General features: G+C 47.4%; 2 protein-coding genes across 3 annotated transcripts in view; both read left to right on the top strand.

The window, feature by feature from the left end:
• The first annotated feature begins 22,223 nt into the window (after nucleotides 1-22,223).
• On the top strand, nucleotides 22,224-44,212 carry LOC137306753 (hepatocyte nuclear factor 6-like). The gene is made up of 2 exons (XM_067976123.1): nucleotides 22,224-23,308; nucleotides 43,905-44,212. The coding sequence occupies exons 1-2, from the start codon at nucleotides 22,321-22,323 to the stop codon at nucleotides 44,210-44,212; spliced, it is 1,296 nt and encodes a 431-aa protein (XP_067832224.1). The 5' UTR covers nucleotides 22,224-22,320.
• Nucleotides 44,213-60,241: 16,029 nt separating this feature from the next.
• Nucleotides 60,242-71,865, top strand: part of ensab (endosulfine alpha b) — a 19,678-nt gene continuing 8,054 nt past the window's right edge. Inside the window, exon 1 of one of the 2 annotated variants that reach the window (XM_067976002.1) lies at nucleotides 60,242-60,504. In XM_067976002.1, coding sequence (XP_067832103.1) covers nucleotides 60,448-60,504 — 57 coding nt within the window. In that variant the 5' untranslated portion in view covers nucleotides 60,242-60,447. The remainder of the gene's footprint in view (nucleotides 60,505-71,865) is intronic. The other variant, XM_067976003.1, reaches the window with a different exon arrangement.

The following is a 71,865-nucleotide window of genomic DNA, read 5'->3' as shown; positions in this document are numbered from 1 at the left end:
ACCAGAGTGGGAGATGAGGAGAATTTTTTTTAACGCAGCGAGTTGTTCTGATCTGGAATGCGCTGCCTGAAAGGGCGGTGGAAGCAGATTCAATAGTAACTTTCAAATTGGATAAATACTTGAAAAGGAAAAGGTGGCAGCGGCTGTGGGGAACGGGACTAAATGGACAGCTCTTTCACGGAGCCTGCACAGGCACGAAGGGCCGAATGGCCTCGTCCTGTTGCTGTGTGATTCCGTGGCTCTAAATAGAGGGATATCCCCAGAGCGAAAACACGACCACTGTCCCTTTTCTCGCTAATTGAAAGTTGCCTAACTATCCTTTCGAAATTCTGGAAATCAAATTGAACCGTGCTCTTGAGTCTATTTAACATCAAAATCAATAACATCCCAACCAAATTTTGGTTTATTTAAAAAAAGAATCAACACTCGGAATAAAAGCTTCTCGCAAAATAATGTATGGCTTCTCTGCTGTCTTCCGTTTTCTATCTCAACCAAAGTTTTAGATTCTGAAAGTTAATTATCAATTTAAAAACTTACCCCTGATAGCAATTATTTTCATAACTAATTCTATTTTGTAGGCCGATTATTTTCGCCCATGTATCTAACTCCACCTCGGGTATAAATTTGTTTATTTTTTTTATGCTGTATTTTCACACATCTTTATTTCTGACAATGTATCTGTCCGTTTTCGCTGTTTTCCAGAAACGCATTTGAAACCCCCGAAAGAATGCTCTTTAAAAATAAAGTTTTTTTAAAAATTGTAGCATCTTACAGGAGGCCGTTCAGCCCATCGTGCCTGTGCTAGCTCTTTGAAAAGAGCGCTATCCAATTAGCCCCACTCTTTTCCCCCATACAGCAGAAAATGTTGGATAAAATATTTTTCTCTCAGGTGCTGTTTTTTTTTTTGATTTTTTTTTTCTATTTTCATTTCAAATGTCATCGTTTTTTTTTGTGAAATTCTATTTATAATCCCCCCTCTTTCTCAACGTTTAACATGGAAATTGGTCCCCAATAAGCTTGGGTTTTTTTTTCTGCAAGACAGTTCACAGGGAATGGGATACGAAACGACTCATGCCAAAGTCTTGTGCAGGGCTGCTTTGCTTATCGACAAGGTGATGCCTGTGTTTATTAGCTCTTTAGAATTTAATGAGCGTTTGGTGGATTGTCTCTCGAAAATGATTGGGAAAACACCATCGGTTGTTAGCAGCGTCTTTGCTTTCGAGCTGGTGTCTGCATTAATCTGAATCTGGGCAGTTCTGTTGAACGTGTGCGGCCGGCCAGCTCGAACATGCACCGACTTTTTAAAACTTGGCTGGCTGTCAGTGCAATCCCGCCCACTGAACAGGCTCCCCTGGATTTAGTTACTAAACAGCAGCAGATTTAATGTGAATTATTTCTTAGTTCGCCTAGAGTTTTTTTATCCTTTTATCTGTCTGTCTCCATTCATTTCTCAGTCTATCTCTATATCCATCTATCTATCTGTATCTGTATATATCGATCTATCTGTATATATGGATCTAGCCCTCTCTCTCTACCCCCCCTCTCTATCCCTCTCTCTCTATCCCTCTCTCTCTCTATCCCCCTCTCTCTCTACTCCCTCTCTCTCTCTATCCCTCTCTCTCTCTACCCCTCTCTCTCTATCCCTCTCTCTCTCTCCATCCCTCTCTCTCTGCCCCTCTCTCTCTCTACCCCTCTCTCTCTACCCCCTCTCTCTCTATCCCCTCTCTCTACCCCTCTCTCTCTATCCCTCTCTCTGCCCCTCTCTCTCTATCCCCCTCTCTCTCTATCCCCCTCTCTCTCAATCCCCCTCTCTCTCTTTACCCCTCTCTCTCTCTTTACCCCTCTCTCTCTCTTTACCCCTCTCTCTCTCTTTACCCCTCTCTCTCTACACCCCTTTCTCTCTACCCCTCTCTCTCTCTCTCTACCCCTCTCTCTCTATCCCCCTCTCTCTCTATCCCCCCTCTCTCTATCCCCCTCTCTCTATCCCCCTCTCTCTACCCCTCTCTCTCTCTATCCCCCTCTCTCTCTATCCCCCTCTCTCTCTACCCCTCTCTCTATCCCCCTCTCTCTCTACCCCTCTCTCTACCCCTCTCTCTCTACCCCTCTCTCAACCCCTCTCTCTCTATCCCTCTCTCTCTATCCCCCTCTCTTTCTATCCCTCTCTCTCTCTACCCCTCTCTCTCTACCCCTCTCTCTCTCTACCCTTCTCTCTCTCTACCCCCTCTCTCTCTCTACCCCTCTCTCTCTCTACCCTTCTCTCTCTCTACCCCCCTCTCTCTCTACCCCCCTCTCTCTCTACCCCCTCTCTCTCTACCCCCTCTCTCTCTACCTCTCTCTCTACCCCTCTCTCTCTACCTCTCTCTCTCTACCCCTCTCTCTATCCCCCCCTCTCTGTACCCCTCTCTCTCTCTACCTCTCTCTCTCTACCCCTCTCTCTCTCTACCCCCTCTCTCTGTACCCTTCTCTCTCTACCCCTCTCTCTCTCTACCCCTCTCTCTCTCTATCCCCTCTCTCTCGACCCCCTCTCTCTCTCTACCCCTCTCTCTCTCTCTCTATCCCTCTCTCTCTATCGCTCTATCTAATATTGAAATATTACCTCAAACTTTTATTGAAAAAGCATTCCATCACTTCTCATGAATCCATACGAGCACACGCCATTTATAAATATGAAATTGGAAAAATATCGAGAGCCAAATTATAGAGGGACAAGGCGGTTGCCAGGGACCCTGAAACAAGAACAGAGAATCCTGGCAAACGGGGCCGCAGATGATAGAATAAAAATGGTGACTTAGAGTTTCTGGGGATTCTTTCATGAGATTCTTTCTGGGCGTTCCCTTCGAAGACATTAGCCCACAGAAAATGACATTGTTTTCTTTCATTGATACTTTATTGAGGCGATAACGATTTGTTCTATTTAAAGTGACATGTAAGATGTATAATTTGGAACAATTGAGAGAAGGGTTGCGGGAGTTTGAAACTTTGTCATTTTCAAAATGATAAGCATTCAGAAATTGGTATCTGGGTTATGTTCTAACCGGAGAGGGAAGGCACCCTTTATAAATTAAATCAAATTGCATCCTTTCAAGCGTTACATAAATTGATAGTATAATGTAACAAGTAATAATTTATAATAGCTCAGAGAGCTAGGTAAAAATCTGCATCGTGTGTAAACACTGCCTTGAAAGTCTCCTTAATCTAAAATCCACAGGTAAAGTAATATTTAATAACCTGTGCTATAAAGTCATCCTAAATCCAGGAATCGTTTCGGGAGCGTAATTTTACACCAGTGTAAACAGCACCACATTCCCTTTCTGGTGTACCTGTCTGCCAACTTTAAACCCGGAGTTGTTCCAATCGGGAACGCGCTGCCTGAAAGAGCGGTGGAAGCAGATTCAATCGTAACTTTCAAAAGGGGAATGGGATAAATACTTGAAAAGGAAAAAATTTGCAGGGCTACGGGGGAAAGAGCAGAGGAGAGTGGGACTAATTGGCTAGCTCTTTCAAAGAGCTGGCACAGGCACGATGGGCCGAATGGCCTCCTTCTGTTGCAGTGCGATTGTAGGAAAATGGAAATTAAGATATTTTAGCAAAGGGAGTGGGGGAGCAGAACTGTGATTGATTTAAACGTAGCGTGGACACTAGCAGAACACGACAGGAATCGAGTTAATCTATCGCAGACAAGAAATTTGAATTTCAACTACAAGCAATGCTCGAGATTAAAGACTATTAAACATACCCACAGTAATGGGGGGTGCATATATTTTGAAATTGATGTGAATTTTAAAGAATGTGGGAAAGAAAGGAGGCGGGAGAGCTGGATTAGTTCGATTTAGAACAAGGAATAAAAACAACCAGGTTAGATTCAGTGGTTAAATAAAATCATTAATTAGAGCTAGTGAGTTAAAGATCCTTATCTTAAAATAAAACTTCCTTTCTTTAAAAAAAAAATTAATTTGCAAAAGTGACCCATCTTAAAAAGAAGTGCCCGTGAGATTTATATAGAGGTGCGTTTGGTTCCTGCACAGTTTCATTCTGGTTAAGCAGGCTGGAGCTATCGAGTGTCCCCAGTTCTGCCTGGTTACTTGGAGCCCCGGGTCCCTGTGTTTACATAACCCCCTCAGACTAAAACCCTCCCCACCGCGGGGAGGTGGAGTCGGGTTCAGAAGGAGAGCCGCAGGTTGGGGTGTGAGAGTCTAGAGGCACATTTAAGGATGTGCCCGGAAAAGGACACATTATTTCATTTAAACAGGAGACTGTGGGGCAGATGTTAAATGGCCAGTGTATTCGCTGGCTCTCTATTTCTCTCTCCTTTTTCCATTTTTCTATTTTTCTCTCCTCTCTTTTTCCATTTCTCCATTTTTCTCTCCTCTCTCTTTTTCCATTTCTCTTTTTTCTCTCCTCTCTTTCGATTTCTCCATTTTTTTCTCTCTTTCTTTCTATTTTTATCTGTCTCTCTTTCACTCTCTTTTTCTATTTCTCTCTATCTGTCTTCTCTTTTTCTCTGCTCTCTTTTCTCATTTTCTCTCTCCATTTATCTCTTTCACTCTGATTACTTTTTCTATCTCTCTCTCTCTTTATGTTTCTCTCTTTTTCTATCTCTTGCTTTGAATTTCTCGCTTTCTCTCTATTTCCGATTATATTTTTCTCTTCATCTTTAATACAATCCTCTTTGTATCTTTATTTTTCTCTCTCTCTGACTAACTCTTGTCACTTATTTCTCTCTTTCTACATCTCTATGCCTCTCATCACTTTCTTTCTCCCTGCCTCTCTCTTTCTATCTCTACCTCTCTCGAGCTGCACCTATCCAACTGTGTGTCTCTTTCCACCTTTCTGTCAGTCGAAGCAATCTCTCTCTGTATCCCTGACTCTCCCTCACCAATATCTTAGAGTGGGCACTGTGCTATGCTCTGCAGACTCTGATATTCAGTAAGTGAAGTCTCCCAGAGGTGGTCTCTGATACAGATGGGTCCAGGATTATAATATGAAAATTCTTCCTTTCCAGAGTTGAGAATAAACTATTTACCAGTTACTTAAAAGAAAGAAATGCATTTCTATAGCGCCTTTCACATCCTCAAGACGTCCTAAAGCGCTTCACACACAATAAAGTACTTTTGAAGTGTGGTCACTGTTGTAATGTAGGAAATGCGGCAGCCAATTTGCGCACAGCAAGATCCCACAAACAGCAATGTGAAAAATGACCAGATAATCTGTTTTTTTAGTGATATTGGTTGAGGGATAAATAATGTCCGGGGACAACTCCCTGCTTTTCTTCGTATAGTGGCCGTGGGATCTTTTACGACCACCTGAGAGGGCAGACAGGGCCTCGGTTTAATGTCTCATCCGAAAGACGGTGCAGCACTCCCTCAGTACTGCACTGGGTGTGTCGGCCTGGATTATAGGCTCAAGTCTCTGGAGTGGGACTCGAACCTTGCCTTGCAGCCCCTAAGCTAGAGTAGCTAGCTCTCAATCAGTCCCACTGCAGAGACTTCAGCACAAAAATCTAGGCCAATACTCCAGTGCATATATATAACCCCCCGAACCCCTCGATTAGATTCCAGCCTGTAACTCACTCCCGGGTATCTGTTATTCTATATATAAACCCCCCCGAACCCCTCGATTAGATTCCAGCCTGTAACTCACTCCCGGGTATCTGTTATTCTATATATAAACCCCCCCGAACCCCTCGATTAGATTCCAGCCTGTAACTCACTCCCGGGTATCTGTTATTCTATATATAAACCCCCCGAACCCCTCGATTAGATTCCGGTTTGTAACTCACTCCCAGGTGCTGGTTATATTCCATGTGTGTACGAGTTAATGTCAGGTGAGGTTATCGTTTAAGGGGATTATACATTTGAGGAGCATTGATTAAAATGGCATCTTTACTAACAGTTATTGATCGCGAAGTGGTTAAGCTGGTCGTCTGCTTTATTTAGCTTGATGATTAAATGGTCGAGACTGGAATGGAACTGTGGGCTCAGCTGCATCCTGGACTAATATGGACCAAATTCTTTTGGTCTCCCGATCTCTGACAATACCATTTTTTTTTTAATTGTGGAAAAAATGAAAAAGAACTTGCATTTCTATAGCGCCTTTCACATCCTCGGGACGTCCCAAAGCTCCTTACAGCCAATGAAGCACTCTTTGAAGTGGGGTCACTGTTGTAATGTGGGAAACGCGGCAGCCAATTTGCGCACAGCAAGATCCCACAAACAGCAATGTGATAATGAGCAGATAATCTGTTTTTTAGTGATGTTGGCTGAGGGTTGAGGACCCCGGGGAGAACTCCCCCCTGCTCTTCTTCCAATGGCGGCTGTGGGATCTTTTACGTCCAGCTGAGAGGGGCAGACGGGGCCCTCGGTTTAACGTCTCGTCCTTAAGACGGCACCTCCGACAGTGCGGCACTCCCTCGGCACTGGCATGGAAGATCCCGCAGCAGGAGAAATTTCTCGTGGTTATAAAGGGTGGAATTTCCTTCTGTTCCTTCCTCCCTGTACTGACATCAGTCAGTGTGGGCGATCTCTTCCTTACCAACTATGTCTTTATCAAATATCTCATTCAATCAGCAAATTCTCCATCGAGCCTAATTCTTAAATTTACACCCTATTATTCCATGCGTTGCATTGTCGGGATAACCGAATTTGAAATTATTTTCTCGCACAGTCCATCCTAAATGGTTTAACAAGGCACCACTTCCCCAGTTCCAATATCCCCTGCTCCATCCTCCTCTCAAAGAGGGATCAATGAGGAAATGATTTATCTGTTATATATGTTCGCCAGACTCTAATGAGGGAGAAGGACTGAGCAATCCATTCAAAGGGCTGCATTAAGTGCACTAATATGATATTTCTGATGGGCCAATGTTTTGCTTCGCCTTGTCTCACTCCTGAGTGTGCGTAACAAAGAAACAACGGACTTCCCTGCTCAGATCACTTCCCGATGAATATCTTCAAGGAGATGTCGACTGAGCTTTCCCCAAATTCAGTAATTGACAAGTGTCATTCATTAAGGGAGCTTTACTCTGTATCTAACCCTGTACCTGCCCTGGGAGTGTTTGATGGGACAGTGTAGAGGGAGTTTTACTCTGTATCTAACCCTGTACCTGCCCTGGGAGTGTTTGATGGGACAGTGTAGAGGGAGCTTTACTCTGTATCTAACCCTGTACCTGCCCTGGGAGTGTTTGACGGGACAGTGTAGAGGGAGCTTTACTCTGTATCTAACCCGTGCTGTACCTGCCCTGGGATTATATGATGGGACAGTGTAGAGGGAGCTTTACTCTGTATCTAACCAGTGCTGTACCTGCCCTGGGAGTGTTTGATGGGACAGTGTAGAGGGAGCTTTACTCTGTATCTAACCCTGTACCTGCCCTGGGAGTGTTTGACGGGACAGTGTAGAGGGAGCTTTACTCTGTATCTAACCCGTGCTGTACCTGCCCTGGGAGTGTTTGACGGGACAGTGTAGAGGGAGCTTTACTCTGTATCTAACCCTGTACCTGCCCTGGGAGTGGTTGACAGGACAGTGTAGAGGGAGCTTTACTCTGTATCTAACCCTGTACCTGCCCTGGGAGTGTTTGATGGGACAGTGTAGAGGGAGCTTTACTCTGTATCTAACCCTGTACCTGCCCTGGGAGTGTTTGACGGGACAGTGTAGAGGGAGCTTTACTCTGTATCTAACCCTGTACCTGCCCTGGGAGTGTTTGATGGGACAGTGTAGAGGGAGCTTTACTCTGTATCTAACCCTGTACCTGCCCTGGGAGTGTTTGATGGGACAGTGTAGAGGGAGCTTTACTCTGTATCTAACCCGTGCTGTACTCCAGCCAGCATCAGAACCTTCAGAGGAAGGGAAGGGGAGAAACATGGAAGGTGTTCTGAATTGTTGGGGTCTCTCTACGTTACCCCTTCAAGTCCTCCCCAGGCAGCACTGACTCTCCATCCTGTGATATCAATGATTCTGTGCTGCACGAGTCCAAATAGCATATCTCCCTGGTATAATAAAGCCCAGGAGGGCACTATTAGTACTAGGCCAGCTCTTTCCATCCCATCAATTTGCCATCATTGCATTATTGATAGGCCTTGGCATAAACCCAGATCAGGGGCAGTCTTGGGGATGATCAATTGGATGGCGCTGTTGAATGTGCCATGCGATTAATTGCCAATGGGTTGGTGCCTAGCGTTGGCAGAGATGGCGGGGGGGGGGTTGGGGAGATGATGGCGGTTGCTGTCAGTTCTGGTAATGTTGGAGGGGAGGGGGAGGAACAGGCAACAGATTGATTGGAAGGGGCCTGACCCTCGCTGGAAGGAATGGGGCTGGTGCCATCTCCAAAGCACTGAGTCACTCCCTGAGCTCAGTGCCATGAATGACATCTTTGCTCATCACCTCCGCCCGCCTCTAATTGAGCAATAAAAGAGTAAGTGGGAATTGGGATTGAATTATCCATCACCGGTTTTTTTTTTCTTTGAAGCTCAGCATTATAGTTTCAGTGATTGAGTCATAGAGAGTCATAGAGTTATACAGCACGGATAGAGGCCCTTCGGCTCATCGTGTCCGCGCCGGCCATCAGCCCTGTCTACTCTAATCCCATATTCCAGCATTTGGTCCGTAGCCTTGTATGCTATGGCTTCTCCTTTGCTCTCTTGTTCTCATTCGGACCCTCGCGAGGTGTCTACCGCAGCTCAGTGCGTCACAGTGGCTCGCTTCCGAGTCAGAAGGTCGTGGGTTCGAGCCCCCACTCCAGAGACTCGAGCCCATAATCCAGGCCGACGCTCCCAGTGCCAGTACTCAGGGAGTGCCGCACTGCCGGAGGTGCTGTCTTTCGGATGAGACGTTAAACTGAGGGCCCCGTCTGCCCCTCTCAGGTGGACGTAAACGATCCCACGGCCGCTATTGGAGGAAGAGCAGGGGGGAGTTCTCCCCGGTGTCCTGGGGGCCGATATTTATCCCTCAACCAACACCTAAAACAGATGATCTGGTCATTTATCACGTTGCTGTCTGTGGGATCTTGCTGTGCGCAAATTGGCTGCTGTGTTTCCGACATTGACTCCACTTCAAAAAAGTACTTCATTGGCTGTAAAGTGCTTTGGGATGTCGTGACATTTGCCAAATTGCGCACAGCAAGATCCCACAAACAGCAAGGTGATAATGACCAGATAATCTGTTTTTTAGTGATGTTGGATAAATATTGGCCTCAGGACACTGCTCTTCTTCTGATAGTGGCCGTGGGATCCTTTACATCCACCTGCGAGGGGCAGACGGGGCCTCGTTCTAACGCCTCATCTGAAAGGCGGCACCTCCGACAGTGCAGCACTCCCTCAGTACTGGCACTAGGAGCGCTGGCCTGGATTATAATTACTGGAGTGGGGCTCGAACCTGGGACCTTCTGACTCAGAGGCAAGAGTGGTACCCACTGAGCCACGGCTGGCATTTAATGATAAGATCATACTTTGTAGAGCCGCAAAGGTTTATATTTTCGAATTACGCAGGTGCTTTTCCACTGAGCGCATTAAGGGGAATTGTCTGAACGAGAGGCGTTGTTTCCCCCCCCCCAGTGACAGGCGAGAGGGATCTGGCCCGCAGCTGCTGGACGAACATCTGGCCTTGTCCTTCCCCTCTGATTTTCAGTCCTCTTTAACTCGACCGTAATCAATCACAGGCTGAGGTGGGCCTGGACTCCCACTGACCCTCATTCAGATAGCAGAACAATCAGAGCCCGTACCCTTTGCACTGAATGGGCAGTGGGAGTCCAAGCTGGCACCTTTTTGGTTAACCAGCGCACTTTGTCATTATCTCTCACTTTGTGTGTTTTTAAACACGCAAGCCTCTGGGCACACGCTTGTGTAATCAGGTGCCTATGAACGCACTCAGACACACGTGTGTGTGCGTGTGCACGCAGACACTGCTGGACATACGTGCTCGTAAGCAAGCACGCACCCAAACTCACTCAGAAGCACACGTGTGTGGACACAGGGCAGGCATGACTGTACGCATCTGCAGGCTATTAACATGCACATGCATGAACGCAGAGAGGCACCGCACGCGCAGTTGTGTTCACACATGCGAATGTGCCAGCACACACACAAATATTTGTGTATAACACTCTCCAGCCTGTGTATAGCACAACTCAGCCTGTGTGTTATCCTGTATAATACACTTCGGCATGTGTATAGCACAACGCAGCCTGTGTATTAACCTGTAATACATACTCCAGCCTGTGTGTAGCACAACGCAGCCTGTGTTATCCTGTATATTACACAATCCAGCCTGCGTGTTATCCTGTGTATTACACACGCAAGCCTGCGTGTTATCCTGTGTATTACACACGCAAGCCTGTGTGTTATCCTGTGTATTACACACTCCAGTATATGGGTGATCTTGTATGTAAACAGGCAGTCATGTGTACCATTCTGTGTTAAACAGAGGGAAGGGATTGAAGGATATGATGAGAAGGCAGGTTAGGGGTAGGCCTATCGCAAAGGGTTGGATTTTCTGGGCAAATGTCCATTTCCTGTTCCGAAGAAGGGTTCGGGGGGTTTATATATAGAATTACAGATACCCGGGAGTGTGTTACAGGCTGGAATCTAATCGAGGGGTTTGGGGGGTTTATATATAGAATAACGGATACCCGGGAGTGAGTTACAGGCTGGAATCTAATCGAGGGGTTCGGGGGGTTTATATATAGAATTACAGATACCCGGGAGTGAGTTACAGACTGGAATCTAATCGAGGGGTTCGGGGGGTTTATATATAGAATAACAGATACCCGGGAGTGAGTTACAGGCTGGAATCTAATCGAGGGGTTCGGGGGGTTTATATATAGAATTACAGATACCCGGGAGTGAGTTACAGGCTGGAATCTAATTGAGGGGTTCGGGGGGTTTATATATAGAATAACGGATACCCGGGAGTGAGTTACAGGCTGGAATCTAATCGAGGGGTTCGGGGGGTTTATATATAGAATAACAGATACCCGGGAGTGAGTTACAGACTGGAATCTAATCGAGGGGTTCGGGGGGTTTATATATAGAATAACAGATACCCGGGAGTGAGTTACAGGCTGGAATCTAATCGAGGGGTTCGGGGGTTTATATATAGAATAACAGATACCCGGGAGTGAGTTACAAGCTGGAATCTAATGGAGGGGTTCGGGGGGTTTATATATAGAATAACAGATACCCGGGAGTGAGTTACAAGCTGGAATCTAATCGAGGGGTTCGGGGGGTTTATATATAGAATTACAGATACCCGGGAGTGAGTTACAGGCTGGAATCTAATGGAGGGGTTCGGGGGGTTTATATATAGAATAACAGATACCCGGGAGTGAGTTACAGGCTGGAATCTAATCGAGGGGTTCGGGGGGTTTATATATAGAATAACAGATACCCGGGAGTGAGTTACAGGCTGGAATCTAATGGAGGGGTTCGGGAGTTTATATATAGAATAACAGATACCCGGGAATCGTTGGGTTCTAATCGAATGCAGTACTGAGGGAGTGCTGCACTGTTGGAGGTGCCATATTTTGGATGAGACGTTAAACCCAGGCCCCGTCTGCCCCCTCTCAGGTGGACGTAAAAGATCCCACGGCCACTATTGGAAGAAGAGCAGGGGGGAGTTCTCCCCGGTGTCCTGGGGCCGATATTTATCCCTCAACCAACATCACTAAAAAAACAGATTATCTGGGTCATTATCACATTGCTGTTTGTGGGATCTTGCTGTGCGCAAATTGGCTGCCGCGATTCCCACATTACAACAGTGACTACACTTCAAAAAGTGTTTGATTGGTTGCGAAGTGCTTTGGGATATTCTGAGAATGGGAAGTTGCTATATAAATTCAACTTCTGTCTGTCTTAATGGATACTGCTGTATATGGAATCTTATATAAGCTCCCCTAATGAGTGAGTAAGGTACTGTTCAGTTTGGTAGCGAGCAATGCAGGAAGATCCCATGTTAGATCCTCTGTCTGTGCTGATCTCAGCCGCTGCCACGCTGGGGCTCGACAACCCTTGGGCTCGGGATGGGAAAGATTGGCTGAGATTCCACCTCTAGGTCAATACCCAGTGACCCATGCCCGTGTGTGTGGGTGAGGGGAAGATCGAGCTGGGGTGCGACTTCCCACAATATTCTGGAAACACTCGAGGGGGCTGGAATACAAAGGGGGGAGGAGGTGATGCTTCAGTTGTACAGAGTCCTGGTCAGACCCCCCATCTGGAGAGACTGCGTTCAGTTCTGGGCACCGCACCTCGGGAAGGATATATCGGCCTTGGAGGGGGTGCAGTGCAGATTCACCAGAATGATACCGGGGCTAAAAGGGTTAAATTACGAGGACAGGTTGCACAGACTAGGCTTGTATTCCCTCGAGTGTAGAAGATTAAGGGGTGATCTAATCGAGGGGTTTAAGATCATTAAAGGATTTGATAGGGTTGAGAGAGAGAAACTATTTCCTCAGGTGGGGGGAGTCCAGAACAAGGGGGCAGAACCTTAAAATTAGAGCCGGGCCGTTCAGGGGCGATGTCAGGAAGCACTTCCTCACACAAAGGGGGAGTGGGAATCTGGAACTCTCTCCCCCCAAATTCCTATGGATGCTGAGGGTTAATTGGAGCTTTCAAGACTGAGATCTATTTTTGTTTGGGTGAGGGTATCAAAGGCTATGGAGCAAGGGCGGGTAAATGGAGTTGAGGTACAGATCAGTCATGATCTGACAGAATGGCGAAACAGACTGGAGGGGCTGAACGGCCTCCTCCTGTTCCTATGCAACAGGCTGGAGGGGCTGAATGGCCTCCTCCTATTCCTATGCAACAGGCTGGAGGGGCAGAATGGCCTCCTCCTGTGTCCATGTAACACACACTGCGAGGGGGGAGCTTTTTGTAACGTTGGAAGGGTACCCCAGGAGGTGTCAGCAGAGATGAGGGAGAGGGGATAATATTCCCCCCACACCAAAAAAAAAGAAAGCATTGAAACAGCTGCAATGGGGGAGAAATGGACCTGGTACATTTTTGGTTTGGAATTTCACAACTCGAAATCTCTTGGACTGACTTAAATCCCACCTCGCAGCCCATCCTTGGTCGTGAGTCTGGGGAGAGAGGGAAGTGGCATCGAGTCCCCGGGAGTGTGTGGCTCCAAATCAGGGAGATTCCTGAAATTCCTCCCCTCCCTCTCCGGCAAGGGAAGATTAAAAGCCCTCTTTGCAACACAGGAGGTGGCATCGATTGTAATCGATTCGGACCTGGACGAATGCAAGTCGAGAAATGCATTTCTAGGCTGTCTGCTTTCAAAGAATAATTTTTGTTAATAAATATATGTTGGCGTGACCAGTAAATGCATTTTAAAAACGGGCAATTTAATTAAGTTTAATCCCAAACACGCTCTCAGGTTTGTATTTTTACACTGAAATAGCCCCAGAATTAGAATAGATGGAATCCTTTTTTGATAAATTCACCTGCATTATAAAGAATTTCAAGCTTTAGACGGAATTGTTTGCAGCCCTGTAAAGTCCAAAAGCGATGAAAGTGCATTTGGCGGTGGGGTGGAGGGTTAAATATAATTTTGAACTGATTTCCTTAAATTCTCTCGTCACTTTCTGTTCTCGTTCCCTGTCTGGTCGATTTGAGTTAAGAGTTTGAATGGGTTGTTAGTTTGAACTTGCAGTGTAGAGTAACGCGGTTGTAATTAACCATCTAAGTCACTCTCAGTCCCTCACTCGGACCAACGTTTATAATTCGGAATTGATCCCGGATTCGGACTCCAGCCTGCAAACCGCTAGCCGGAAAGGAGTCTCTCGATGTTGAGGGTTTTTTTTTAGCACGATTTGTAAATAAAGAGTTTAGAAATCGAAGTGTTTTCTGTGATCGCCACAAACCAACGAATTTTACTGTAATTACATAAAAAACACAACCCTTTTTACAAAGCATTGCAATTTGAAAAGGTTTGGTGTGATTTAATTGTGTGTATATGTATGTAGTTTATATATGTGTGTTGTTTATATATATTGGATTTTATATAATATATATGTTTTATATATGTGATGCTTTATATATAATGTGTGTGTTATCCTATATACGTGTTATTTGATATGTTTTATATATAGTTTATAAACATATATGTGGTTGTATATATAATATGGTTTATAAACATATGTGTAGTTGTATATATAATATATAGTTTATACACATATATCTGGTTGTATATATTATATCGTTTATAAACGTATATGTGGTTGTATATATAATATATGGTTTATAAACATATGTGTTTCTATATATAATATATAGTTGTTATATATTATATATTGTTATTCTATATATTTATAGTCATATATAATATGTGGTTTTATATATATATAATCAAATAATTATCTCAGTTTTGGTTTTAATATATATAATATATACAGGTGTATGTTTGTGTATATAATATACGTTGTTTTAATATATATCATATATTGCTTTTTTATATATAGTTTTATGTATATTATATATGGTTTATATATATATAAAATCAAATAATGATATCTCAGGTTTGGTTTTTATATATTATATATATATACATGTGTGTGTTTGTATATATAATATATATTGTTTTATATATATTATATATATTATGTTATATATAGTTTTGTATATATATATCATATATGGTTTTATATATACATCGTCAAATAATGATATTTCAGGTTTGGTTTTAATTGTAACACTTCTTAATTATGTTTTAATTTTCTTGCTTTGTATTAAAGTATTTCTTTAGAAAACTTAATAAATTATTCTAAAGACATCAAAATGTTACTTTTTTTTCTCGTTCCTTTGTCTTCTCTTTCGTTTGTTTCCGCTCCCTGTCTCCATATATCATGACAAACACCCGGCACCGTATGGGGCCAGAGACCCAGCGTGTCCTGGACTGCCCTTTTAAATTGTCCATTTAATTCCGAGAGGGTGACATGGACCTGCCGCGCATGGGTATTAGTGTCACCCATCGAGGATATATGAGAAAGGGAGAGAGACAGAGGCAGAGAGGGAATGAGTGAAAGAGACAGAGAGAGGGAGAGAAAGGTAGTGAGAGAGTGAGTCATAGGCAGAGGGAGTGAGTCAGAGAGAAAGAGAGAGAGAAAGAGAGAGAAAAGGAGAAAGAAACAGAGAGAAAGGTAAAGAGAGAGAGACAAAGAGTGAGTCACAGAGAGAAAGACAGAGAGAGAGAAAAGGAGAGAGGTAAAGTGAGTGAGAGAGACAGAGTGAGTCACAGACGAAGGGAGTGAGTCAGAGAGAGAAAAGAAACAGAGAAAGATAAAGAGAGTGAGAGAGAGAGACAATGAGTCACAGATGGAGAGAGTGAGTCAGGGAGAGAGAGAGAAAAGGAGAGAGAGAAAGAAACAGAGAGAAAGGTAAAGAGAGTGAGAGAGACATAGAGTGAGTCACAGAGGGAGGGAATGAGTCAGAGAGAGAAAAGAAAGAGAAAGATAAAGAGAGTGAGAGACAACGAGTCACAGACTGAGAGAGAGGGAGAAAAGGAGAGAGAGAAAGAAACAGAGAGAGAAAGGTAAAGAGAGTGAGAGAGCCAAAGAGTGAGTCATAGACGGAGAGAGTGAGTCAGAGAGAAAGAGAGAGCGAGAAAGACAGGGAGAGAGAGAAAGAGAAAGACAGGGAGAGAGATGGGGTTGGACCAGGGTGGATAACAGAGAACAATCTGGGTCATTTGTTGACATTCTCAGCTGTCATTTGCAGCTTGCAAAACGGGTGCATCAATAATTATATCGACTGTGCTCTCAGCTGGATGGTGAAGGTTTAGACTTCTGACCCTCATCTTGGTGTTTAAATCCCTCCGTGGCCCTCGCCCCCCTCCCTATCTCTGTAACCTCCTCCAGCCCCTACAACCCTCTGAGATCTCTGCGCTCCTCCAATTCTGGCCTCTTGCGCATCCCTGATTTCCATCGCTCCACCATTGGCGGCCGTGCCTTCAGCCGCCCGGGCCCTAAGCCCTGGAATTCCCTCCCTAAACCTCTCCGCCTCTCTCTCCTCCTTTAAGACGCTCCTTAAAACCTCCCTCTTTGACCAAGCTTTTGGTCACCTGTCCTAATATCTCCTCATGTGGCTCGGTGTCAAATTTTGTCTGATTTACGTTCCTGTGAAGCGCCTTGGAGGACGTTTTACTACGTTAAAGGCGCTATATAAATGCAGGTTGTTGTTAACTCTTAATATATTAGAGATATATGTATATAGACACATTGGGATGGATTATACAGCCTGCTCAATAGTCATTCCATTGACTTCGAATCAGGTGGGGTGCCTAATGTCCAATCTGCTCCGCCAGCAAAGGTGAAAAATTTTCCCATTGGGGCTATTCAACTGCAACGGCGGCGCAAAACGGGCGACTGATCGGTTGCTGGTTTTACACCCCACTCGATTTCCCTGTCCCATTCACCCCCCCACCCCCACCCCTTCATTGCCTCTTTCTCTAACAGGGAGGCGTTTACTACAATACGTAGAAGGGGAGAGATTAACTTTCCGAAATGATGCCCTCCACGTCCACTTAGACCCTGGGACGATATCTGCCGAATGTTTCCTTGTGGACGAATATTTTAATACCGAGTTGGATTGCGAGCAGTGGCTTGGTGATTCGTGAAGGCCCAGGTATCAAGGAGCTGAACGCCATTAGGGATTTGGAACACAGTCATTATTATCTCCCTCTGCACCCATTCACTCACTGATCTAACCATTTCAACAACAACCTGCATTTATATAGCGCCTTTAATGTAGCAAAACGTCCCAAGGTGCTTCACAGGAGCGATTATCAAACAAAATTTGACACCGAGCCACATAAGCAGATATAGGACAGGTGATCAAAAGCTCGGTCGAAGAGGTAGGTTTTAAGGAGCGTCTTAAAGGAGGAGAGCGAGAGAGGCGGAGAGGTTTAGGGAGGGAATTCCAGAGCTTAGGGCCTAGACGGCTAAAGGCACGGCTGCCAACAGTGGGAGATGCACAAGAGGCCAGAATTGGAGGAGCGCAGAGATCTCGGAGGGTTGTAGGGGCTGGAGGAGGTTACAGAGATAGGGAGGGGGGTGAGGCCATGGAGGGATTTGAACACGAGGATGAGTATTTTAAATAGACGGACCGGGGAGCCAGTGTAGGTCAGCGAGGGGGTGATGGATGAACGGGACTTGGTACGAGTTGGGATGCGGGGGCAGCAGAGTTTTGGGTGAGCTCAAGTTTATGGGATGGGAGGCAGGCCAGGAGAGCATTGGAATATTCTGTACCCTGTTAAATTTGGTTCCCTCACATCTTATGGCTTGGTAATTTTGCTCAAACTCCCTCGATCTTAAGTTTTGAAACTGGAGTCCGTAAACAATAATGCGCCATGGGAAGATCTGAGAGACTCTGGGAGTGATTGGGTTTCTTTGTGTATAGGGCCAGGCTCTGCACCTTAAGTACAGCATCACCAGAATGCTGCATTGTATTTTTTCGTTGTTTCTGTTACTTTACACAGTGTGTCAGTATTTACAGGGGGTCCCTGCGAGTGTGTCAGTATTTGCAGGGGGTCCCTGCGAGTGTGTCAGTATTTGCAGGGGGTCCCTGCGAGTGTGTCAGTATTTGCAGGGGGTCCCTGCGAGTGTGCCAGTATTTGCAGGGGGTCCCTGCGAGTGTGTCAGTATTTGCAGGGGGTCCCTGCGAGTGTGTCAGTATTTGCAGGGGGTCCCTGTCAGTGTGTCAGTATTTGCAGGGGGTCCCTGCGAGTGCGTCAGTATTTGCAGGGGGTCCCTCTGGCTGTGTCAGTGTCAGGGAGTCTCTGGGAGTGTGTCAGTATTTTCAGGGAGTCCCTGCGAATGTGGCAATATTTACAGGGGTCTCTGGGAGTGGGTCAATATTTGCAGGACTACTGTCCCTTTTGGGCAATTTCTAACTAATTTTTCTCTGCAATCGACTGTTGGAGCTCTGATGACTGGGAGGGGGGAGCTTGCCTTTCGGAGACAAACCAGGATTGGTTCCTGAATGGTCAAATCCACCTGCTCATGTTTCAAAATATTTCTGCTAACTGCGAGGGAAAGGGTTAATGTACAAAGCCTGGGGTGTGCGAGAGTGACACGTGGGGAATTAGTTCCAGTGGCCTAGCACAGAAAAGGAAGGTTAGATCGACTAGATAATTAAGATGATCCAGAGGTCACTGATTATGGGGAGGAGTTTTTCAGTTCCATTGTCCAGATGGTGACTGTTTCCTGAATCTGTGATGGACATACAGTCTCTCTCACACACACTCAGCCTCTCTCTCTCTTACACACACACACACTCAGTATCTTTCTCTCACACTTGCACTGTACACAGATGTGTGTTCGTGCACTGCACACTCCTGCAATTGCACTGTACACGGGTGTGTGTTAGTGCACCGCACTTGCACTGGTCCAGAAACAGCGGGCATCCAGATATTTTAAATCACGCGTAAAACAGTGAACTGATGTTGATGAACATTATTAACCTGTTATATTTTTTTTAAAGTACCGTGCACACACATAGACAGAAAGCTACAGACAGATGTACATATACACTCGGAAACACTCATGGACAGACGCACATGCACACATATACAAATAGTCATACACACATATAGACACATGCATGCACAGATACATAAACAAACACACATCCAAACATGTGCACATACAATATACAAGCATATACCATATGCATATACACACACACACACATGCACAATTACACACATATACACAAAAACATCCATATACATAGCAGGGCTATGGGGAAAGTGCAGGAGAGTGGGACTAATTGGACAGCTCTTTTAAAGAGCCGGCCCAGGCACGATGGGCCGAATGGCCTCCTTCTGTGCTGTAAGATTCTATATAGACACACACTCACATGTGCACGCATATACATAGTTATGTATCTGTTAATTTTCACTCACAGCCCTCGTGACTATATTCTGTTTTGCTGGACATAGAGCCCGTTCAGACTCCCACACGACCTCCCCTGTTCACACCCCCAATCTCTCTCTCCCCCAGACATACTGTGAGATTCTCGCCTCACCCCCACTTTCCCACCAAAATGTGGCGATTAAAACGCTTGGAACACAAAGTGACGGCTGTTTCCCACATTGACCCAAAAACTCTATCTCACATATGAAAAGTGCCAGACAAATTCTGAGTGGGGTTCGAGGCTGTCAGACCCCGGCCAGCTCACCAGAGATCACTCGGGAACCGGTTCAGAATCCAGCCCCAGTTCTTGCTCACTTGCCGGTCTGCAAGATCATTTGATTTACGCGGTCCTGTGATTTGCACGATCATTTGACTGGCCCGTTTCTGTGAGTTGCACGGTCCTATGATTTGCACGGCCCTATGATTTGCATGTTTCTGTGATTTGCACGGTTCTGTGATTTGCACGGCCCTATGATTTGCACAGTTCTATGATTTGCACGGTTCTGTGATTTGCACAGTCCTGTGATTTGCACGGTCCTATGATTTGCACGTTCCTGTGATTTGCACGGTTCTGTGATTTGCACATTCCTGTGATTTGCACGGTTCTGTGATTTGCACGGTCCTATGATTTAAGCGATCATTTGACTAGCCCGTTTCTGTGAGTTGCACGGTCCTATGATTTGCATGTTCCTGTGATTTGCACGGTCCTGTGATTTGCACGTTTCTGTGATTTGCACGATCCTGTGATTTGCACGGTTCTGTGATTTGCACGGTTCTGTGATTTGCACGGTCCTGTGATTTGCACGGTTCTGTGATTTGCACGGTCCTGTGATTTGCATGTTCCTGTGATTTGCACGGTCCTGTGATTTGCACGTTTCTGAGATTTGCACGGTCCTGTGATTTGCACGTTCCTGTGATTTGCACGGTCCTGTGATTTGCACGTTTCTGTGATTTGCACGGTCCTGTGATTTGCACGGTCCTGTGATTTGCACGGTCCTGTGATTTTCTGCCCCTCTTTTCGAATGAAACCCCATGCTTTAAAGTGAAGGCGATGTTACTTAAAAAATAACCATTTACGTTACGATTAAGGAGACAGATGCGACACACAACAAACCGATATATTCTATCTGTCTGCTCATTTCCTTATGTTTACTTGTCTGCCTATCCATCCGTTTATCTATCTATCTGTCTATCCAATTACCTGTATTTACCCTGCATGTACCAAATATTATCTCCAAGTTTTTAAGGTACTATAGTTATGTTTTGCCTTAGAAATCAGAGCCTCCCGTTCAATGTTATCAGAGGCTCGCTCTTGCATTTATCCCTATTATTCTGATAGGCAGGTTTCAGAATAAAACACACACATACCAAAAATGTCTGTATAACGTACAGAGAGAACAGGGATGGGCCCGAGTATAATACGGCCAGTGAGATACTCACAATCCATGTCCAATTGGATACACATAGCGCGTGTATGTTATCGCTCTCTCTCTCTCTCTACATGACAAATGTGCATTAGAGAGAAATAATCTTTTAGTTTAAGTATATTTATATATAAACCCAGTCTCTCTATATATGGAGCCCATCTGATGGTATGCGTGACAGCCAATCTCTCAGTTGTGTGAATATATGTGATTTTACATACATAGGCATTCCATATAGTGCGATATATAGTATGAATCTCAGTGAATATATATATTGAGTCTATGTGAATATATATCAGTCTCTGCAAATATATGTATAAATGTGTCTCTGCAAATGTATATATGAGTCTCTGTGAATATATATTGAGTCCCTGTGAAGATATAGGTATATATGATTCTCTGTGAATGTATATATATTTGTCTTTGTGAATATATATTATGAGACTCTGTGAATATATACATACATTGTATGAATCTCCATGAATTTATATAAGTCTCTGTAAAAAATCTATATTATGAGTCTCTGTGAATATATATTACATAGGGACAAGAAACATGTCTCATAGTCTGTGAAAATTGAAGTGAGTTTAGAGATATTTATAGTATCCTGATATATGTAGTCTGTGAATATGTGTTTGAGTGATATTCTACATTCTATGCAACACTGTGTACATGTATATATTATGAATTATATATAGTCATATCATTAATGTATATGTATGTTTTGTGCATTTGTATCTGTCAGTGTATATATGTGTGTATGCATGTGTGTCTCTGTATTTATGTATCTGTGTATGTGTGTGCCTGTGCCTGTGTGTATGTAACTGTATATGTGTGTGTTTGTGTGTGTCTGTATGTGAATATTTATGCAGCTGCTTATTTGTGTATGCATCTGTTTGTGAGTGTCCCTGTATGCATGTATCTATGTATCGGTGTTTGTGTGTCAGTGTGTATATGCATGTCTGTATGTATGTGTATATGCGTGTGTGTATGTATCCCTGTATGTAACTATGTATCTGTGTTTGTGTGTCAGTGTGTATATGCCTGTCTGTATGTATATGCGTGTGTGTATGTATGTGTGTGTCCCTGTATGTATTTATGTATCTGTGTTTGTGTGTCAGTGTGTATATGCCTGTCTGTATGTATATGCGTGTGTGTATGTATGTGTGTGTCCCTGTATGTATTTATGTATCTGTGTTTGTGTGTCAGTGTGTATATGCATGTCTGTATGTATGTGTATATGCGTGTGTGTATGTATCCCTGTATGTATCTATGTATCTGTGTTTGTGTGTCAGTGTGTATATGCGTGTCTGTCTGCATTCAAGAAACATACAATCTGTGAGCGGCGAGTGCGGGGAAGTCTAGGTTGATGTCAGTGGGAACCCGCAGAGACAGCGAGTGAGAAGAGGGAGTCAGGGAAGGAGTGCGAGAGACTGATCTATGTACACTTGTCTGCCCGAGAGATATTATCGATCCGCATAACATTACATGGAATCTCCCGAATAAAAAACACACTATAACCGGTTGGCTCTTTAACCAGTCGCAGGACTAACTCCTTGGACTTAAATCCTCCAGAATGTAAGGGGGGTTCTGCAGATATATTTATTGCTTTGGGTCCCCTGGTTTTCATGGCATTGAATTATTGGCATCAGGGCACTTTGTGCAGCTTAAGTGATTGGGCGCATATGCTCCTGAGTGAGTGCAGTGTGTTAATCAGGTTGATCAGAAATCTTTCTGTTGGTTCATCTCCAAATCTGTCAGATTTTATTTTTTGGGGGATGGCTGACGTGTGGAAACCCGGAAGCTAACCTCACAGCGGCTGCAAAAAAAGTCGATGTTAGTGTTCAGAATCGTGCGCAGGCTCCAGAGAGAGAGAGAGAGAGAGGAGGGAGAGAGAGTCCAGAGAGAGAGAGAGGATGAGACAGAAGGGTTGAAACCATGAGAGAGGTACTTACTTGGGTGCAATGCTGAGCTGTTCTCCTGCAGGCATGGCGTTGGATGATTAGAATCGAGATGAACTCGGGGTTGGACAGTGTTGGAGAGCTGGCAAGCCATGAACTATTGCATGCGAGGGACCTGATGGCCAGCCAGGGTCGGCGCCTGGTTCACCGGGATCTCGCCTCGTCTCACCGGCAGTCTCTGGTGTCCAGCATGGCTTCGGTGCTGGACGGCTGCGAGTACCGCCCTGAGCTGCCCATGCTCCCCGGGGTAGGGGTGGGATGCGAGTCGCCGAGCGGTGCCTTTGCTACTTTAACTCCGCTCCAGCCACTGAGCGACAAGTACCATCACCATCACCACCACCACCAACGCCTGGCTCCCAGCAGCGTGATCGGGAGCTTCGCCTTCATGAGGGACGACCGGGGCATGCCCCCTCTGAACAATTTCTACAACCCCTACCACAAGGATCTGGGAATGGGGCAAGACCTGCCTCCCATGGCCAGCCAAAGCCTGGCCATCCACAGCACCCGGCAGAGCCTGGCGTCTTATGGACACTGCGCCACCCATTTGACCAGCGAGAAGGTCCTACCTCAGAGCTCATACGATGGCCACCCATCCATGTTCCTCCGAGGAGATCAGCACTTGGCCGGAGGTCTCCCCCCTCCTCCTCCTCCTCCTCCTCCTCCCTCCCTGCCCACCAGCCAGCCTCACAACCATGGACCCATCCAAGGAACCCAACTGCCTTGCAACCGGGCTCAGCCCCGCTGCCCCCCGTTGGGACTCCATCAGGGTCAAAGCCCCGGGCAGATGGAGGAGATCAACACCAAGGAGGTGGCCCAGCGGATCATGACCGAGTTGAAAAGGTACAGCATCCCGCAGGCTATCTTCGCCCAGAGGGTTCTGTGTCGCTCCCAGGGGACTTTGTCGGACCTCTTAAGAAACCCGAAGCCCTGGGGCAAACTGAAATCCGGACGTGAGACCTTCAGGAGGATGTGGAAGTGGCTCCAAGAGCCTGAATTTCAAAGAATGTCGGCCCTCAGGTTAGAAGGTGGGAATTTCCTGGGTCCAATACCATTCTTTAAAGAACAAACCAAACTCTTGGATAGTCCCAGTGCCTTTTTGTTTCACTTTCTTTTGTCTTTGCTTTAAATGCAGCGTGAACTATTCGCAATAAGTCTCCAGCAGTCTTTTGCATAAGAGTTACATCGAATTTTACAAGGGGGGGGGGGGGAAACAGGCCATTCGGCCCAACTGGCCCGTGCCAGCCCTCCGCTCTGCACCTCAACATATCAGCATGACTGTCATTTAGTAAATGCTGGTTATGAGGGGGGGTGAGGGTAGATATAATTTACAAGGGACTTTATCACATCTTACAGAAACACCCCAAAGCTTGTCACACCCAATGAAGCTATGTGGGGAAACCAAGGCTATAAATCTAACAGATTGCCCACCTGATATATATATATATATATATGAACTCCCCCTTAATCTTGTAAATTCGCTTTGAAGTGAAGTGTTTTATACGAGGTGAGATTATAGGGCTGCGACAGGCCTGCTCCAGGTACCTGGGGAGGGAGATGGGAGAGGAGACACAGAGCGAGGAACCTGGCAGAGAATTGGGCACAGGTTAAAAAGGGGGCTGGGAGCGGGAGTGAGGGACAGTGAGTCAAGTACATTGCGTTTTAATGATCGGGTAGAATGGGATGCTTTGGAGTGTGCGGTGTCACAATTATAATGCCGAATTCACCGAGCAAACCCTCTGCTTTTCTGGTTGTTAATTGGTAATTCTCAACTGCCTGTTGAGAGGGTCCTTCTCCCCTACGATATCAGGAACGGTGTGATCTTACTCTCTCCGTGGGTTTTCAGTCCCCCTCCGAAATTGGGGAGGGGTTTCCACGCTTCAGGGTTTGCTGGAAGAGGTACTAAATATTATTATTGTATTAATAATCCTTGAAGGCTGGAAATGACTTGCCTCTCAATCTTCACTCTGGAATCCCCACAAAGCACGATCAAGGGTTCCACTGGCCGGCCGCTTGGCTGCAGAAAAAGTAAAATCGTCTTAATGCATTGAAACCATTCGGCCCATCGTGCCCGTGCTGGCTCTTCTTTTGAAAGAGCTGTCCACTCCCCTGCTCTTTCCCCCATGGCCCGGTTAATAATTTTTTCCTTTTCAACTATTTATCCAATTCCCTTTTTGAAAGTTACTATTGAATCTGCTTCCACCGTCCTTTCAGGCAGCGCATTCCAGATCACAACAATTCGCTGTGTTAAAAAAATTCTCCCCATCTCCCACTCTGGTACTTTTGCCAATTATCTTAAATCTACTTCATAGGAAAGCCAAGCGACCCCTCATGTACCCTATATATATATGTGTGTGTGTCTGTGCATGTGTGTGTGTGTGTCTGTGCATGTGTGTGTGTGTCTGTGCATGTGTGTGTATGTATGTGAGTGTGTGTGTGTGTGCAGGGGGAAAGTGATGCTGAAAATCTATAGGCGAAGGACTCCCTAAGTGTTCCCAATATTTAAATACAGTACATGAGAGAGGAGCTGATGGTGTGATCAGGGTGCAGTTAGTATTTCTGCGGTGAGTTCTGTACAGTTCGATCGACAACATGGCATCCGGCTGAATTAACTTTTTAATGCCTATGTACTTTTCCATATATTTTATTTATGGTTTAACAGAGATGGCCCGCTCTATACCTTGTAATTTCTCGCGTGTCTTAATTATTGTTTCGATTCCCTTCATCTATTTGCTCGGAATCATTTTTTTAAAAATCTGTTTTATAGAGTAGTTGTTTTTTTCACGAATATATTTTGTTTCCCAGATGTTAAATCCTATCTGAATCAGGTGGAACCAGAATAAATTTAGGCTGCAGCATAAAAATAATTAAACCATACTCCCGAAGTAACTCTTGAAAATGACACTAAAGGGATATAACAGATTAAAAATATTTTTCTACACGTTCGTACAGTATTAATAGGGTTAGATGTACTTTCACGGAGGAAGTTGTTTTATTTCATAAATAGAAAAATATAAATAGTAAAAATGATTATATTTATTAGAACTGTGTAATTTTAGTAAATAGCAATTATATGATGTGATAATAGGAAATATTAAAATCGCATCATTTAAAATGGGAAAGATTTCAATTATTTGATTGACTAGTATAAATGAAATTGTATTGAATGTATAGGAGAATTAATGTATCATTTTAGTAAATTATATTTGAAAAAGAAAATAAAATTGCATTTTTAAAGGCACAATTTTATCATTTCAATAGAAAGAGTTCAAATTGTATCGTTTTAATAAATAGGGACAATTCAAACTGTATTTTAATAAATAGACAATTCAAACTGTATTTCAATAAATAGGAATAATTAAAAGTATATTGTCATAGTAAAAATTAAAATGGTATTTTAAAAACTAGAGATCATCCAATTTGTATCGTTTTAATTTTTAAAAATTAAATGAAAATCCTTGTATTATTTCCCCTTTAAAATAGCCTCTCAACTGACAATTAACAAATAGCCGAAAACTTTATTCCTAAACTGGATTTTTTTTTTTGTCCTTGTAAATTCGTGTTTAATGGGTATTTTTTAAAACATGTTTTGAGGACTAGTTATCGACCAGTTTGTACTGTGGGGACTCGGAGTCACGGCGAAACCATTTTAGCCGCGTTACAGAATGTTTTTTATTGAGTAGAAAAAAGCATTTTGTGTATTTTTAAAAAAAAAATTAAAATAGCCAGACGGGAAGAAGTGAAAAAAAAACACAGGTGACTCCAAACGGCGACGAGGGAAATAAACACTGGATGCATGAAATCAGTATTTTTCGTTTGTGTCCTTTTAAAACAATTCAGTGTTTAAGCAGTGGGCTTATTGAAAGCACAATATTTATATTTTTGCTGATTATTCGAGAGCCGTTTTGATCACTGTGCACTTTCTTTCCACCGATTGTTTACCTCCCCCTTTCGTTTCCAAAACTGCCCAGAATTACACAGTTGCTGATTCCAAATAATAACTATTATTAGTTATTAGATTATCCGTTTGCAATCTGATATAGCTCCAGTGTGTGTTAACACAAGCCTAATGCATTCTACTGACCAACGATACTGATGCGGTTTAATTTTATTTGTAAATATATATTTTAAAATATGCTGTCAGCAGTTTAGCGTCCCACTGGAGATGTATCTTACGATCATGTATCTTGCCTCTGTGCAATTTAAAGTCGATTTAATGTGCGACTCTATCTCACCAACTGAGACTGAATGAGACTACATAATGCTGGAAATTAGATTGTCCGTTTCCAACACACAGTATCCGATTTGTTTTCACCTTTCACATAAAATAATGTTTTGAAAATAAAACAAAAAACGTTTATTTAGAGCGGATCTCCGTTGTGAAATTGTCACTCTTCAACGAGCTAGTCCAGAATGCTAGATCTAAACTTCCCGATAAAATTTTTTTTTTGGTGAATTGGATACACATTTAAAAAGGATTTTCTTTGCAGAGCTGTGGGGGAAAGGAGAGGGGGAAGGGGGCTCTTTCAAAGAGCCAGCACAGACACGACGGGCCGATTGGCCTCCTTCTGTGTGCTGTATGATTCAATGAGTGAGGGAGCTGGAGTGAAGCTAGATTCGAATGCATACACAGGGACCTGGAAATTTAAAAAAAGAAGTATATATATATATAGATAAATCAGGAGAGAGAAATAGAGAGCTTTACAAATTGTTCTCTCTAATCTGATTATTAATTCATTAAAGATAGTTTCTTGCACACTTAGTGTTTGCAGATGATGAGATTGTTTCACTTAACCTGGATTTATTCCTCCCTTTCTGCTGATGTGCGCGTAAAATTTTTTTCTTGTTGTCCTGTGTGCTATTAGTGAGGCTGGGAAGATTGTCACAGCTTATTGTACCGTTACCGTGGACGGTCAGACTTTTGACACCTCGACAGTTGTGTGTGGCAAATAACCAGTTTTGTGCTGGCGTGAAATTTTGAGTGTGCCCCCGTTACAGCAGCTGCTCGGGCTCCCATCAGACTGGGCAGTCAGAAAGCAAGAACAACAAAAAAACAACAAAAAGGGATTGGCATCCGCTGTATTTAGCATTTTGTCCCCCTGCCCTTTCGAAAACACCCCCGAAAACATTTTGCACAAAGTGACTCCCACTGTCAGGCACATGTGGGTAAAACACATCTGATCACAAGTGCCCCAGATGATGGTGAATTTTCATTTTTAAATGCTTGCAATGTCCTGGTAGATTCTCCAACACCAAAAAGCATTAAGCGACTGGCTAGGTGTTTAAAAAACCACGTTTATAAAGCAGCGGCAGTTATACCGTCGTGTGCACCAGGCCGGAACCAGGGGTGGGGGGTGGGTGGGGGAAATCAGGGTCTGCCGCGATGCCTCCTGCAGTCGAATAGCGCGCGCGGTCCAGGCTCACACGGGCGACCAGTGGGGACTTGAGGGTGTGTGCGGCTTCTGTACCCCAGCACCCTGAGGAAGGAGGAAGGGGTGGGGAGAGCAAGAAGGTCATAATGTGACTTTCTTGGTGAAACTGCAAAGACGGTTCGGGATGAGGTCACTTTGTTGGCTTTTAGTGAGTGTCAGATTGGCTCCGCTGCCAGCTCTTAGGCTGGCGTACCAGTCCCACTCCAGGCTTTGAGCTCATGATTTAACTGAGGGAGTGTGGTACTGAGGGGGTGCGGTACTGAGGGAGTGTGGTACTGAGAGGGGGCAGTACTGAGGGAGTGTGGTACTGAGAGGGGGCAGTACTGAGGGAGTGTGGTACTGAGAGGGGGCAGTACTGAGGGAGTGTGGTACTGAGAGGGGGCAGTACTGAGGGAGTGTGGTACTGAGGGGGCCTAGTACTGAGGGAGTCTGGTACTGAGAGGACGTAGTACTGAGGGGGCCTAGTACTGAGGGAGTGTGGTACGGAGAGGAGGCAGTTCTGAGGAAGTGCGATACTGAGGGAATGTGGTACCGAGGGAGTGCGGTACTGAGAGGGTGCAGTACTGAGGGAATGTGTTACTGAGGGGGGGCAGTACTGAGGGGGGGCAGTACTGAGGGGGCGTGGTACTGAGGGAATGTGTTACTGAGGGGGGGCAGTACTGAGGGGGTGCGGTACTGAGGGAATGTGTTACTGAGGGGGGGCAGTACTGAGGGGGTGCATTACTGAGGGGGGCAGTACTGAGGGGGCGTGGTACTGAGGGGGCGTGGTACTGAGGGGGTGCAGTACTGAGGGGGTGTGGTACTGAGGGAATATGGTACTGAGGGGGTGCGGTACTGAGGGGGTGCGGTACTGAGGGGGTGTGGTACTGAGGGGGTGTGGTACTGAGGGGGTGTGGTACTGAGAATGTGGTACTGAGGGGGTGCGGTACTGAGGGGGTGCGGTACTGAGGGGGTGCGGTACTGAGGGGGTGTGGTACTGAGGGGGTGTGGTACTGAGGGGGTGTGGTACTGAGGGGGTGTGGTACTGAGGGGGTGTGGTACTGAGGGGGTGTGGTACTGAGGGGGTGTGGTACTGAGGGGGTGTGGTACTGAGGGGGTGTGGTACTGAGGGGGTGTGGTACTGAGGGGGTGTGGTACTGAGGGGGTGTGGTACTGAGGGGGTGTGGTACTGAGGGGGTGTGGTACTGAGGGGGTGTGGTACTGAGGGGGTGTGGTACTGAGGGGGTGCGGTACTGAGGGGGTGCGGTACTGAGGGGGGAGCGATACTGAGGGAGTACGGTACTGAGGGAATGCGATACTGAAGGAGTGCGGTACTGTTGGAGGAGCTGTCTTTCAGCTGAGATCTTAAACCGAGGCCCAGTTCAGATAAATTTAAAAGATCCCATGGTGCCATTCAAAGAACTCTGTGTGCATGTACCTGTGTAAGTGTGTGCGTGTACCTGTATATGCGTGTGTGTACCTGTATATGTGTGTGCGTGTACCTGTATATGTGTGTGCATGTACCTGTATATGTGTGTGCGTGTACCTGTATATGTGTGTGCGTGTACCTATATATGTGTGTGCGTGTACCTGTATATGTGTGTGCGTGTACCTGTATATGTGTGTGCGTGTACCTGTATAAGTGTGTGCGTGTACCTGTATATGTGTGTGCGTGTACGTATATATGTGTGTGCGTGTACCTGTATATGTGTGTGCATGTACCTATATATGTGTGTGCATGTACCTATATATGTGTGTGCATGTACCTGTATATGTGTGTGCGTGTACCTGTATATGTGTGTGCGTGTACCTATATATGTGTGTGCATGTACCTATATATGTGTGTGCATGTACCTGTATATGTGTGTGCGTGTACCTGTATAAGTGTGTGCGTGTACCTGTATAAGTGTGTGCGTGTACCTGCATATGTGTGTGCGTGTACCTATATATGTGTGTGCATGTACCTGTATATGTGTGTGCGTGTACCTGTATATGTGTGTGCGTGTACCTGTATAAGTGTGTGCGTGTACCTGTATATGTGTGTGTGTGCGTGTACCTGTATATGTGTGTGCATGTACCTGTATATGTGTGTGCGTGTACCTGTATAAGTGTGTGCGTGTACCTGTATATGTGTGTGCGTGTACGTATATATGTGTGTGCGTGTACCTGTATATGTGTGTGCGTGTACCTATATATGTGTGTGCATGTACCTGTATATGTGTGTGCGTGTACCTGTATATGTGTGTGCGTGTACCTGTATAAGTGTGTGCGTGTACCTGTATATGTGTGTGCGTGTACCTATATATGTGTGTGCATGTACCTGTGTAAGTGTGTGCGTGTACCTGTATATGTGTGTGTGTACCTGTATAAGTGTGTGCGTGTACCTGTATATGTGTGTGTGTACCTGTATAAGTGTATGCATGTACCTGTATATGTGTGTGTGTGTACCTGTATAAGTGTGTGCATGTACCTGTATATGTGTGTGTGTGTACCTGTATAAGTGTGTGCGTGTACCTGTATATGTGTGTGCGTGTACCTGTATAAGTGTGTGCGTGTACCTGCATATGTGTGTGCGTGTACCTATATATGTGTGCATGTACCTATATATGTGTGTGCATGTACCTATATATGTGTGTGCATGTACCTGTATATGTGTGTGCGTGTACCTGTATATGTGTGTGCGTGTACCTGTATATGTGTGTGCGTGTACCTGTATATGTGTGCGTATACCTGTATATGTGTGTGCGTGTACCTGTATAAGTGTGTGCGTGTACCTTTATAAGTGTGTGCGTGTACCTGTGTGTGCATGTACCTGTATATGTATTTGTGTGTGCATGTACATGTACATGTGTGTACCTGTATATGTATGTGTATACGTGTGCGTGTAAAACACATTGTTTTATCACTCCAATAATCCTTTCAGTGATCACTAGGACAGGCTCCCTTCTTTAGGGTCCAATATTACGAGGGCTTATCTGATGGGGAAATATCAGACATTGTATTATTTATATTATTGCAATGATAATATTGGTGATTGCTAAAAGTGCTTCAGGAAGGATTATTTTTCAAAAGAGACACTAAGACAAATACACGATAGCTACAAATTACTTGATAGGGGAAATAAAAAGATCAAAAAGTGAATCTCAAGATTTCACCATTCAATCAGGTGGTGTCTTTACTTAGTTACTGAGGTGACAAACAACAACGTGCCTTTATATAGAGCCTTTAACGTAGTAAAACGTCCCCAAGGCGCTTCACAGGAGCGTAAATCAGACAAAATTTGACACCGAGCCACATAAGGAGATATTAGGACAGGTGACCAAAAGCTTGGTCAAAGAGGGAGGTTTTAAGAAGCGTCTTAAAGGAGGAGGGAGAGGCGGAGAGGTTTAGGGAGGGAATTCCAGAGCTTAGGGCCCAGGCGGCTGAAGGCACGGCCGCCAATGGCGGAGCGATGGAAATCGGGGATGGGCAAGATGCCAAAATTGGAGGAGCGCAGAGATCTCGGAGGGTTGTAGGGGCTGGAGGAGGTTACAGAGATGGGGGGGGGGGGGGGAGGAGATGGAGGGGATTTGAAAACGAGGATGAGAATTTTAAAATTGAGGTGTTGCTGGAACCAGTTAAATAGCAGCCAATGTGAGGCCTCTAAATTACTCACTGGTGACATGGATTGCAACATAACTCGAAAACCATCTCCTTTTATAGGGCAGTGATCGCACCAGTGACACTTGAAGGGTATAGATGCAGGATGGGGGGTCCAGAACGAGGGGTCACAGTCTCAGGATACAGGGGTAGGACATTTAGGACTGAGATGAGGAGAAATTTCTTCACTCAGAGGGTGGTGAACCTGTGGAATTCTCTACCACAGAAGGCTGTGGCGGCCAAGTCACTGAATATATTTAAGAAGGAGCTAGATAGATTTCTAGACACAAAAGGCATCAAGGGGTATGGGGAGAGAGCGGGAATATGGTATTGAGATAGAGGATCAGCCATGATCGTATTGAATGGCGGAGCAGGCTCGAAGGGCCGAATGGCCTACTCCTGCTCCTATTTTCTATGTTTCTAAAGTTCAGGTGGTCAACTGTGTCACCTCAACACCCAGGTGTAGTGTGGTCTTATTCAGCCTGTCAACTATTTGAGGCCAGCCTCTCCTTTCACCCAAGCCCCCTCACTTGCGGGTGTCAGCCGTGGCTCAGTGGGTAGCACTCGCACCTCTGAAGTCAGATGGTTGTGGGTTCAAGTCCCATCGCTGCTGTTTGGATGAAGAGCAGGGGGGAGTTCTCCCTGGTGTCCTGGGGCCAATATTTATCCCTCAACCAACATCACTAAAAAAACAGGTTATCTGGTCATTATCACATTGCTGTTTGTGGGATCTTGCTGTGCCCAAATTGGCTGCCATGTTTCCTACATTACAACAATGACCACACTTCAAAAAAAGTACTTCATTGGCTGTAAAATGCTTTGGGCTATTGTGAAAGGTGAGATAGAAATGTAGGTCCTTCTGGGGAGGGGAGAGATGAGGGAGGACTTTTGACTGACTTGCATCAAGTTGTTTTAAGAAACTGGTCCTTCCTGGCTGGAGTAGATCTATGTGGCTGAACTGGAGAATTGGCTTTGCAGCCAGGCAACGCAAACAAGATCACCGTGGCTCAGTGGGCAGCACTCTCGCCTCTGAGTCAGAAGGTCGTGGGTTCGAGCCCCGCTCTAGAGACTTGAGCCCACAATCTAGGCTGACACTCCCGGTGAGGGAGTGCTGCACTGTCAGAAGTGCTGTCTTTTCCAATATATATTAGGCCCCAGTTGGAGTGTTGTGTCCAATTCTGGGCACCACACTTTAGGCAGGATGTCAAGGCCTTGGAGAGGGTGCAGGGGAGATTTACCAGAATGGTACCAGGGATGAGGGACTTCAGTTATGTGGAGAGACTGGAGAAGCTGGGATTGTTCTCCTTAGAGCAGAGAAGGTTAAGGGGGAGGTTTAATCGAGGTATTCAAAATCATGAGGGGTTTTGATAGAGTAAATAAGGAGAAACTGTGCCAGGAGAGTCGGTAACCAGAAGACACAGATTTACGATAATTGGCAAAAAAGCCTGGGAGGAGACGAGGACAAATTTTTTTAACGCAGCGAGTTATTCTGATCTGGAATGCGCTGCCTGAAAGGGCGGTGGAAGCAGATTCAACAGTAACTTTCAAAAGGGGAATTGGATAAATACTTGAAGGGGAAAAATTTGCAGGGCTACGGGGAAAGAGCAGGGGGGGAGTGGGACTAATTGGATAGTTCTTTCAAAGGTCCAGCATGGGCACGATGGGCCGAATGGCCTCCTTCTGTGCTGTGCGATTCTACAGTGCTGGCCCAGGCCAAAAACTGATGCTGAGGCGACGGTATGACTACAGCCTTTGCTTATTTTTTCTTTCATTTGGTTCTCAGATGTTGCTGTCAAGGCCCATACATTGCCCACCCATGGGTGGCACTACCAGGCACTGGTGGGTCTTCCAGCCCCTGTTTGATACAACTGAGTGTGGCTTGCCGGACCACTTCAAGGGGACATCAAGTCCTTGGAGGGGGTGCAGCGCAAATTCATGATACGGGGACTTAAAGGGTTAAATTCTGAGGCCAGGTTGCATAAATCAGCCAATGGAATGGCAGAACAGGCTCGAGGGGCTGAATGGCCTCCTTCTTTTCCTCTGTCCCTATAGACTAGCCTCGTATTCCCTCGAGTATAGAAGATTAAGGGGTGATCTAATCGAGGTGTTTAAGATAGGGTCGATAGAGAGAAACTATTTCCTCAGGTGGGGGGGGTCCAGAACAAGGGGGCAGAACCTTAAAATTAGAGCCGGGCCGTTCAGGGGTGATGTCAGGAAACACTTCCTCACACAAAGGGGGAGTGGAAATCTGGAACTCTCTCCCCCAAAAAAGATGTTGAGGCTGGAGTGGGGGTCAATTGAAAATTTCAAAACTGAGATGGATAGATTTTTGTTGGGTATTAAGGGTGACGGAACCAAGGCGGGTCGATGGGGTTAAGATACAGACCGGCCGTGATCTAATTGAATGGCGGAACAGGCTCGAGGGGCTGAATGGCCTCCTCCTGCTCCTACGGACAAAGATCTTGCCTTTTTGTATTGTAGATAACCTTGCATCTCACCGCCCGAGTAGCCTGGCTGTGATTTCAAACCCTTCTTGAGTTTCGGTCAATTCTCACTATCAAATCCTTTAATCGTCCGAAACTTTCCACCTCCATGCTACGAATCTGACTTCACCCCAAGCTAGGAATCCATGCCTTGCCAGCCCCCAACACCCACACCAAGACTTTGCACTGCATTAACCTTGTTGCTCTTTCTGGTTTGGCCTGCCGTACATTGGCCATGCCTTAGACCGCAGCCCAACTTGGACTGATACAGTCTGCACCATGTTGCGCCCTCCCTGATTGCCTCTCCCGCTGTGTACAATGATGTTGGCTGGGGGGGCGGGCGGGGGGGTTAGTGGGGCACGAGAGATCAGTTGGAACCTCTTTCAGCCGATCTTAGGGTCCTGAGCCTGGAAGCTGCTTCTTGATTGGTGCAGAAAATGCCGCTCGTTCATTGGTCGAAATGCAACCCATCGGAAAGCTGGTCTTCCAATCATCGAGAAGCGCTCGGTGATTTCTGCACCTCACCAAATGTTAGAGAGGGAATGTGGGGCAAGGGTTGGAGTCGGCTCTCGGTCCCATCTTGCTCAACATTGCAGAACCTGCCCTGGGAGTGTTTGATGGGACAGTGTAGAGGGAGCTTTACTCTGTATCTAACCCTGTACCTGCCCTGGGAGTGTTTGATGGGACAGTGTAGAGGGAGCTTTACTCTGTATCTAACCCTGTACCTGCCCTGGGAGTGTTTGATGGGACAGTGTAGAGGGAGCTTTACTCTGTATCTAACCCGTGCTGTACCTGCCCTGGGAGTGTTTGATGGGACAGTGTAGAGGGAGCTTTACTCTGTATCTAACCCGTGCTGTACCTGCCCTGGGAGTGTTTGATGGGATAGTGTAGAGGGACATCAAATAGTATTGCATTCATGTAACACCTTATCACACTGATCAAATACAATGAAGTGCAGTTACTGTTGTTACACAGGCAAAAGCAGCAGCCAATTGCGCACAGCAAGATCCCACAAACAGCAATGAGGTGAATGATCAAATAATCTGATTTTGATGGTCTTGGTTGAGGGATAACTATTGCCCAGGACACCAGGGAGAACTCCCCCCTGCTCTTCTTCCAATCTTTAACGTCCACCTGAGGGGGCCAGACTGGGCCTCGGATTAACGTCTCGTCCGAAAGACGGCACCATCCAGACAGTGCAGCACTCCCTCAGTGCTGGCACTGGGAATATCGATCGTGTGCTCAAGTCTCTGGAGCGAGGACTCGAACCCACGACCATCTGACTCAGAGGCGGGAGTGCTGCTGCGGAGTTACGGCCTGGCTTATGTGCGGATCGGGTTGCCAACCCTCCAGGGTTGCCCTGGAGTCTCCAGGAATTGAAGGTTAATTGGGCACTCCTGTGAGCAACCTGAGAGAAACATCATTGAAAAATTATGTGCTTCATGGTCCATTTCTTATTGGAGATGGAGGAGTGGGGGGGGGAGGAAGAGAGGAGCGATTGGGCAGGGCATATCACGTTTTGAAACCTCCAGGAATACATCCGACCAAAGTTGGCAACCCTATGGGCGGAATGGGAGCTTGAACCCACAGCCTTCTGACTCTGAGGTGAGAGTGTTACCCACTGAGCCAAGTTAACCTGCTTGTATAGTGCCCCCATCATGTTGCACCTGTCCTTAAACGCTGGATGCTGGACACTGGGAAAAGTAATCCCCCTGTGCTCCTTGCCCTACATTGGCTCCCGGTCCGGGAACGCCTCAATTTTAAAATTCTCATCCTCGTGTTCAAATCCCCCTCCATGGCCCTCCCTATCCCTGTAACCTCCTCCAGCCCCTACAACCCTCCGAGATCTCTGCGTTCCTCCAATTCTGGCCTCTTGCGCATCCCCCGATTTCCATCGCTCCGCCATTGGCGGCCGTGCCTTCAGCCGCCCGGGCCCTAAGCTCTGGAATTCCCTCCCTAAACCTCTCCGCCTCTCTCTCCTCCTTTAAGACACTCCTTAAAACCTACCTCCTTGACCAAGCTTTTGGTCACCTGTCCTAATATCTCCTTATGTGGCTCGGTGTTGAATTTTGTTTGATAATCGCTCCTGGGAAGCGCCTTGGGACGTTTTACCATGTTAAAGGCGCTATATAAATGCAGGTTGTTGTTGTGTTTCCCAGTATTATTCTCCTCACCTTGAATCCACCAAAAAAAAATTACAATAGGGGGGTGGGGAAATAATAGACGCATTTTCAGACTGTCGGAGCCAGGGATCGATCGATTGCCTGTGGTTTTCTGTCTCAGGTATGGATCTGTTGCAATGCAGAGGATTTTTGCACATTCAATCCGATTTTATTGAACACATTTAAATTCTCAAATGCAGAGTGTATGCTTTACAGACCTCAACCCCCCCATCCCTTACCCATTGATCAGGGCAGGGCGCTCGCTGGGATTCGTTTCCTCCGATACCTTGCCCAAGTCGCCCTTTGCTCAAGGTTTTGACATTCAACCGTGGGGGGCGTCACGTCCGAGCTCAATCACCCCCCCACCCCACTCCAACCACCTCCCCTTTTCTTCTGACATCCATTTATCACGCCAATATTTATCCCTCAACCAACACCTAAGAACAGGTTATCCGGTCATTATCACATTGCTGTTTGTGGGATCTTGCTGTGCGCGAATTGGCTGCCGCGTTTCCTAAAACGGTGACGACACTTGAAAAAAGGACTTGGTTGGCTGTAAAGCGTCTTGGGACGTCCTGAAAGGCGCTATATAAATGCAAGTTCTTTCTCCAGTGGGGTGGGAGGAGGTTCGTGTGGAGCATAAACACCGGCATAGACCAGTTGGGCCGAATGGCCTGTTCCCGTGCTTTAAATTCTCGGTAATTCTATATAAAAATTTATCTACGCTATTCGCCTCAACCGCTCCGCGAGTTCCACATTCTCTGGGTGAAGAAGTTTCTCCTGAATTCCATACTGGGTTTATTAGCGGACGATCTTATCTTTATGACCCCGACCCCACAGGTGTGAAACATCTTCCCTGTCGAGCCCCTTCGTCATTTTGAAGACCCCTATCAGGCCACCCCCTCAGCCCTGGAGGAAAGAGCCCCGGCCTGTTCAGCCTTTCCTGATCGGAGTCAACAAGCTGATGAGGACATTTTGGGAGGGGAGAGGGCGGCAGGGAGACCTTTTCACGAGGACCGTTTTAAGGTGCTGGTGTTTGAGGTTGGAACCTTTGCTGATTTGTCCAGTGAGGCGGTAATCTCTTATCGATTCAAAAAAAAAATGCAAAAAGTGATGTAAATGGTGCAACTTGATTAAAAGAGAGAGGAAGTGAGTTAGCAGCTTCTGATTAATTTTGTGGTTTAAATGCTTTCTTCTGGGTGAGTTCAGTGGCAGGAGATCTTGATTAATCGCCGCCTTAATGTATGAATCCTCTCAGCAGCTTCCGGGGTTTTTCAGCTCTTCCATGTCGGAGAGCTGACGTGGCTGTCACGACATTAAGAGACAAAGCCTTTCAAATAAGACAGAAACACTTGGGTAGTACAGGAGGGCCAGCCCCAAGGTGTCGGAGAAGGGAGAGAGAGAGAGAGAGAGAGAGAGAGAATCCGCTGGCGTTAAAACCCCTCCTTCTTTTCGACGTGGGAAGAAGTTCAGAGGGCATGAGTGGGAAACTCATGGTGGAGCAGAAGAAAAGTGCTAAGTATTTTTTTGAAGTGTGGGTCACTGTGGTAACGTAGGGAGATGCGGCAGCCAATTTGCGCACAGCAAGATCCCACAAACAGCAATGAGATAAATGACCCAGATCGTCTGTTTTTAGCGATGTTGGTTGAGGGATAAATATTGGCCCCAGGACCCCGGGAGAACTCCCCCCCGCTCTTCTTGGAATAGTGGTCGTTGGGATCTTTTGCGTCCACCTGAGAGGGGCATTCGGTTTAACGTCTCATCCGAGACCACCGACAGTGTAGCACTCCCTCAGTACTGCACTGGGAGTGTCGGCCTAGGTTTTGTGCTCGAGTCTCTGGAGTGGGGGCTCGAACCCACGACCTTCTGACTCAGGAGGTAAGAGAGTGCTGCCCACTGAGCCACGGGTGGGTGAGGAAGGAGATCTGTGATATTAGAGGGGTCAAAGGCGGATACAGGGACTTAAGGGAGTCGGAGCACAGCGAGCAAGAGAGAGAGAGAGAAAGCACAGGTGGGACTTGAGAGAGGCCAAGGAGCATCGGTCGCTATTGGAAACGGCCTCTCGCACTCCCAGCGCCTTCAGTGGGAGAATGCCAATGCAGGGCGTTAGCGGGTGACTTGGTACCAGGGACCAAGGTGTTTGCCCCACGCTGGGGGGTCGAGACTCCTGGAATTTCCTTGTGTGCCGTCCTTGAGAAATGAGTCACTTCTGTGCCAGGCTGTGTGAGTGTTGATATGCGAGTTGCCTTGCTGAATGGAGATAAAGCAGCACCTTTGGCCCGAGCCTGGACCCGTCGCTTCGAAAACACAGGCCACAGCTCCACCAGGTGGCCCCATTGGTAAATACATTACCATCCGCAGCAACATACAGGATCAGGAGGAGGCCGTTCAGCCCCTCGAGCCTGTTCCGCCATTCTATCAGATCATGGCTGATCTGTACCTCAACCCCACTTGCCCGCCTTTGCTCCATATCCCTTGATCCCCTTACCCAACAAAACTCTCAGTTTTGAAAGCTCCAGTTGTCCCCCAGTATCCACAGGCTTTTTGGGGGAGAGAGTTCCAGGTTTCCACTCCCCTTTGTGTGAACATAGGAACAGGAGTAGACCATTCCGGCCTTCGTGCCTGCTCCGCCATTTGATAAGATCGTGGCTGATCTGTGATCTAACTCCATATACCTGCCTTTGGCCCATATCCCTTAATACCTTTGGTTGCCAAAAAGCTATCCACCTCACATTTAAATTTAGCATTTGAGCTAGTATCAATTGCCGTTTGCGGAAGAGAGTTCCAAACTTCTACCACCCTTTGTGTGTAGAAATGTTTTCTAATCTCGCTCCTGAAAGGTTTGGCTCTAATTTTTAGACTGTGCCCCCTACTCCTAGAATCCCCAACCAGCGGAAATAGTTTCTCTCTATCCACCCTATCTGTTCCCCTTAATATCTTATAAACATCGATCAAATCACCCCTAGAGAATACAACCCCAATTTGTGTAATCTCTCCTCGTAACTTAACCCCTGAAGTCCGGGTATCATTCTAGTAAACCTACGCTGCACTCCCTCCAAGGCCAATATGTCCTGCCGAAGGTGCGGTGCCCAGAACTGCTCACAGTATTCCAGGTGCGGTCTAACCAGGGTTTTGTATAGCTGCAGCATAGAACTGCTTCCTGACATCACCCCTGAACGACCTGGCTCTAATTTTAAGGTTCTGCCCCCCTTGTTCTGGACTCCCCCCACCAGAGGAAATAGTTTCTCTCTATCTGCCCTATCGAATCCTTTTGTCATTTCAAACACTTTGATTAGATCACCCCTCAAACTTCTAAACGCAAGGGAACGCAAGCCAACTTTCTGCCCTTATAATTTAAGCCTTTTAAGCCCCGGTGAATCTGTGCTGTATCCCCAACCAAAGCTAATATATCCTTCCTAAGGAGCGGTGCCCAGAACTGAACGCTGTATCTTCAGATGGGGGTCTGACCAGGACTCTGTACAACTGAAGCATCACCTCCTCCCCATTGTATTCCAGCCCCCTCCAGATAAAGGCCAACATTCCACTAGCTTTTTTGATTGCGTTTTGTGTACCTGTGCTCTAGCTTTTAGTGATTTCTGCACTTGCACCCCTCAATCCCTTTGCCCCTTTACAGCTCCGAGTCTCTCACCATTAAGAAAACACTCTGATTTGTCTTTCTCCGATCCAGAGTAGATGACCTCAGGCCTTCCCACACTGAACTCCATCCGCCACAGTTTTGCCCACTCACTTAATCTGACTATGTCCCCCTGTGACTTCCTCCTAACACCCACACAAAACACAGCACCTCCTAACTTTGTGCAAACAGGGACACGTAACTCTCTATTCCTTCACCCAAATCATTAATATATACGGTGAAAAGCTGAGGCCTCCAGTACAGATCCCATGGGAACACCACTTGTCACATCCCGTCAATCAGAGAATGAACTCTTATCCCTCCTCTCTGTCCGCTAACTCCCAACTGATCACCGACCCATATCACAAGGTTACCTCCAATTCCTTGAGCTCCCATTTCTGATAATAATCTCTTGTGTGGAACCTTCCCTTCTGGAAGTCCATATAGACAACACCCATAGACACTCCCCTGTCCACCTTGCTATGGAGTTACTGTTTATTCAGCAGGGTAAGGGTCACCCACTGTGTAACTGTACAGAGTTATTCGTTATTCAGCAGGGTAAGGGTCACTCACTGTGTAAGTGTACGGAGTTATCCGTTATTCAGCAGGGTAAGGGTCACTCACTGTGTAACTGTACGGAGTTATCGGTTATTCAGCAGGGTAAGGGTCACTCACTGTGTAAGTGTACGGAGTTACTGTTTATTCAGCAGGGTAAGGGTCACTCACTGTGTAAGTGTACGGAGTTACTGTTTATTCAGCAGGGTAAGGGTCACTCACTGTGTAACTGTACGGAGTTATCGGTTATTCAGCAGGGTAAGGGTCACTCACTGTGTAAGTGTACAGAGTTATCCGTTATTCAGCAGGGTAAGGGTCACTCACTGTGTAACTGTACGGAGTTATCGGTTATTCAGCAGGGTAAGGGTCACTCACTGTGGAAGTGTACGGAGTTATCGGTTATTCAGCAGGGTAAGGGTCACTCACTGTGTAAGTGTACGGAGTTATCCGTTATTCAGCAGGGTAAGGGTCACTCACTGTGTAACTGTACGGAGTTATCCGTTATTCAGCAGGGTAAGGGTCACTCCCTGTGTAAGTGTACGGAGTTATCCGTTATTCAGCAGGGTAAGGGTCACTCACTGTGTAAGTGTACGGAGTTATCCGTTATTCAGCAGGGTAAGGGTCACTCACTGTGTAACTGTACGGAGTTATCCGTTATTCAGCAGGGTAAGGGTCACTCACTGTGTAAGTGTACGGAGTTATCCGTTATTCAGCAGGGTAAGGGTCACTCACTGTGTAACTGTACGGAGTTATCCGTTATTCAGCAGGGTAAGGGTCACTCACTGTGTAACTGTACGGAGTTATCGGTTATTCAGCAGGGTAAGGGTCACTCACTGTGTAACTGTACGGAGTTATCCGTTATTCAGCAGGGTAAGGGTCACTCCCTGTGTAAGTGTACAGAGTTATCCGTTATTCAGCAGGGTAAGGGTCACTCACTGTGTAAGTGTACAGAGTTACCGTTTATTCAGCAGGGTAAGGGTCACTCACTGTGTAAGTGTACAGAGTTATCGGTTATTCAGCAGGGTAAGGGTCACTCACTGTGTAACTGTACAGAGTTATCGGTTATTCAGCAGGGTAAGGGTCACTCACTGTGTAAGTGTACGGAGTTATCGGTTATTCAGCAGGGTAAGGGTCACTCACTGTGTAACTGTACGGAGTTATCCGTTATTCAGCAGGGTAAGGGTCACTCCCTGTGTAAGTGTACAGAGTTATCCGTTATTCAGCAGGGAAAGGGTCACTCACTGTGTAAGTGTACAGAGTTACCGTTTATTCAGCAGGGTAAGGGTCACTCACTGTGTAAGTGTACAGAGTTATCGGTTATTCAGCAGGGTAAGGGTCACTCACTGTGTAACTGTACAGAGTTATCGGTTATTCAGCAGGGTAAGGGTCACTCACTGTGTAACTGTACGGAGTTATCCGTTATTCAGCAGAGTAAGGGTCACTCACTGTGTAAGTGTACAGAGTTATCCGTTATTCAGCAGGGTAAGGGTCACTCACTGTGTAAGTGTACGGAGTTATCGGTTATTTAGCAGGGTAAGGGTCACTCACTGTGTAACTGTACGGAGTTATCGGTTATTCAGCAGGGTAAGGGTCACTCCCTGTGTAACTGTACGGAGTTATCGGTTATTCAGCAGAGTAAGGGTCACTCACTGTGTAAGTGTACGGAGTTATCCGTTATTCAGCAGGGTAAGGGTCACTCACTGTAACTGTACGGAGTTATCGGTTATTCAGCAGGGTAAGGGTCACTCCCTGTGTAACTGTACAGAGTTATCCGTTATTCAGCAGGGTAAGGGTCACTCACTGTGTAAGTGTACAGAGTTATCGGTTATTCAGCAGGGTAAGGGTCACTCACTGTGTAACTGTACAGAGTTATCGGTTATTCAGCAGGGTAAGGGTCACTCACTGTGTAAGTGTACAGAGTTATCGGTTATTCAGCAGGGTAAGGGTCACTCCCTGTGTAAGTGTACAGAGTTATCGGTTATTCAGCAGGGTAAGGGTCACTCCCTGTGTAACTGTACGGAGTTATCGGTTATTCAGCAGGGTAAGGGTCACTCCCTGTGTAACTGTACGGAGTTATCGGTTATTCAGCAGGGTAAGGGTCACTCCCTGTGTAACTGTACAGAGTTATCGGTTATTCAGCAGGGTAAGGGTCACTCCCTGTGTAACTGTACGGAGTTATCGGTTATTCAGCAGGGTAAGGGTCACTCCCTGTGTAACTGTACGGAGTTATCGGTTATTCAGCAGGGTAAGGGTCACTCCCTGTGTAACTGTACAGAGTTATCGGTTATTCAGCAGGGTAAGGGTCACTCCCTGTGTAACTGTACGGAGTTATCGGTTATTCAGCAGGGTAAGGGTCACTCACTGTGTAAGTGTACGGAGTTATCGGTTATTCAGCAGGGTAAGGGTCACTCACTGTGTAAGTGTACGGAGTTATCGGTTATTCAGCAGGGTAAGGGTCACTCCCTGTGTAACTGTACGGTTACTCAGCAGAAGGAGTTTAGCTCCATCTGGTGGCCACTATTAGTTATATTTCTCTAGCTCCTTTTTTCATTTGATTTTGTGAGATCCAACCAACACCTTACCGTATCTCAGAAAGTCCTTTAATCCAATTTACACGTGACTCCAGTCCGACATGACATGGTTGACACTGAATGCCCCTCTGAAGTGACCGAGCAAGCTACTTAGTTATATAATTGGAAGGCCTACCACCACCTTCTCGGGGCAACTGGGAAAGGCCAATAAATGCCGGCCTTGCCAGCTTCCCGAGAACAAATTTAAAAAATAAACTGTCGATGTACTGAGAGAGGACGAACGTTGAGACCCTCATCCAAAAGTCAGAAGGTCGTGGGTTCGAGCCCCCACTCCAGAGACTTGAGCCCATAATCCAGGCCGACACTCCCAGTGCCAGGTACTGAGGGAGTGCTGCACTGTTGGAGGTGCCGTCTTTCGGATGAGGCATTAAACCGAGGGCCCCATTTGCCCCTCTGAGGTGGACGTAAAAGATCCCACGGCTGCTACTGGAAGAAGAGCAGGGCTGTTCCCCTCAATGTCCTGGGGCCAATATTTATCCCTCAACCAACATCTCTAAAAAACAGATGATCTGGTCATTTATCACATTGCTGTTTGTGGGATCTTGCTGTGTGCAAATTGGCTGTCGCGTTTCCTACGTTACAACAGTGACCACCCTTTAACAGTATGTCATTGGCTGTAAAGTGCTTTGGGACGTCCTGAGATCATGATTGTAATGTAGGAAACACTACATTACAATCATGCGCCAATTTGCGCACAGCAAGATCCCACAAACAGCAATGTGATAATGACCAGATCATCTGTATTTTAGTGATGTTGGTTGAGGGATAAATATCGGCCCCAGGGCACCGGGGAGAACTCCCCCCTGCTCTTCTTCCAATAGTGGCCGCGGGATCTACTACGTCCACCTGAGAGGGGCAATCGGGGCCTCGGTTTGACGCCTCATCGGAAAGACGGCACCTGCGACAGTGCAGCACTCTGGGACTGGATTATGGGGCTCAAGGCACTGGAGTGGGGCTCGACCCCACAACCTTCTGACTCGAGAGTGCTGACAACTAAAGTCATCTCTTTGGGGGCGGGGGGGGGGGGGGGGAGGGAGGGAGATCAGAACTTCTTGAACGAGATTTGCAATTCTCTGCTCACTGTGCGTTTGCCTTTTCCCTCCCTTTCACTCTCCCTCTCCCTCCGCCTCTTCCCCCCCAACCCAGCAGCATGCAGAAGAAAAGAGCACGAGCAGGCCAGGAGTGACCGCAACCACCTCCCCAAGAAACACCGGCTGGTCTTCACCGACGTCCAGCGCAGGACACTTGTCGCCATCTTTAAGGAGAACCATCGCCCCTCCAAGGAGCTCCAGGTGACCATCGCCCGGCAACTGGGGCTGGAGCTGTCCACCGTCGGCAACTTCTTCATGAACTCCCGCCGGAGGAGCTTGGACAAGTGGCTGGAGGAAGGCGGGCCTTGCTCCGCAGGCTCCACCACCTCAACCTCGTCGTCTGCCAGCGCCTGCGCCAATTCATGAGTCGAAGGGCGGGCGGGCGGGCGGGGTGGGGGTTTGGGTGGGGGAGGGGGGGGGGGGCTTGCAAGAGAAAGAAAAAAAGCCGCAAGACGTGCTGAGACTGAACGCCAAAGAGATCCTTCCTGTACCTCCAGCAAGATTTCTGTCCTTTTTTTCCTCTCTGCCTTTTCTTGAGGAGTAGAAACAAAAGTTCCTGAGGTGACATTTTCGCCATCTCCAATTGACGTGTTGGCCGCAGTTCTCCATAAAGGCTGGGAAGGTCTTCTCCTGCCTGGCGGGGTGTCTGACCGGGCATTGAGTGTTCCGATTCTGCTGCATTTGGAGGGAGCGTGCGCGCGCGCGTGTAGAGGGCGGCCATTTTGTGGCCTCGGGGTGTTGCTGCGAACATGGGGCCCAGCTTGTCATTCAACGAGAGAGAGAGCGAGAGAAAGGAAAGATTCACATCGATTATAGCGCCTTGTCGGATCGCCGAACACCTTTGGCGTGCCGTGGCTGCTTTGTTACATCTGTAAAGCTCGTCATAACTGTGATGTCGCGTTAGCGGGGAGCCCGGTACAAAATGGCTGCTCTCGGGCTGCCCCCAACTACCAGTTCTGCAGTCCGTTACACTGCGACAGGGAGGCAACAGCAAATATTCTGCGTCGTAACGATCGGGATTACGAACGCACTTGCCCGCTAAGAGTAAGGGCGCCTTACGGTGGGTGTCGTGATAAGGCACATACATGCTCGTGAGCAGGTACTTGGCCTAGCGGATGAATGGGCCCACCCAACGGGAGATACATGTAGACCGGAGAGTCCGAGGTTCAGTTCCCACTTGGTTCAGGCAACAACTGGGCACCACAAGAGGCCCAGATCTCGGGAAGGAAACAAAAAATTGACGCAGTTCCCAGCTCCTGGTCGCTGCCCAGTGACTCTTGCTGGAAAAATGTGTGTACACATGTGTGCATGCGTGTGTGCAACGTAATCCGTTTAAATTGAAGTACAATTGAAACTGGGTAATAGTACAGTGCCGGGCTTACCTGAGTTAGAAGCAGGGCAGCTGAACGAGAGTCGGGTGTCCAGCAAGGTGGGCTAGTTTCGCGCCTGACCCAACACCTGATACCGCCACAGGTCAAAGACGCAAAGGCACGGCCTGTGTCTTTTGAGAAACCTTGCTCAGGCCCACAGTCCGGGAGACCAGGAGTGGAGAGACTAGGTGAGAAGCTGAGGCCACCCAGGGAGTAAAGGCTAGGCAAACACCACGGTTGTGGGAGTGTTTTCATTCAGTTAGTTGAATTCCCGAAACCCATCGCTGTGATTTATCGGCCCCTCGGGTTCCTCCTACATGAATTCCAACTCGTCCAAATCGCCACTGCCCACGTGAAATCCCTCTTCCCAGCAATCTGTCTTCCCCGATTCCCACTGCCCCCCTCACAACCCCCCCCCCGCAACAGACTGAATTCAAAATCCTTCTTTCTTGAAACCTCCTCCAGCCCAGTGTGCCTTTGTGCAACCCCTAATCTTCTAACTCTGCAGTACCCTTCCAGGCAGTGAATTCCGCTCGCTGCGTAAAAAAAATTCTCCTCACCTCCCACCCTGGCTTCTTTGCCGATCACCTTAAATCCGTGTCCTCTGGTTCCCGACCCTCCTGCCACTGGAAACAGTTTCTCCTTATTTACTCTATCAAAACCCCTTCATGATTTTGAACACCTCGATTAAATCTCCCCTTAACCTTCTCTGCTCTAAGGAGAACAACCCCAGCTTCTCCAGTCTCTCCGCAGAAGCGAAGTCCCTCATCCCTGGTACCGTTCCAGTAAATCTCCTCTGCCCCCTCCCCAAGGCCTTGACGTTCCTGGCTAAAGTGCGGTGCCCAGAATTAGACCCAATAATCCAGCTGGGGCCGCACCAGTGGGCCATAAAGGTTTAACATGTTGGTATGTTACTTTTTTGGTACCGGTCTGACTCTTGGCTCATTTTTTGATTTCGAGGAGAAAATCCCAAGTGCTCCTGCGATCACTCAGTGGGTGAAGATACAGCCCAGTGTAGCACTGAGTCACAGCGAGCGGAAGGTCCCCTGATACAATTACTTGTCCGGGTTAAGTTAGCTGATTTTGCCTCGGAACGGTACTACAATTGGACCAGCACCCCCCGGGCTGGGGAGGAGCAAAGGACAACTTCTCCTTTGAAGTTTATTGGAAATCATAAGTTTGGGGCTTTAATTACGAGGACAGGTCGCACAGACTAGGCTTGTATTCCCTCGAGTATAGAAGAATGAGGGGTGATCTAATCGAGGTGTTTAAAGGATTCGATAGGGTAGATAGAGAGAAACTATTTCCTCTGATGGGGGGAGTCCAGAATGGGTGGGGGGCAGGCACAATCTTAAAATTAGAGCTGGGCCTTTCAGGAGTGAATTCGGGAAGCACTTCTTCGCACACACTGGAAATCTGGAACTCTTCCCGCCCCCCCCCCACTGCTCTCCCCCTCCTCCCAAAAGGCTGTGGGGGCTGGGGGACGATTGGAGCTCTCAGGACTGAGAACGGTAAGATTTTTGTTAGGTGAGGGTGTCACGGGATTACGGGGCAAAGGCGGGTGAAAGGATATGGGGTGCGGAGCAGGCTCGAGGGGCTGAATGGCCTCCTATGGCGCATTGGGGAAAGTAAGGTGCCCCGTAGCTCTCCCTGCCGTGAGCTGTGCTGGACCAACCAAAGGTTTGGAGCCAATGCTGACGCCAATCATTTATTGGCACCTAAGCCATTTATAGGATCGGGAAGTAAACAATGCGTTTCTCTGCTTATCAGAGTGTGCATACCTATGATGCGGGAGGGTGGATTTAAAAAAAATATACATATTTGTTCTTGGGATGTGGCTGCTTTTATTGCCCATCCCCAGTTGCCTCGAGGGCATCAGGAGTCAGCTACCTAGTGTGGGACTGGAATCAGGTAAAGGGTTTAGAAGGCTCCCTTCCCTGAAGGACATCAGCGAAGCAGTCTGGATTTATTGTGACAATCTGACGGTTAAGTTTTCAGGTGCTGGCCTGATTTAGACAATTCAATGTCACCATTTGCCAGGCTGGGATTTGAACTCCCAAACTCTAGGCTTGCTAGCCCTGTACCAGGACCACTGCACTACCTTACCCCTGCTGATACCTTGCCTACACATTCAACAAAGGGTTTGGTCACCAGGGCGTTATTGTATTGTTGGAGAACTTTGTTCTTTCGTCTCTAGTTCAAGGGTTCAAAACCGAGTCCTGCCAGATGAGATAATAATCCCTTGCTCTCTTCCCACTGTACAAACATGGGACAGTCTCGTGACAATTTCCCAGCAGGAATTACCAAAAAAGACAGCACCTATCCAAGCACAATTGGGCCCTTTGTTGCTTGTCAGGTTGTCAAGGTGGCAGGTATAAGACTTAGAAATATAAAGTAGGGTGTCAGCCTTGGCTCAGTGGGTAGCACTCTCGCCTCAGAGTCAGAAAGTCATGGGTTTGTGTCCCACTTCAGCACAAAATCCATGCTGACACTCCCCGGTGCCAGTACTGAGGGAGCATTGCACTGTTGGAGGTGCCATCTTTCAGAGGAGGCGTCAAACCAAGGCCCTCTCAGGTGGATGTAAAAGATCCCCAGGCACAATTGGAAGAAGAGCAGGGGGAGTTCTCCCCAGGGTTCCTGGCCAAATCACTTAACCAACATCTAAAAACAGATGATCCGGTCATTTATCACATTGCTGTTTGTGGGATCTTGCTGTGCGCAGATTGGCTGCCACGTTTCCTACATGACAACAGCGTCCACACTGCAAAAAAAAAAGTACTTCATTGGCTGCAAAGTGCTTTTGAGATGTCATGAAAGGCAGGATAGATAATGCAAGTTCTTTCTTCGCTGGTGGGGTGGGGTGAGTTGCATTTGTCTTATTTCTCCCTCCTTCTCTCAAAGTGACTCATGCTGGGGTTCCAGATCCGTGGGCATCCCACTATCTCAGCCAACCGGAGACTCTTCAGGTGTGAGGCAAGGCAGTGAGTGCCATGTAAGTATTTTCCTTCCCACATTGGGAGGACAACGTGGCTGCTCCCAAATCCTGGCTGCTGCACTACAACTCCGCGGGAGTCAGGGGCGAGAGAAAGTAAAGGCTTGGCTGAGAGGGTAGCACGCTCCTCTCTGAGGCAGAAGGTCGTGGGTTCGAGCCCCACCCAAGGACTTGAGCCCGTAGGCTGACGCTTCAGGGGAGTGCCGCATTATGAGAGGTGCTGTATCTTCCGTTGAGACTCTAAACCGAGGGCCCCGTCTGCCTTAAAGATCCCACGGCCGCTATTGGAAGAAGAGCAGGGGGGAGTTCTCCCCGGTGTCCTGGGGCCTGATATTTATCCCTCAAGTAACGTCACCAAAAAAAAAAAACGATCTGGCCATTCATCTCGTTTGCTGTCTGTGGGATCTTGCTGTGCACAAGTTGGCTGCCGCGTTCGCCTACGTGGGAGCAGTGACTGCACTTCCAAAGTAACCCGTCGGCTGGGACGTCCTTGAGGGGCGTGAAAAGGTGCTGTCGCAATCCTTTTCCGTTTCAGCTGCGTCGCAAGTCTGGTCAGGACGGCCTTGCTCTTCCAGTTTGTGGATTCTCACAGCCACCTTGCTTTCGGAGGTGGCTTTCCGTTGAGTTCTCCTTGCGCAGCTTTTTAAAAGAAGTCCAGTTCAAAACAAAAAAAGAAACTGAAGAAATCGTTCCTCGCGTCCGCGGACGTATCCGACGCTTAACTCAATTCTGGTCACGGTGTAGAAGGAAGGCTCTACCTCACTCTATCCTCTTGTCATTCCAAAACACACCAGACAAAATACCAAAGAGACTTTACTGTTTGTTTTTGTGTCTGTGCGCCATTTTGCGTTCACCGGTCGTCCGAGTGCTGTTCTTAAAAGGGACCCGTTGCCATTGTGAGTTTGCTCCTTGCGAGCCAGAAAGTGATACCGAGCAAAGGGCTTTGATGTCTCGGGCCGGGTGCGAGGGCTTCGAAGGACGTCACGGGTCAAAGTTCGAGCAAGCCGGATTGGAAAAGGTTGGCATGTGGCGGTCCAGGCATTGTCTCCAGACTCCTGCTATGGCTGCCCCCTAAATGGTTCAACGGGAAAACACGCCAGCTAGTCTGGTGCTGAGCCATGTGGACCAGGAAGGTGCTAGGTTTGATCGCTGAGCTGGCTGATCTTAGCTGGGTCAGCAACGAGGAAGGGGGAAGGGGGGGGGGGGGGGGAGCTACAATTGGCTGTAAGAGCCACACAGGACTGTGGTGGGGTTTGATAAAATAATCAGGGTTCCCACCCCCTGATGGCAAGCCAACGAGCCTCGCTGGAAAGAGCGCTTTCTGTGGATGCAGGACCAGGAAAGGCTCGATCGGCGTTGCCCTCCACAGTCGAATAGCCCACCGAATCGCAGCGCCTGGGGCTCGGTGTTAACCCAGAGGGCCAACAGGCGCCTTTGGAACTGTACCCCCGCCATCGCAAAACGGGGGCGAAGTGAAAATGCACAAAACGTACACCTGAAAACTACAAGGTTTGCAAGGGAGCCTTTCTGGCCATCCCATAACTCAACCAAAGAGAGCAAAAGGAAAAAAATATATATTCAATACCAAAGAGATTTTGTTTTTTGGTGGGGGGGGGGCATTTATTTTATCCAATTATTGAACACAAATAGATTTTTGAACGCAAGGTGTGTGTATGTGGTTTCTTTGTTATCTCCAATCAGATCCTTGTAATACCTCATGGCTGTATCTGTTTGTGGTGACGTCATACCAAAAACAATAAATGTGATTCAAGATTCAAGCTGTCGTTCCTCACTCGTCGTCTTCACTTAAGGCTGGCCCTTAGAGTGCCAGGGTGGCTCGGTTGTTAGATACAGAGTAATATCCCTCTACACTGTCCCCATCAAACACTCCCAGGGCAGGTACAGCACGGGTTAGATACAGAGTAAAGCTCCCTCTACACTGTCCCATCAAACACTCCCAGGGCAGGTACAGCACGGGTTAGATACAGAGTAAAGCTCCCTCTACACTGTCCCGTCAAACACTCCCAGGGCAGGTACAGCACGGTTTAGATACAGAGTAAAGCTCCCTCTACACTGTCCCGTCAAACACTCCCAGGGCAGGTACAGCACGGGTTAGATACAGAGTAAAGTTCCCTCTACACTGTCCCGTCAAACACTCCCAGGGCAGGTACAGCACGGGTTAGATACAAAGTAAAGCTCCCTCTACACTGTCCCATCAAACACTCCCAGGGCAGGTACAGGGTTAGATACAGAGTAAAGCTCCCTCTACACTGTCCCGTCAAACACTCCCAGGGCAGGTACAGGGTTAGATACAGAGTAAAGCTGCCTCTACACTGTCCCATCAAACACTTCCAGGGCAGGTACAGCACGGGGTTAGATAGAGAGTAAAGCTCCCTCTACACTGTCCCATCAAACACTCCCAGGGCAGGTACAGCACTAGAAATGAAGATCGGGTGGGTTCTATAAAGAGTGGGCGATGTGCTTTGCCAACTTACCATCCAGGTAGTAAAGACAAAAATCCACCCCATTGCGTCCACCTTTACAGTGTGGTGGGGAAGTGCATTTGGGCACCAAAGCAGGTCCTATCTCCACCTCCCCATTGGCTGTAGGCTGCAGTGCACTGGGGAGATACTGCATGTAGGCCTGGAGGGAGGAGGGAGGGAGCCTCGATCATGCTAAGCACCTCCTGCCAGCTGGTTCAGGTTGGGCACTCAGAGTGCGGAAAGTTTACCCACCCTTTTGCTCGAATTGTTACAGGGGCAGGCAAGGAGAGGCCATTGGCGAAGGCCAAAGACCCATAGTGCAGGACATCACTGAGTACAGGCACTGGCCCACCCCCATTGACCATTTTGCATGTGTGAGTCTCGACAATGCAACCTTGGAGGGCATCACCCCAATGCTGATCCTCACCTGCTTTTATTCATTCTCGGGATGTGGGCTTCGCTGGCAAGGCTGGCACTTATTGCCCATCCCCGGTTTCCCCTTGAGAAGGTGGCGGTGAGCCGCCTTCTTGAACCGCTGCAGTCCCGAGTGGTGAAGGGGCTCCCACAGTGCCGTTAGGGAGGGGAGTTCCAGGATTGTGACCCAGCGACGATGAAGGAACGGTCGACGTGTGTCCAAGTGGGGATGGTATGTGGGACTCGGAGGGGAATGTGCAGGTGATGGTGTTCCCGTGTACCTGCTGCCCTTGTCCTTCTAGGTGGTGGAGGTCACGGGGTTGGGGGCGCGCACACATTCAACAGGCAGCGACCGCAAAAAACGACCCGAACCTGAGCATCCTCTTCCCCCAGTCTTAACGAAGCTGACTGTCGCAGCTCTGCAGCCTCCCTGGTGGAGAACAACCAGCTCACTGGAGACCAGTGTTGGAATCACGGGACGATGCACTTTTCCCGCTGATCCATGAGGAGCTTGGAGTGAATGGGTGAAGGGAATGGGGTTCAAAAGGACCATCACACTGCACAGGAAATAATGGCCGAGAGAAATCTTTCGGCTGAGCGATGTGGTGCTTACACCGGAAAAAGCATCGGTGAGACCGTGCCTCGAGAATTGCGTCCTGCTTTGGCCACCACCTTCGCCTGATCGGGAAGTGGCATCCTCCGGAGCCCCAGAACCTGGAAATGGTTGCCCGGTGTTACAAATTTTGCCCTTAAATTAAGACCATGAGACACTGGAACCAATTTGAAGGTGGTCACCTTCAGGACACTCAATACATGAAGGAACCAGTGTGCAGGGAATTGGGCGGGAGGGGTGGTTCCTTGTACTGAACCAGGAGGAGCAAGGGATACACCAACATTTCTAGACGCTGCACGATTGAGGGAGGGGGATTTGATTCGGGTCTTTAAGACGCCCAGTTCTGACCGTAAGTCTTCCACCTGAAACATCAACTCTGTTTCTTTCTCCACAGATGCTGCCTGACTTGCTGAGTATTTCCAGCATTTTCTGTTCCTATTTCTTGAAGATAATGAAAGGATCAGATTCGGTTCATGGAAGGGGGGGGTAGGTGGGGGTTGGACTATTTTTGAGTTCGATAGGTTAGGGAGCACTCGGGGAAATGAGTTCCAGTTACGTAAGAATAGAACTAGGTTAGATGCTAGGAGAGTTGTCGGCCTCCCGAATAAGTTGCCGGCTCGTGCAGGTTCACTGTGAGCATTCGAGAGGGAGCTGGCGAGTTCCAGCGTGCAGCCAACATCATGATGGAACTCGCCAGGCAGGTCTGGGTGTTGGGGGCGGTGCCTCGCAGTCACTGCAGGATCTTGGAACTTGTTTGATTGCCTTTGGAGGTCAGAGAGTATTTCTTTACCCAAATCGATCTATGTTTTCTTCCCCGCTGCTTTCCTGCCTCTCCCTGGAGATTGCATGGTTAGTTGGTGGGAGAAGTGTGGAATGAGGGTCATGTTGCCTGCAGGGCGCCCCAAGACAGCATGGGACAGGCGTGATGAGCCATCTGTGCTTCGTTTCTTGTACGTTCATTGCGTCTCCCCTCTTCTGGACTCTGGGAGCCGGTTCCGCAGGCACAATGTGTGCCCCATTCGCGTGACCCCAGGCAATGAGTGCTGGCCGGCTATTTGGCCGTAGAAAGCATCACAGCTGAGCCCGATTGATTGGCGTGCACACCCACGCACACAGTGGGAGTCACTGCACAGCAATCAGGGCCAGAAACCCTGGCTGACTCCTCTCCCCTCTCCCCACCCCCACCACCAACCCTGACCCAGCGGTACTGAGGCCAATTGTAGCACTGCTCCCTCCTCAGCTGAGAACAGCTAGCTTAGCACAGACCTGGGACTCAAACCTGGGATCTTCCAGATCTGAATGGCTCAGGGCAATAGTGGCTAAGTCAATTAGCTGTTAGGGTGATTTAATTATATTATTCAGTCAATTAAATTTGATTGCTGAGCAGTGAGGTTAAACTAATAGAATATATTTCCCTCAGGAAAGTCATAATTAGGTCTTTCAACTTGGAATTTATATTTTTAATGCTACTTGTTCTCTCCGTCAGGTGCTGACTGATACCATGGTGAACCTCTGTGGCTTCCAGTGCTTTGCCTAAGTTCCCGTTGTGAGCCGGCTATTCTCCCGTGTGGGGCCTCGCAGCGCTGAGCCCGATCCTGGCCTCATCCACGCCTTCGCACATGTGCACTTTCCAACGGCGGGCTATTGGACTGCGGGGGGCCTCGCTGCGCTGAGCCCGATCCTGGCCTTCTCACGCGTGCAATTTTCAGCGGGGAGCGCTGACTGTTAATTCTCTCCCTGACTCGGAACCAAGTGTAGCCCTCTCCCCTCATCCCCACCCCACCCCACCCCACAGCCACCCCCGCAACTCAGCACAGGCAGGGGGATCCAATGTGCACGGCTGTGAGGCGTGGCTCAGCGGGTAGCACTCTCGCCTCTGAGTCGTGAAGGTCGTAGGTTCTAGTCCCCCACTCCAGAGACTTGAGCACAAAATCTAGGCCGACAATCCCCACTACGGTTCTGAGGGAGTGCTGCACTGTCGGAGGTGCCGTCTTTCGGACGAGGCGTTAAACCGAGGCCCCGTCTGCTCCCTCGGGTGGACGTAAAAGATCCCACCTAAAAAAAAAAATGCACCTTTTGTCGGTGGGCTTAAGAACCCGGCAGGCCTGAAGTCTGCTCCGCTCATCGTAAACAAATGTTACAGGGGTCCTTACACAGGCGTTAGGCCCCTGATTAACATGCAAAGGGCCTAGGACTAAATGCAACTTGTTGTTACCCCTATATGTGGCCTCCGAGATTCATTAGGTCGCACCTTGGTTGGTCCATATAAATTGTCCTGGTAAATTGGTTCCTGCATGACACCATTCTATAGATCTTTGGCAGGCTCTGAATCCTATTGATCCGTGTCTGTGTGTGTGTGGTGTAGGTCGGTATCAGGTCCTACATTGTACAGACTCTTGGCTCATTGTGTGCCGTACGACACTCCCACCCGGCACTGTTGCAGTGTTCAAGGGTCCAAAAGAGCTGGCTGTTATCTAAAATTGACAAACTTATCAGCAACATTTCCTGACTTTCTGATAAGATTATAGCACTTAGGAGACCTGATGACCCTTAGAGAGACTTTATATAAACGTAACGAGCTGGCTTTTCATAGCTTCGCAGATGGCTCCCAAATATTTGTTTAATCTTTCCCTCTTTTGGATCGGGAGATAACGATTACTGCACCAACGCCCCAATTTTAAAATTCTCATCCTCGTATTCAAATCCCTCCATGGCCTCGCACCTGTCCCTATCTCTGTAACCTTCTCCAGCCCTACAGCCCTCCGAGATCTCTGCGCTCCTCCAATTCTGGCCTCTTGCGCATCCCCGACTCCCCTCGCCCCACCATTGGCGGCCGTGCCTTCAACTGCCTGGGCCCTAAGTTCTGGAATTCCCTCCCTAAACCTCTCCGACTCTCTCTCCTCCTTTAAGACGCTCCTTAAAACCTACCTCTTTGACCAAGCTTTTGGTCACCTGTCCTAATATCTCCTTTGGGGTTCGATGTCAATTTTGTCTCGTTATGCTCCTGTGAAGCGTCTTGGGACGTTTTACTGCGTTTAAAGATGATGTATAGCTCCCGACAGAAGTAAAGCTCCCTCTACACTGTCCCGTCAAACACTCCCAGGGTCAGGTACAGGGTTAGATACAGAGTAAAGCTCCCTCTACACTGTCCCATCAAACACTCCTGGGGCAGGTACAGGGTTAGATACAGAGTCAAGCTCCCTCTACACTGTCCCGTCAAACACTCCCAGGGCAGATACAGCACGGGTTAGATACAGAGTAAAGCTCCCTCTACACTGTCCCATCAAACACTCCCAGGGCAGGTAAAACATGAGTTAGATGCAGAATAAGCCTCTCTCCACTCTGCACCCATCCTCAGAATACTACCGCACTGCACAGTGTGACTTATTTCTTTCTCCCAAACCAGCCATCTTGTGACCTTTCTTACTGAGATCACCCATATCCGAATCAAACTTTGGGGGGGGCGCGCGCAGTGCTGTGGAGCCCCCCCCCGCCCCTCCCCACCAGCCACAGCATTGAAACTATCCCAAACTCATTTCAGCCAGCGGAACAGAGGAGGCTGTCGTGCTGGGCGCTCGAGCTGGATCCAACGGCACGTCGCCAAAAGGTGAAAGGCTGACGTGCTAACCAGTTGCATCAGCCGTCTCCTGCCAGGATGTACCAACTCAATCCGCCCCATCAGTTATTAACTTCTTTACCATCCTGACACTTCCTTAGCGCAGGACGGGTGAAGATTAGCAGCAGGTTCCATTGTTTCCGTGGCCGTCCCGATCAATAAGAACACGTTTAAAGGGTGACCATGGTCCATTACCAAAGAGATAGTCAAGTTCGCCTCACAATACTATCAGATCGCGCTGAGCAAATGCAGATACGGAAATATTTTCTATCAGGTCTTATTTTATGTTGGAGACCTTGATTGTTTGAACGGCTGATGCTCTGGGTTTTAAAGGGGAGGTGGGAGTCTTCGACCATACCCTACCCTCTTCTCTCCCCTCCTCTCCTGAAGGCACCCATGAGGGGGCGGCTGCTCTTCTGCGCTCCGCCCAAATGGCCGCTCTTCGCGTGTGAGAGTAGGTATTTGTCCACAGATCATTCCACCACGGGGGGGGGGGGGGGGGGGGGCGGAAATCGCAGTCGAGTACGACGCTGTTCCCACTCGGCAAACGTCACACGGGTTAGAAAGGAACATGGGAGCAGGAGGAGGCCATTCACCCCCCCGAGCCTGTTCTGCCGTTCAACTAGATCGTGGCTGATCTGTATCTTAACTCCTTCTACCCGCCTTGGTTCTGTCACCCTTAATACCCTCACTCAACAAAAATCTATCAATCTCAGTTTTGACATTTTTAATTGACCCCCCCCAGGCTCAACAGCTTTTTGGGGGAGAAAAAGTTCCAGATTTCCACTCCCCTTTGTGTGAATGAGTGCTTCCTGACATCACCCCAGCTATGCCTTCAGCTGCCTCGGCCCTAAGTTCTGGAATTCCCTTCCTAAACCTCTCTGTCTCTCGATGTCCCCATCCTCCTTTTAAGAAGGTCCTTTAAAACCGTTGACTAAGCTTTTGATCACCTGTCCTAATATCTATTGAAAGATTAGTTGGTCTGTGTGACTCACTTCCACAATGGCCAGTGAATTTACCAGCTGGGATCGCCCACGGTCAGATTTCTGTTACCATGTAGACTTTGTGTGAAGAAGTGCTTCCTGACATCACCCCCTGAACGGCCTGGCTCTAATTTTAAGGTTCTGCCCCCTTGTTCTGGACTCCCCCCACCAGAGGAAATAGTTTCTATCTACCCTAGCAAATCCTTTAATCATCTTAAACAGCTCAATTCCATCACCCCTTAATCTTTTAAACTCGAGGGAATACAAGCCTAGTCTGCGCAAACCTGTCCTCGTAATTTAACCCTTTTAGCCCCGGGCTAAATCCCTGATCTGCGCTGTTAGCTGATCTCAGATGGGGTTGCAATAGGGGTGGGAGCTAGGGAGAGGGGGAAAAAAAAAATCAGCCAGAGTTCTCTATCACTGCTCAATCACGGAGGAAAGAAAATGTCACCCAGCAAACCATGAAGACTGAAAAAAGAGAAAGGAGTACATGAGGTCATTGTTGGATCGTACCGAGCTTGGCTTACAAAAGCCTGAAGATTGTAGAAAGTAGGGAAGATCGAGGGAGGTGAGGCCCTGGGAAAGAATGAGTTAGAGTAGGAGAATCCGCATACAGCGGAGGAGGAAGAGTGTGTGGGTTAAGAGTATTATGACAGTAGTGGGAGTGATAAAAGAGAGAAAGTTGGAGAGAGAGAGAGAGAGAGAGAGAGGTTGGAAGCTGGTAGTGAGGAAAGGACCGCCTGTATGATCTAGAATCCAGCCGAGACCAGAATGACAAAGGCAGCAGTGATTTGCAGCAGATTCAGGCTGATGTACAGCTGCTCTGTGTGCCTGTGAATCTGACATAATTTCAGTCGTATATGGGGCAGGTAGAATTTAAAAGCTCCCTGTCAACGGGGATATAAAATTCTTACTGACGACTCTTTATATGCTGTCCGGCAGAAGTTTACATGGTAACAGAAATATGACCGTGGGCGATCCCAGCTGGTAAATTCACTGGCCATTGTGCAAGTGAGTCACACAGACCAACTAATCTTTCAATAGATATTAGGACAGGTGATCAAAAGCTTAGTCAAAGGTTTTAAGGACCGTCTTAAAAGGAGGATGGGGACATCGAGAGGCAGAGAGGTTAAGGGAGGGAATTCCAGAACTTAGGGCCTAGGCAGCTGAAGGCATGGCCGCCAATGGTGGAGCGCAAGAGGCCAGAATTGGAGGAGTACAGAGATCTCGGAGGGTTGTAGGGCTGGAGGAGGTTACAGAGATGGGGGGGGCAAGGCCATGGAAGGACTTGAAAACAAGGATGAGAATTTTAAAAATCTAACCATTGCCGGACCGGGAGCCAGTGTAGGTCAGCGAGCACAGGGGCAGTTCAGGAACACAGCAGCATGCAAGACCCTCCAAACTGGCAAATCATTGGATTTTTCTGATTTCTCCCCACCCTCCCGCCTCCATCCCAGTGCAAATCAGAGTTCCACCCCTCTTAATACATTGCAGGTTGAGATATGCAGATCAGGAAGGTGCCAGGTTCGTTCCCAAGTCTGCGCTGAGCTGGCTTATTGGGATGATGATCAGAAGTGGAATCCTGGATGATTTACCCCCATTTTGCAGCAGAAAGCATGCTATAACTGGCCTCAGTGTCCCAAGGCGGGGGGAGAAGGGAAAGAGGGGAAGTCCATTTCTGGCCACTCTCCAGCAACCAGTGCTGGAAAGAAAGAATTTGCATTTATATAGCACCTTTCACATCCTCAGAATGTCCCAATGTGCTTTACAGCCAATGAATTATTAATTGAAGTGTAATCACTGTTGTTTTGTAGGCAAAGATGCCAACTTATAAGAACAGGAGTAGGCCATTCAGCCCCTCGTGCCTGCTCCGCCATTTGATAAGATCATGGCTGATTGTGATCTAACTCCATATACCTGCTTTTGGGCCATATCCCATAATTTGTGCTTAGCAAGATCCCACAAACAGATCACTCTGCCCTCGAGATGCCATGAGGCCTTTTATTTCTAGCTGAACTGGCAGATGGGGCCTCAAATTTAACATCCAACAATGCAGCACTCCCTCAGGACCGCACTGGACTAATAGCCTAGATTACGTGCTCAAATCTTGGCAGTGGGGCTTTGAACCCATAGCAAACTGGCTTTAAAGCAAGAGTGCTACCAACTCAGCTAAGCAACCTCGTCTTGCTTCTTCTCGCCGAGTCCAAATCCAAAAGAGGCCCGGGATAAGGCCTGGGCACAGGGGAATTATACGCTAAGTTTTGATGATGCAGATAAAAATGGCCACACAGGCCTGTCCACTCGATAGCAATCAGAAGCAGGGAGCTTGGCTGAATTTTCCCCCTCTTGTGGGCCAGGCGAACTGAACCCAATTGCAGCAACATCTCATACAGTTGCCATGGAAGAAATTAATTAGCTCAGCACCGATCAAGAATCAAACACAAACTTGATTTTATTTTTTTATTATAAAGAATGAGCTTTCCATTTACACAGGTGGAATTTCTGCAGGGAGCACTCAAGAGACATATTAACCAGTTAAAAAGTGAGGTCACAACCCTTGGCAACACTAACAAGTTTCGAGAATATATTGTATATATGCATCAGAACGCTACCAGGGATGAAACACATTAGTTATGTGGAGAGACTGGAGAAGCTGGGATTGTTCTCCTTAAAGCAGGGAAGGTTATGGGGAGATTTAATAGAGGTGTTCAAAATTATGATAAAGTAAATAAGGAGAAACTGTTTAACTGTTTCCACTGGAGGGAGGGTCGGTAACCAGAGGACGCAGATTTAAATGGCAAACGAACCATAGAATGGTTACAGCACAGAAGTAGGCCATTCGGCCCGTCGAGCCCGTGCAGGCTCTCTGCATCAGGTTATAGTACCTTAGTGGTTATGTTACTGAACTAGTAATCCAGAGGCCTGGACTAATATTCCGGAGTTCAAATCCCGCCACGGCAGCCAGAGAATTTAAATTCAATTAATTAAATAAAAATCTGGAAAAAAATAGTATCAGTAATGGTGGCCATGAGACAACCGGATTGTCGTAAAAACCCATCTGGTTCACTAATGCCCTTTAGGGAAGGAAACCTGCCGTCCTTACCCGGTCTGGCCTATATGTGACTCCAGACCCACAGCAATGTGGTTGATTCTTAATCACCCTCTGAAATGGCCTAGCAAGCCACTCAGTTGTTCAAGGCTGCGGCTCACCACCACCTTCTTAAGGGGCAATTAGGTGATGGGCAATAAATGCCAGCCCTGCCAGTGACGCCCACATCCCATGAACAAATAATAAAAAAAAGAGCAATCCAGCTCCAGAGGAGACGCAAGGGAGGGATTTTTTTAACGCAGTGAGTCGTTATGATTTGGAATGAGAGGGTGGAGGCAGCAGATTTAAAAATAACTTTCAAGAGGGAATTGGATATATACTAGAAGAGGGGAAAAAAAATTGCAGGGCAATGGGGGAAAAAAGAGACTAATTGGATTGCTCTTTCAAAGAGCCAGCACAGGCACGATGGGCCAAACGGTCTCAGTCTGTGCTGTGGGATTCCGCAATTGAGTCGATTATTGTTAAAATAATTGCATTTGTCAATATGTGGGGAGAGGAGGAGGAAGGGGGGGGGGTTGAAGGATTGCCCTGTAGCTCTTTATTGGGGATGGGAGTGGGGAAAATCCCCATTGGGAAACCCAACCTTTCCCTGCCGCAGTGTGCTTCACCTCAACCAAACCTGCCCGAAAAGTCCCGCCCCCCCCCCACCCGCCCCTCTCCAATCGGAGCAGCGGCCGGCGAGTCCCTGCCTCATCAGGCAGCAGCCGGCGCCTGCCATTGGTCGGGACCGCCGTCAATCAGCACCACCCCGCGCGCGCGCGCGACTATCACGTTGCGCTGCGCCCGCAGTCACGTCAGTGACAGCGGCGGCCATCTTGGTGGTCGGTTGAGGTTCGCTTCGGTGAGGAGAGCGGGGCTGCGCCGCCTTCCCTTTTTTTTAAATTTTTTTTTTAAAAAAAAACAACCCCTCATCGCGCGTCTGTTGGATTAAAGATTAAAGAAGAAGGAGGAGGTGGTGGAGGTGGAGGAGGAGGGGGGCGAGCGAGAATATAAATAAATTAACCGCTTTTTTCCCCCAACCATGTCAGAGAACCGCGAGCTGGAGACGCAAGCTGAGGAAACCGGCGAAGAGAAGCAGGTACAAAAATAAAAAGACATTAAATTTCTCCACCTACCGTCAGGCCGTTTTTTCCTCCCTTTAAAGAATAACCATCACCGATTCCTTTTTTTTTCCCAAAAATTTTCCCCCCTCAAGACGCGGGGGCGGGTGGTCGTCGCCGCCGCCGCCGCCGCGCATTTTGTGAGTGTGAGCGCTCTTCGCCGGAAGTCCCGCCCCCGAGGCCGGCGCTGATTGGCGGCGCGCGCCGCCGTGGAGGGGCGGGGCGAGGGGGGCCGGCGGTGTGATTGGTCGGCCCGGCCGTCAGTCAGCGCTCGGGCGCTTAAACGAGGGGCTGGGTGTGTGTTTTTTTGAGGGGTCCGCAAGAGGACGCGGGCGGGGGCCGAGAAACAAGAAATTCACGCTGTAAAATTTATGGGGCACTGCACAGGTGGGGTCGGTTGTGTGGTGCAGGCGGGGCAGTGATGGTCAGGGTTTTCTGAGTGGGTGGGTGGGTGGGTGGGTGATGAACATTGCAAATTAATTCTACACGTTTAAATTTTCTGCTAATTGGCAAAAGACCCAGAGACTAGTTTTTTTTTTGTATGCAGTGAATTATGATCTGGAATGCACTGCCTGAAAGGTGGAAGCAGATTTAATAGTAACTTTCAAAAGGATAAATACTTGAAGGGGGAAAGAATGGGGGAGTGGGACTAATTGGATAGCTCTTGAGTGGAATGGGCCTATATTCTCTGGAGTTTAGAAGAATGAGAGGCGATCTCATTGAAACATTGAGGGGGCTTGACAGGGTAGATGCTGAGGTTGTTTCCCCTGGTTGGAGAGTCTAGAACGAGGGGGCACAGTCTCAGGGTAAGGGGTCGGCCATTCGAGACTGAGTTGAGGAATTTCAATATTTATCACTCGGGGTTGTGAATCTTTGGAATTCTCTACCCCAGAGGGCTGTGGATGCTCAGTCGTTGAGTATATTCAAGGCTGAGAGCGATAGATTTTTCGACTCTATGGGAATTAAGGGATATGGGGATTTTATTAGGAAAGTGGAGTTGAAGTCGAAGATCAGCCATGATCTTACTGAATGGCAGAGCAGGCTGGAGGGGCCGTATGGCCTGCTCCTGTTTCTTATGTTCTTTCAAAGAGCTGGCACGGGCACGATGGACCGAATGGCTTTCTTCTGTGCTGTATCATTCTATAATAAATTATTTAAAATAGTTTTCTCCGTACTGTGTTTGGACATTTGGCTCAGTGGCAGCACTCTCTCCTCTGGGTCAGAAGGTTATAGTGTTTGAGAACCACTCCAGAGACTTGAGTCCATAATCTAGGTTAACACGTCCAGTGTAGTACTGAGGGAGTCCTACACAGTCTGCGGTGCCTTCTTTTGGTCTGCCTGTACGGGTGGATGTTGAAGATTTCACGGCAATGATTGGAAGAAGAGCAGGGAGTTCTCATGGTGTCCTAACCAACATCACCAAAAAAAAACAAACTGACTGGTCTGATTGCTGTTTATGGGACCTTGCTGTGACCATATTGGCTGTGAAGCACTTTGGGATGTCCTGAGACTGTGAAAGGTGCTGTATAAAAAACAACTTGCAATTATACATCGCCTTTAATGTAGTAAAACGTCCCAAGGCGCTTCACAGGAGCGTAATCAGACAAAATTTGACACCGAGCCACATAAGGAGATATTAGGACAGGTGACCAGAAGCTTGGTCAAAGATGTAGGTTTTAAGAAGCGACTTATAAGAGGAGAGGGAGAGGTTCAGGGAGGCAATTCCAGAGCTTAGGGCCTAGGCAGTTGAAGGCACGGCCGCCAATGGTGGAGCGTTGGAAATCGGGGATGCACAAGAAGCCAGAATTGGAGGAGCGCAGAGATCTCAGATGTAAGGCTGGAGGAGGTTACAGAGATGGGGAGGGATGAGGCCGTGGAGGGATTTTAAAACAGAGGCCATGCTGGACTGGGAGCCAGTGTAGGTCAGCGAGCACAGGGGGTAATGGTCCCTCCTTTATGTTGTAGTTTAGGGCTGCCCTGATAGGTCAGCTGGTTAAGATCACGAGTAGCTAACCCAAACAGGCCAGGGAGGTTCCTGATTCGACCCCCTAGTCTGTGCTGATCTCGGCCAGGGAGGCTTTAGTATGTATAGTTCACCTGTGCTCTCCTAGCTTAAGACAGGGAGGGGACACCAGTGGTTGTCGCCCCCAATGGCTGTCCAGTGACCGCTTGCTGGTAGGTGAACATGTGTGGATGTTGAATGAGGGCAAGATTGGACTTGGCTGTCAGTGTAACCCTCATGGTTGAGTGGCTGGCTGGCACACTGTCTAGACTTGCACATGAAGACACTAGAGGGCTGGGTGGCCACGGAACTGTTCCTCAACAAGGGTCTGCATTAAGGAAAGGAGAGACAGTTATCGAAGAGAAAAGTCTTCACTGCTCTCAATTTTTTGGAGATAGATCGTTGAGCCGATGAAATGGCTGCTATTCTCTTTATAAGAGTTATTTATCAATGATAGGAGCTCTTGTCAAGGCTACAGGTAATTGCATCTCAATGCAGAGCTTCTCAGAGCTGAGAATGTGTTTGACCCAAATTCTGAGATCAGCCCTTATAATACGTACTGTCTCAGGTGATTTTTTTTTTGCATCAAAGGATTTGAATTCTTAGATTCTTTGGTTCTTTTCTCTCCCTTACAAATAAAGAAATATCAAGATACAATTCCAAAGTCAAGAAATTGGGGCATTTCAATCTTTGGCTGGCGGAATCTGGACAATATCATCAGTTACTGAGGACAGATTTATACTCCAAACTCAGGGCTGTTATTGCTGGGGAGTAGAACATTTCTCCTCCTTTAGGGACCCAGGATTAATATTGAGCACACCCAGGCAAGCTGCAGCACTAGTCAGCTGCAGGGTTACATTAACAGCCAAGCCCCATCTTACAGCCTAACCTTGTGCTTTGAAGCTCTGCTGCTTTAAACTTGCGATGACGTGTGTCAGTAGGCGTCAGCTGTGGCTCACTCTTGCCTCTGAGTCAGAAGGTTGTGGGTTCAAGCCCCCACTCCAGAGACTTGAGCCCATAATCTAGGCTGACACTCCCAGTGCAGTACTGAGGGAATGCCGCACTGCTGGAGGTGCCGTCTTTCAGTTTGGATGTTAAACCAAGACCCCGACTGCCCTCTCAGGTGGAAGTGAAAGATCCCATGGCCACTTTGCAAAGATGTGGAGATGCCGGTGATGGACTGGGGTTGACAAATGTAAGGAATCTTACAACACCAGGTTATAGTCCAACTGTTCTTTTGAAAATCACAAGCTGTCGGAGGCTTTCTCCTTCGTCAGGTGAGTGTGGGATCCACACATCCCACACTCACCTGACGAAGGAGAAAGCCTCCGAAAGCTTGTGATTTTTCAAATAAAACTGTTGGACTATAACCTGGTGTTGTAAGATTCCTTACACTTTGCAAAGAACAGCAGAGGAGTTCTCGCCAGTGTCCTGCCCCGTATTTTTCCCTCAACCAGCATCATTGAAACAGATTAGCTGTTCGTTTATCTCATTGCTGTTTGTGAGATCTTGCTGTGCACAGATTGGCTACTGCCTTTCCTACATTACACTTCAAAAAGTACTTAATTTGGCTGTAAAGCGTTTTAGGACATCCTGAAGCCCTGAAAGCCGATGTGTAAATGCAAGGCTTTCTTTGTTTCTATCTTTGAGTGAGGCTGCCGATTAGTCCAGTTTATAGTATAGACTGATAGCAACTAGGAATTAGATTGAGATTGCCGAAGCTACTCGGGAGAGAGAGGAAATTTTCATCCCATCATAGTGGTGGATCAGAATATATGCCCAACAGGTGAGTGTTTGGCTGCATTCACCACTCTCTTCCCCAATAAACTAAGATCTATAATCAAAACTGCCACTTCACAGTGTCAAATTCCAGTGCCAAAATGTTAGACCCTCCTAGCGATCAGCGTGCAGCATCGAGGGAAGATCCAGAGAGCTGACGCTGAGTGCATGCTCAATTAGACTGCGCCTCATTACTTACACAGGGTTCTAGCACTGAGCTTAAACGTGCAATGTGTTCAATGTGCTCAAAGGATTTGATAGGGTAGATATGGAGAAACTCTTTCCTCTGGTGGGGGAATCAAGAACAAGGGGGCATAATCTTAAAATTAGAGCCAGGCCCTTCAGGAGCAAAATTAGGCAGCACTTTTTCACACACAGGGTGGTAGAAATTTGGAATTCTCCCCCCTCAAAAGGCTGTGGATCAGCTAGAGCTTTCAAGACTGAGACACAGTTACGCTAAGGGTATCAAGGGATATGGAGCAAAGGCGGGGAAATGGAGTTAAGATACAGATCAGCCATGATCTAATTGAATGGCGGAGCCGGCCCGAGGGGCTGAATGGCCTCCCCCTGTTCCTAATATTCCTATGTTCCTACATAATCCTTACAAAGAAAATAATGTTGGGTGCTTTGAGGCTGCTGTGTTTTACAATTAGCATTTTATTTATGTGAAAATAAGATGTTGAGTATCAAATTAAGGTGACAACTGGAGGAGTTTGTAATGGTGCAGCAGACCCATGCTGAAAATTAGTTGGATGAGAAGAATTACTGAGAGGGTCCTTGAACCAGCACAAGAAAAGAGGGAAGCGATGAAGCTGATTATGATGAATCTTACAGCACAGAAGGAGGCCATTCGGCCCACCGTGCCTCTGCCTGCTCTTTTGAAAGAGCTATCCAATTAGTCCCACTCCCCTGCTCCTTCCCCATAGCCCTGTAAATTTCTTCATTTCGAGTTTATATGCGTGAGATCACTGACTCAGTGTGGGCACATTATTCAGGAGTTGTTGGGATTATTACTATCTCGATATGTTGCTGGGAGCAGATTGCAAAGGAGGAAAGAACAGCTGTAACTGATGTGATGGAACGGGTAGCGGTAATGGACGAGTACAATTCACCCGTGCAGGGACCTGAAAGTACGGAGTGCCTTGGGTGTCGACCACCAGAGTGGAAAAGGTATACCTGAATTTACAAAGTTGACAATGGGAAAGGTAGACATTACGGGGCAGTGGCTTAATGGAACATGTAACCAGATTGAGTGGAGTCTTACTATACTAACAGGCTGGGAGGAATTGGATTCATGCTCATGCGGCAGTCTTATTGGCCTCAGCTGAGCTTCTGAACCCATATCCTCCCCATCACCAAGACCACCTAATTCCACCTCCATAACAACGCTCGTCTTCGTCCCTGCCTCATCTCATCCACTTCTGAAACCTTCATTCATGCCGTTGTTACCTCTAGACTCGACTATTCCAAACCACTCTTGGCTGGCCTCTCACCTTGCCCCCTCTGTAAACTTGAGTTCATCAAAGCTCTGCTGCCCACATCCTAATTCACACCAAGTGCCGTTCACCTCCTGTGCTCGCTGACCTACATTGATTTGATAGAAGTTTCCAAATATTAAAGAGAACTGATGGGGTAGATAGAGAGAGAGAAACTATTTCTGCTGGTTGGGGAGTCTAGGGTTGAGGACATAGCCTAAAAATTAGACCTAGGACTTTCAGGATTGAAGTTAGGAAACACTTCTACACGCAAAGGATGGTAGAAGTTTGGAACTCTCTTCCGCAAATGGCAGCCGATGCTAGCTCAATTTTAAAATTGATCGATTTTTGTTAACCAAAGGTATTAAAGGCTATGGGGCTACGGCGAGTATATGGGGTTAGGTCACAGATCAGCCATGATCTCGGTGAATGGCGGAACAAGCTCGAGGGGCCAAATGGCCTCCTCCTGTTCCTATGTCTCTACATTGGCTTCAGGTCTGGCAACACCTCGATTTTAAAATTCTCATCCTCGTTTTCAAAACCCCCCATGGCCACGCCCCTCCCTATCTCTGTAACCTCCTCCGAGATCTCTGCGCTCCTCCCATTCTGGCCTCTTGCGCATACCCCGATTTCCTTCGCTCCACCGTTGGCGGCCGTGCCTTCAACTGCCTGGGCCCTAAGCTCTGAAATTCCCTCCCTAAACCTCTCTGCCTCTCTACCTCTCTCTCCTTTAAGACGCTCCTTAAAACCTACCTCTTTGACCAAACTTTTGGTCACCTGTCCTAATATCTCCTTATGTGGCTCGGTGTCCTATTTTGTCTAATTACGCTCCTGTGACATTTTACTACGTTAAAGGCGCTAAATAAATGCAAGTTGTTGTTGTGTGCAATCTCACCATATCAGAACTTTATCTCACCTGTTTAATATCCTGAGGAAAGGTTCTATATAAATACTCTGGTTCTCCAGAGGTGAAAAGCAAAACCCCAGGGCGTTTGCCCATCGTCACATCTTCATTAATTAATCCTAACCCGCTGCCCTTACATAGAATGTACAGCGCAGGAACATGCCATTCATCCCAACTGGTCCATTCCAGGTTTTTATGCTCCACACAAGCCTCCTCCCACCCTTCTTCATCTAACCTCGGTCAACAGTCTGTCTTATCTCAGCTCCAATAACAGAGCCTGTTGTCCCTCAGAGCATTTGAGTATCTCTGTCTGCATCTATCCCTATAATCTACAATCCCATTCCCAACCCAGATATTTATTCACCTTTTTTAAAGGAATGAATGGACTTGGCCTTCCTATTTGGGAGACTGTTTCCCATCAGCTGCTCAGTGCGGGGGGAAGCCAGAGGAAGTTTCTTCTGACCTCTCTTACCTCTTTCGGGGTTTGTTAATTTCACATATGTGAGCGGGGATCTGGCTGGAAATTGTTCCTAGTTTGGGACAGATAACTTTGTAGCTTCAGTGGGCATCCAACTCTGTTAGTCGCTAACGTTTAGCTACAAGGCCAGCCAGTGTCTCTTGCTCGAGGACTGCTCTCAGCAATACTACACCCTTGAGTAAGAGTCTACACGAGATAGGGGAGCAAAGGGATCACTAAAAGTAGCGACGCAGGTTAACAAGGCCATAAAAAGGCAAATCAAGCACCAGGGTTTATTTCTAGAGGGATAGAATTGAAAAGCAAAGAAATTATGTTAAACTTGTATAGAACCTTGGTTAGACCACACTTGGAGTACTGTGAACAGTTCTGGTCTCCTTATCATAGGAAGGAAATAGAGGCATTGGAGAGGGGGCAAAAAAGATTCACAAGGATGATACCAGAACAGAGAGGATATCCTTATCAGGAAAGGCTGAACACAAAGAGAAGGCTGAGGGGTGACCTGATAGAGGCCTTTAAGATAATAGGGTTTGATAGGGTAGACGTAGAAAAAATGTTTCCACTTGCGGGGAGTCCAAACTAGAGGTCATAAATATAAAATAGTCACTAAGTCCAAAAGGGAATTTAGGAGAAACTTCTTTACCCAGAAAGTGGTGAGAATGTGGAATTCGCTCCCACAAGTAGTCGAGGCAAATAGCACAGATGCATTTAAGGGGAAGCTAGTTAAGTACATGAGGGAGAAAGGAATAGAAGGATATGTTGATAGGGTGAGATGAAGTAAGGTGAGAGGAGGCTCGTGTGGAGCATAAACACCGGCCTGTTTCTGAGCTGTAGACTCTGTAATTCTAGGTATGGAAGTAGGGATAAACCTGCCACCTGATGCCATTCCCTTGTCTTTTACTGGCAAGCAAGAAAGATAGGAAGGAACAGAAAAAACACGAGGGAGCGAGAAGAAGGGATAAAGAGAGTCCTAGATCAGTCAGTGTCCCATCCGCAGGCAGGTTGTGAATAGAGGCCCAAAGGCACATGGAGCAGCAAGTCTACCGAGGGTCATAGGTGAAGGACTAGTGGGGCCCCAGAAAGCTTCTGGATTATGTGACTAATACCACTGATGTGACATCACTGTGTTCCTCCTCATGTCTGTAATCCTCCGTTGTTTCCTTTTCCTGTTTTTCTGCTGCCTCTGTGACCCATTGCTGCTCCTCCCCACCCACAACCAAACTCCTTGTCAGCTGTCTATGATTCATGAACTTTGGTTGAAGTGTTTTGAGGTAAACGGTAATTTTAGGTAATTTTTTTTTTAAAACCCCTGAAAAATTCTGCAGCGCTGAAAAGAGTGACAGGAATGTTTGCACAGCAAGCTGTACTCTTTGGGAACAATATCAAGGGAGTGTTTTTGCAATCTGGTGATTATTGTATTCTGATGATTACTGTATTTATATTGGGTTGTACACACTGGCTGGCTGCCTCCCCTCTGTCTCTGGTTGTTTTGATTTCTTGATCCAAACCAGGAGTCTGAGCTCATGGTCTAAGATGACACTTCAGTGCACTGTCGGCGGAGCTATCCTTCAGATGGGAAGTTAAACCGAAGTCCCGTCTTCCTTTTCAGCTGGATGTTAATGATCGCATTGCGCTATTTAAAGAGGAGGGAGTTCACCTGATGTCCTGGCCAACATTCCTCCCTTAGCTAGGATTCGGTTTGAGACAGACTGACCCCGGACTGAGTTCACAGCGGCTCCTCACAGCTAGCAAAGTGAGGAGACTTTCCACCCTTCGGTCTGGATTGGGATTGGAATCCAGGTTCCGGGAGGGGTGGAAAGGGGTGCGAACAAACTGTAATACCAAGAAAAGTGTCCCATTTCTCAGCATGTCGTCCCTCTCTGCCATCACAAAAAAGAAACTCCGACAGTATTTTTTGTTCTTTTCTGGTGGCAATTGCAGTTATCCCAAATGTTTCTGTCTCTAGATTTGTGAGCAGGCATTTCAGTTCGACAACAACAACTTGCATTTATATAGAGCAGTAAAACGTTCCAAGGCGCTTCACAGCAGCGATTATGACACTGAGCCACATAAGGAGATATTAGGACGGGTGACCAAAGGCTTGGTCAAAGAGGTAGGTTTTAAGGAGCGTCATAAAGGAGGGGAGAGAGAGGCGGAGAGGTTTGGGGAGGGAATTCCAGAGCTTAGGGCCTAGTTAGCTGAAGGCACGGCCACCAGTGGCAGAGCAATGAAAATGGGGGATGCGCAAGAGGCCAGAATTGGAGGAGCGCAGAGATCTCAGAGGGTTGTAGGGGCTGGAGGAGGTTACGGAGATAGGGAGGGGGAGCGAGGCCATGGAGGGATTTGAAAACGAGGGTGAGAATTTTTAAATGGAGACATTTCAGTTCTAACCACAGTATTGCTAACACGATACACAGATCCGTTGGGCTATAGATCCAGATTTTATTCGGATGGAACTGCAGGAAAATTCATCTTTTGTTCTAGTTTGCAAATAAACATTCGAACTGCATGGGGGCAGGGAGTTGGCAGAAGGAATGCAGAGTGGAGGCCAAAGTACGCTCCACAATATAAGACACCTCTACCCACCACCGCTTTCCACCTCTAGTGACCTACATTTTGAGTCTTGTACGTGGGAGTAATGTACAATAATAATACCAGAAAATTATGGAAATACGCAGCAGGCCAGATCTGCTGAATGGTCCACGTCAGAAACATTAACCCGTCTTTTCCCTTTACAGGTGCTCACTGGCCTGCTGTGTTTTTCCTGCATTTGCTTGGCTGAGCCGCGGCTCAGTGGGTAGCACTCGCATCTCTGAGTCAGAAGGTGGTGGGTTCGAGTCCCACTCCAGAGACTTGAGCCCGTAATCCAGGCTGACACTCCCAGTGCCAATGACACAAAGATTGGTGGCATTGTAAGCAGTGTAGATGAAAACATAAAATTACAAAGGGATATTGATAGATTAGGTGAATGGGCAAAAGTGTGGCAGATGGAATTCAATGTAGACAAATGTGAGGTCATCCACTTTGGATCAAAAAAGGATAGAACAGGGTACTTTCTAAATGGTAAAAAGTTAAAAACAGTGGATGTCCAAAGGGACTTAGGGGTTCAGGTACATAGATCATTGAAGTGTCATGAACAGGTGCAGAAAATAATCAATAAGGCTAATGGAATGCTGGCCTTTATATTTAGAGGACTGGAGTACAAGGGGGCAGAAGTTATGCTGCAGCCAAACAAAACCCTGGTTAGACCGCACCTGGAGTACTGTGAGCAGTTCTGGGCGCTGCACCTTCAGAAGGACATATTGGCCTTGGAGGGAGTGCAGTGTAGGTTTACTAGAATGATACCCGGACTTCAAGGATTAGGTTACGAGGAGAGATTACACAAATAGGGGTTGTATTCTCGAGTTTCGAAGGTTAAGGGGTGATCTGATCGAAGTTTATAAGATATTAAGGGGAACGGATAGGTTGGATAGAGAGAAACTATTTCCGCTGGTTGGGGATTCTAGGAGTAGGGGGCACAGTCTAAAAATTAGAGCCAGACCTTTCAGGAGCGAGATTAGAAAACATTTCTACACACAAAGGGTGGTAGAAGTTTGGAACTCTCTTCCACAAATGGCAATTGGTACTAGCTCAATTGCTAAATTTAAATCTGAGATAGATAGCTTTTTGGCAACCAAAGGTATTAAGGGATATGGGCCAAAGGCAGGTATATGGAGTTAGATCACAGATCAGCCATGATCTTATCAAATGGCGGAGCGGGCACGAGGGGCTGAATGGCCTACTCCTGTTCCTATGTTCCTAGTACTGAGGGAGTGCTGCAGATTCGGAGGTGCCGTCTTTTGGACGAGACGTTAAACCGAGGCCCAGTCTGCCCCTCTCAGGATCCCACAACACTATTTCGAAGAAGAGCAGGGGATTTCTCCCCGTGTCCTGGGACCAATATTTATACTTCAACCAACATCATTAAACAGATTATCTGGTCGTTTATCTCATTGCTGTTTGTGGGATCTTGCTGTGTGCAAATTGGCTGCCGTGTTTCCTACATTACAACGGTGATTTCGCTTCAAAAGTATTTAATTGGCTGTAAAGCGCTTTGGATTGACGCTGAGGTCGTGAAAGGCGCGATAGAAATGCAAGTTTTCTCTATTTGCAGATTTTTCCTTGTGTACATAGTAGATGCAGCAAACTGGCATACACCATCGGAGATTTTCATTTTACATCAAGAACCTAGTTTAAGTTAAATTTATGCACCACATAACTTGGAATGACTGTGGTTATGATTCCAGAGGCAGTGGAAGTTGTGGTAATTGTACTGTATAGTTTGGTATATTACAGTACAATCTGTTCTAGATAGTGAACGACAGAACCCTTGGCCTGTGTAAAAAGTTAGACAAAGGTTGTGCAACTTGCTGAGGAAAACTGAATCCTGCAGTGCTTTGTCATTCAGTGGAGCCTTTAGCACTGAAATTACTGTACCCATTTGCGCGTACTTTAAAGGTGTAATGCCTGCACCCCCACCACCCCTTCCCCCCCCCCCCCCCCCCAACCCTGCCAGGTGCTAGTTGGTAGCACTCTCGCCTCAGACAGTTGTAAGTTCGAGCCCCACTCCACAGACTTGAGCACAAATCTAGGCTGATACTCCGATGAGACGTCTGCCCCCTTGGGTGGAAGTAAAAGATCCCATGGCACTACTTCGAAGAAGAG

This window comes from Heptranchias perlo, chromosome 44, assembly GCF_035084215.1.
Source record: "Heptranchias perlo isolate sHepPer1 chromosome 44, sHepPer1.hap1, whole genome shotgun sequence".
In the NCBI taxonomy this organism is placed as follows: Eukaryota; Metazoa; Chordata; class Chondrichthyes; order Hexanchiformes; family Hexanchidae; genus Heptranchias; species Heptranchias perlo.
The sequence above is the reverse complement of the archived record's forward strand: the minus strand, read 5'-3'. Positions and strand labels throughout refer to the sequence as shown.

Coding starts and splice junctions, on each gene's coding strand:
- LOC137306753 (XM_067976123.1), top strand. CDS start 22,321: ATGATTAGAATCGAGATGAACTCGGGGTTGGACAGTGTTGGAGAGCTG. Junction 23,309..43,904: donor GTCGGCCCTCAGGTTAGAAG/GTGGGAATTTCC, acceptor CCAACCCAGCAG/CATGCAGAAGAAAAGAGCAC.